Genomic DNA, 72,089 nt, shown 5'->3' with positions numbered 1-72,089 from the left:
AGGTTAAATGGTTTCATCAATAATTTTTTACTAGTACACTTGATGATTGCTAGTCAGTGGCCCTAGCTTGTCGTCCATTGTTGACCAATATGCTTAATTAGAGGCTACATCTCCAATTGCTGCAGCTCAATCACGTACTTGATTTCTAATTTGTTCCAACTGCGGCGCTGACTAGTTTGAATTATTGACAGTATGGCTTCTTACTTTGTTTAAAAATGAGAAATCTTAGTGGATCTAAAATGGGTTATAGTAGTTGAATTATTATTTTTTATATAGAATAGTAGTTGAATGATTGGACCAATGTGATTCAGGCAAAAAAAATCCTAACCAATATGAAATTAATGAGAGCCAGACAAAGAGATAAGGCGATAAGTAATTGTATCCTCATGCTTGAACCTAAATAATTGTGCAAATAATTGTGGGAAGCACAAATCCACCAATTATGCAGCTCATGAAGTAAGATGATGCAGGTAAGCTAGTGATGATTGAACTAGCACATCCAAGACCCCATTTTGATATGATGGCCTTATCCGATACACAAGTATATCCCATGCCCATGCAGTCTTGGAGAGTTTGCAAACATATATTGTAGCTTGAATTGCATGTAGAATTATCAGTGCAGTGCCATGTTGCCTCTGCATCTGTGTAGATACTAATGAATGTTTTTTGTCTATCAAAGAGTAGTGTTAGTGATATTAGAATTGAGAAACAAGATAATCAGCTGAATTGGCCATATATATATTATGTTGTACATTGCTTTAATGTTTATGGGTTCTATTTATTGGAAACAATGCTTGTGATTTAAGAGGACATCCATTCTCTCGCACTTATTATTGTATATTGTCCATACACATCACTTATTTTACATTTTAAAGGGACATTGCATAGAAAATTTTGGAACTTATGTGTATGAAGAATACATCAACAAATGTAAGAAAACAATTACCCATTATATGATGATGTGTTCACTTTTTCATATCAAAAAAATCTAAGAATATAACATTTTCATAACTTTTTTCACAATTTATTACTTAATAAAAGTAGTATTAAAAGTGAGTTCAAGCAAAAGTAATATTACTTTAATCACAATACATATCAATAATTATAAATAATAATAAAAAATGTGAAAAAAATTGTCACCCTAACATTTCTCTTTTGGCATTCTGGTCGGTTGGTACACCATTCAGAAAGGCTTATGCAGGCAGGTAGGTCAACAAGGCAATTTATTTTCTATTGTGTCATTACTATGGTTAGGCAGTATTTGACATACATTGATAATCTATGTTTACTATATTAATCATATAGTGCATAAAATTTTAACACGACAATTTTTTAAGTATCAAAATAATTTGCCTAGAACTTTGTAGTTCAATTAATTAACATCTTTTGGTGTTGTTATCAGAGTTATCTTGAATTTAAATCTCTAACTCCAGAATAAATAATATAAATCTTCTATCTCACTTTTTTGTGTTCCACTTTATTTTATATCAATAACAACTTGATATGTATTTATCTGACTTTCCTTATAAAATAACCATAATTTTTTTTTTTTTAAAGAATCATAACCATAGATTAAAATTGAAAAAAAAAAAAAATCAAACACGATTGCATACCATAATTAGTAATGAATAAAATAGAATATAAAAAGTTGGATATGGACCCCAACAACCAAATAATAATAAAAAAGGTAAAATATTATTTTTATCTCTAAACTTTATTAAAAAATGGTTTTTCATCTCTAAACTTTAAAATATTCATTTTTCACCCCTAAACTATTGAAAAATTCATCTTTCATCCATAAACTTTTGAAATTGTTTTACTTTATGTGTTTAAACTTTAAAAATGATTTTTTTTTCATCTCTAAACTATTGAAAAGTTCTTTTTTCATCCTTATTTTTGTCTCTTAATTATTAAAAAAAAAAATCTTTACAAATTTTAAAGATGAAAGAGAAATTTTTAAATTTAGGGATGAAAAATAAACTCTTGGTAAAGTATTGAGACCATAATAGGAGTAATATTTTACCCAAAAATATAATATAAAAAATATTTACCATAAAATAATTTTCTGGATTTGTTTTAAAATGAAGAGTGTTCATTTTCCCATTAAAAATAAAAAATAAAAGTGTTCATTTCATTATCAAGGTTTAATTTGGTGTCACTATCTTTTAAAATTGATTCTCATTAAATGAAGTTTTAAATGACTTGATACAATCCTCATATCTCCTAAAACACAATCATGACCACAAAATAGACAATTCATTTCCTTTAACCCACTTGACCAAATTCATGGAGTTGTTAGCCCCTTCCAACTTCAAACATTTAATACTTCCCAAAATCAAGGGTTATGAGCTACCGGCTTACACATAAGTTTGGAAGATTACAATATATTTAATAAAGTTACGCGTTGCCCTTGGCAATAGATTTAGACAAAGTTAAATAGTGGGGGGAAAAGCTAAAGTAACATGACAATTAAAGATTTACTGTGTTTTTGATGTTTTCTAGACTTTGGAAAATTTTTAAAGGTCAAGTAATAAGACCACGTTGCTTCTCCTTTATTTCTTTCTCACTCTCTCTTTTTCTCTCTCTTTTTCTTTTTTTGAAGCATAAAAGATGACTCATGGAATTGCTTATGGTCATGGACTCTTTTTTTTTTTTTGGCTGAAATGAAAACCTTTAGTTGTTTATGGACTATTGTTAGTATAGTATGTGTCATATCTGTTAACATTCATTTTACATATCCTTGACTGAACTAAAATCAAGGGCAATCAACATTGTCCTTGTTCTTAGGCTCCATCATCAAGGATCCTTTGTTCCCCTTGGGTCAACTAGCTTAAGCCAAATTCTCGCAACAACAGAAACAAAAAGCCCTAGCTTAAGCCCCTATATATACTACTCATCTTCTGTATATTTAGAAAGAATTACAATATATGGATATTTACACAATTTATATTCTCTTTTCTTCCTTGCTATCTTTATATATAACATAGTATCAGAACCATGTCTTGTTGACTCTAATACCCAGCTCATCATTGTGCATCACTACACATTGCCTCTCTATAACAACAAACCTTTTGTCTAGTAAGAAGGTATCTTATGCGTCAGGTGCATACAAGAGTTTTGCCTGTTATACTTATATTTGCTTGTTAAATATTATGTGAACAACTGGTTTGAATGAAATCCATTTCAAATTTTTAGGTTTCATCATCAATGAGTACAATTTTACTAAAAGAAAAAAAAAAAACGTTAGACATGTGGCTTTCTTCGAAATCCCTATGTTAAGCAAACAGTCATGTCACAAGGTTTTAGAGGAGAACCGTACAACATACCTATTTCTAACTGTATGGAGCCATCATCGTGTATAGGATAGCAGTGAATGGCGCTTAGGCTGAATAGAGACCACCACTCCCTGTTCTAAGAACCAAACACGCCTAATGTCTTTAGTATAGCATCTTTGGACAACCATTGCCTTCTTGTCTTCTACGCCCAATGTCTTTAGTATAGCATCTTTAGTAGCATGAGTTAGCAGTACGAGCTAACAATTGGCCCACATGGCTGCATAGGATTGGTTCACTAATTTCCCATATCCTACTGCTAATTCAACATAAGTTTCTAAGAATTACACGTGATTAATGTGCTACGACTCTAACTAATTACTACTAATCAATTTCAACCTTGTAAATCACATGCAAGGACGTGGGTGAGAGAGCCAACACGCAAAAGCCAAATTAATTTGAACTAGAAGTTTTGATTGGCACTAATAAGGGAAAGGGAAAGTTCTGATTGGCGTTCTAGAAGTGCCAATTAGCACATTCCCTAAAACTAGTGTTTTCCTCTGTTTTACAGCTTTTCGTATTTTCCTAATAACATTTTGTAAATAATGTTACAAGGATATGCTTTGTGATTTTGTTATAGGAAAAATATGTTATGGTTTTATATTACTATCTTGTTCTTTAATTAGGATAAATGAGATTTTTCTCTCGTCTTTCTTCCCTAATTGCTTCTCTCTCTTTTTTTTTCTTTTCTTTTTTAGTTTTTCCCTCATAATGTAAAATTAAGAAGAAAAAAAAAAAACTGTTTTTGTGAAAGAAACTGTGAAAAAAAAAAAAAAAAAACCCTTATAAATGACATAATGTTGTAATATCACACCGTAACAATTCAAACATTTTTTTATTAGCCAAGTCACAAGGGTTTTATTTTATTAAAAGAAGTAGAAGAAGAAGTTCATAATTTTAGATAAATCTCATTTAAATTTATAGTTTCAAATAGTTTTTTTAAAATTATTATTATTATTATTATTCGATTCTTGGGACAAGAGTATTTGAATCTTAGATGTTTCCATTGAAAACATGAGAAGTTGCCAATCAATTAAGTCATTTAATCACATGATGTTTATGAGTCATGATAGCTAACCACAAGTCCTATGAATGAATGAAAGGACTCAAATAAAATTGCTATATAATGTCAAATCTAAAATTAATTTTGACATTTTAATAGATAAAATCAAAATGACTGCAAATTTAAAGGTTATAAATTGTAATTTAGTCAAAGTTATAAATAAGGTCATATGATACTCAAGGACAACCAAATGACACCTCTAGATATTATTTCATTATTGACCCAGTTTGGATAGCGCGTTTCTGCGCGGCGCGTTTCCAGTTTTGCGTTTCCTCTTTTTTTTTTTTTTTTTTTTGGCCGCACTTGCTGACTTTGGAGACAAAGTTTACTGTTCATGTACTGTTTTGCACTGTTCACGCACTGTTCATGCACTGTTCACGCAATATTTAATATTAAAAGTGGGTCCCACAATACTATTTACACATTTAAAAATTATTTTGCTACAGTGTTTTCAGCAACAATCAGTTTTCAGCAACTTTCAGCAACAATAAGTGCTATCCAAACGGACCCATTGTATGCACATTTTTTGCCATTTGTTTTAGGCACACTTACGAAATTATTATGTTTCTCTTCTTTGATCATAACAAATGGAGACGAGGGAATTTAAACCTATAATTTTTTTAATGAAAAAAATCGGGTCAGTCCACTAAACTACAAACCTGTTCACTTGCTACATTTCTCTTTAATGGGAGGCAATGTACAAGCAAGGCTTCAAAAAGATTATCCTCATTTTATTCACAAACATGATCTCATTATAGCACTTAAAATATTAGCATATATTTCGAATGGCTTCACCATTCTCACGCATACCAATTGTTCAATTAAATGTCTCATTATACTTGGGAGTCCTAAACTATGATACTAACTAGGAGTTAAGAGTGTGGGTTACAGTCTTAAGAAAAAAAAAAAAACTAGGAGTTAAGAGTGTTAGTTCCAGTTAACTCAATTGATAAAATTTCTAATAATTGAGTAAGAGATCTAGGATTCAATTCCCGCTTACACTAAAAAACTGATTAGTATCTTGATCTGATGATAGAGGTATTATTAAGAACAGATACAATAAGTTGAAACCCTCTTTTAAAATAAATAAATAAATAACTAGGAGTTAAGATTTAAGAAATACCTAACACTACCTAGAAATAGCACCTCCCGAAAAGTAAAACTTAAAACAGAAGATACTAAAAAGGTGAAAAAAAGGAATAGAAATAGTGATGGACCAGCCAACTTATCTTGAATATCGATGTGTGAACCATTTTTACTAACCGAATCATTTGCGTATTTCAAATGGCTTCACCATTCTTACGCATGTCAATTGTTCGATTAAATGTCTCGGTGTACTTGGGAGTTCCTATACTGTGATACTAATTAGGATACCTAGCAGGCTAGCACTACCTAGAAAAACTTTAAACAGAATCGAAGATACTAAAATGAGGGGAAAAAAAGGGAATAGTAATAGTGATGGACTAGCTAACTTATCCAGAATATCTATATATGAACCATTTTTATGAGCCAAAACCAATTCCACATGTATTATATTCTCTCCCCCAACTAATGAAAGTCACAGTTCAACCTGTGGGAACAAAGAGCTTGGCTTTGAAGATCACTCACCACCTTATGAATGACCCATCTATCACCATCCCCTTCATTTGCCGCTCCCCCATCTCTCATTCTCATTTCTCATCCCATTGATGCCGACCCATCACCACCATTCTTGTCACTTGTTGAGTCCAACTCCAACCCAATGTGCCGGCCCACCTCTCTTTTTTTTTAAGTCCCTACCTTACACCAATTCACAATCCAAAAAAGCTATCCACATGGATAACAGTCTATTAGTCTTTAAGAACTTTCCTAATCACTAGAATAAAATAATTTACATAAAAGAGAGAGTTTTTATGTTAGTGAAAAATAAATATAGAGACAGATTTATATGCTTGTGGACCCACTTTGGGAAGTGTATTATATAGTGTAGGCAGGAATCAAGATGAAAGGAAGATACAAAACTAGGCCTGATTCTTGTTTGGGATTTGCAACAAGCATTTTTTTTAATTACCTTTAAAATGAAGATTTGGTAGATTTGTCCTACATGGAAATGGGTGCTTCTAGCATTATAAAAATACATGAAAGTAGGTGATATCGTTGGACCAATTGACCCATTTTAAGAGACCATAATAACCCTTGAATTTGAATGAGAAAAAAAAAATCAGTAACTAATTAATATAAAAAGTTTTTTCTCTCTTTCTTCCAAATTTTTTAAAAAAACAATATCATATCCTTTATCTCATAAGTTCCTTGTTCAAGATGAATTGAAATTTGAGATTTTCACCTTCAATTTTGTCATAAATATAACTTATTTTACAACTTACTTCATGGTTTGTAATACTTGAGTACAATATTTTAAGAGCAAAATATTAAATTTTTAAATGAATTTTAATATTTAGTTGCATTGGTCAATAAAACTCAAATAATATTTTTTTTTTCTTTTTGAATAGATAGTGTTATCTTTTTAATTAAGGAACCTAATATCCCGCACTTAGGTTTTATCTTATTTAATAACTGATAGATATGATAATTTGTGAGTGGTAGACAATTATTTTCATATGAATCTATTACTAACACCAATTTATGTCACTCTAAACTTGCCATTTTAGTATGTTGTGAAATACTATTTTATTCTTTCGCCTTTTAAGACATATCGGAAGATTATAAGACCTATAAAACTATTTAAAAAAAAAACTTCGATTTTCAAGAATGGTGATCTCTAGTAAAATTGATTCACCATCTAGGATCTGCACCAATTTTGCTGCACACACTTCAAAAATATAATGATTAAATAATTTTCCTGATAATTTAAACAACAAAGATTAAGTACATTTCTCGAAGTTACCATTGATAAAATCAATGCTTGTGGTGTGACAATAAAGATTATAGATATCAATGGAGTCATCATTCAGACATTACTACATAGTGGCCACCTTAAAAATAAATAAATAAAATGTGGTGTGGGATCATTGTCCAAGAAAGATCACCTCATGGGTAATTGAGGGAACTAGTAGAGGGGTATTACAGTATTAAGGTCTAATATCAAGGCATGGAAAGAAATAGGGCGACCAAGCCAGTCTTAATGGGCCCCCCTTTAAGGCTAAGAGTATAGATTTATAGATATAAAAGCAAACAATAAGCATATTATGGACACAACTTTTCTTTTACCATTATTCACAAAACTTATTGTGATTTTTTTACATATAGATAGAATTTTAACATATTTAACGTTTACTTTATGATAATAATTATTTATCATCAAGTTAAATACTAATTAATTTTTGGTATAAATATATATAAGAGTCTCATAATTCTTATTCAACGATAATAAATTTTACTAATTGAACTAATTAGAAACAATATATAACTTACCATGACTAATACATAATAAAATAGATATTATATTTTCACAATTATTGATATTATTTATTGCAACTAATTTATATTAAAGTAATGTGAATATCGAGTCTGTCATAACTTATCAACTTATCAAAGTTATTAAAAATCGGGAAATTCTAACATTAGTGGCCAAAAGCAAAACAACAGGAGTCGTAGAATAAAGGTAATAGACAGGCCAACATGCGAGTGTGTCTATTATAATACCATCTCAGCCGTTGGACAGATAAGCTGTCGCTTTTGTCTCTTCCCACAAACAATGCTTCAAACTCTTTCACAGTCCCTCACCTTTTGTTAAATATAACCACAAACCATGACCTCCATTAGATACTACTCCTTCTCCTTCTTCTTCTTCTTGTTCAACCATTTCCATTATCTTCTTCAATAACTGTTTCTCTTATTCACCACTTTTAGTTTCATGATATGGGTTCTAAAATGAGAAGAAAGCAACAAGTGTGGTACGTGCCTCAACCATTGACACCCTTAATGGAATGGCCAGACCCAGAAATGCAAGAAGAAGGAAACAAAAAAGAGAGCTCTTGGGAAGTCATACGTGAATGGTTTAGAGCAACAAAAAACTCTCCCGGGGCCAGTTTTTCAAGCCCATTTGATGGTGCTATTCAACCCAAAAAGCAAGATTTGAGGCTTTTGCTTGGTGTTCTTGGTTGCCCTCTTGCTCCAATTCCCCTAGTCAATGACCCAATTGATCGTCTTCACATCAAAGACATTCCTATGGTATACATATATATACATGTTATATTCTTATTCCTACTGCTACTACTACTACTACTCAATTTTGTTGTTTGTAACGTTCTGAATTGTTGTTTAACAGGAAACTTCAATTGCAAATTATATCATACAACAATATCTAGCGGCCACGGGGTGTCTAAAGCAACAAAAGTGTGCAAAAACCATGTACGCAACAGGGACGGTGAAGATGATTTGTTGTGAGACAGAAGTTTCCTCTGGGAAGAATGTGAAAACTTTGGGAACAAGAAGTGGTGAAAATGGTTGCTTTGTTCTTTGGCAAATGTTGCCTGGCAAGTGGTCTCTGGATTTGGTTGTGGGTGGCAATCAAGTCATAGCTGGTAGTGATGGCAAAATTGTGTGGCGCCACACTTCTTGGCTAGGCACACACGCAGCAAAAGGCCCCCAACGCCCACTCCGTCGCATCATACAGGTACTAACCTTGGTTTATATTAAATATTACAGATTTAAAATTTTATTTTTCGCGAGATTCTGTATACTATTAGATTTGGAATCATTTTTATGTCATATACAATCAAATTTTCTCAAATGGGTAATAAAATATTCGGTATCTCAATTGTAATGAGATATGTATGCCAATTTTGGTGGATCAATGATGTTCTCCATATTGGCATTCGTCTACACCCTACTCATACCAAAAGTATTCTTAGTACAGTTGTAGTTAAACCAAAAAAGGGGTCAAAGTTAGGAAATTTTCATTTGGGTTGGGTCCAATAATCACGGTGCTCAAAATAAGACCAAACTTTTCTGTTTTAGAGAATCAAATAAGACCAAACTTCATTGTCTAAAATAATATTAGACATTAGTGTCCTTGGTAAGGATGAGTGTACGGTTATGTTTTATCCAAATCTTCTATTTTATAAGGATGAGTGTACAGTTATGTTTTATCCAAATTCTCTATTTTTACAAGTCTTACAAGTCTAGAATCAGCGGATAAAATGTCACTATATTTTTACAAGTTTAGAATCAGCCGATAAAATGTCATTATAGTTGCTAATGTCATTATAGTTGCTTTCAGATAGAAAAAATCCGACTCTCTTCTACTCATATTTTTTTCTCAAAAAAAATATAAAAGAAAAGAAGACAATGTTAGACACTACCATTAAATATTTTTGTGCACTTAGTAAATAAAGACTCATTAAAGCTCAAATAGGTCAAATAGGTAAAGTTCAATTTTGTTGTATAACAATATAAAATCCAATTCAATAAAATAAAATAGAATAGAGGTCCAAGACTCCAAGCAAACCCTAGGGTATTCAAAAATTCCTTTACCAGACAAGGATAGAGACCGAGGAACAAAGACGTAATCCCAAGAAATGGTATATTTTGGCTGACAATGATGGAGAAACTGTCCCTTGCTTTACCCTACATATTAAGGCTTTATTTTTATGAACACTGTCAGTCACTGAATTAGGTAGAGCACGTGATTATCTTTGTGATGTCATCTATGGTCATTTTACACAATACTATTTCTTCAACCTTGGGATTGCAGCTTACTGTTACTAAAGTGCATGTCTATTATCCTTTGCCTTTAACTTTTTCTTCTTTATTTCTTTCACTTTAGTGAATAATTCCACATTTATTGCATCATAGCCCCCTGCTTTTCTTGTCTTTTTTCCTTCATCTTTTTTTTCTTTGCTACTTATTCCCATATCACTCCCTACCTTTCTTTTTTTTATGGAGAAACAATATTTTTATTTTGAATAGCTCATAGAAATTAGAAACATCAATGAACAAATGGTACAACTTTTTTTCAAATGTACATACACCAAATTTTCAGAGCCAGCCTTTTTCTTTTCTTCTCTGCTTCCAACATGTTTTGGCTCTAGAAATGCTTGGATCATGCTTCAACAGTTCAACTAAACTTTTCTTTGAATTGTCTTATCATTTTTTTCTTTTTCTTTTTGGCATAGTAAGGATCATAAAATTAATAATTTAGAGATAATTTTATAAGTGAGTTTCAAAAAAAATTTAAATAAAGAAATAATAAAAACTCTGTGCCTTCTAACAAGTAAATTACTTTAAGATAACTTATATCATGGGGAAAAAAGAGGACAAAAACTATGTAAATTTAAAAAAGAAAAAAGAAAATGAAAGATGGATCTAAATTTATGAATAATCCAGAATCAAGTTTTGATTATATTACCATCTTAAATTAGCTAACATGCTATTGTTTATTTACTAAATTGTTTTGGTTATATCAATATGTTCAGGGCCTAGACCCAAAAACCACAGCCAGCTTATTTGCCAATGCCCAATGCCTGGGAGAGAAACGACTTGGGCATGATGACTGCTTTGTACTAAAAGTATGTGCAGACCGAGCAGCTGTGATGGAAAGAAATGATGGTTCAGCAGAGGTGATTAGGCATGTACTATATGGCTATTTTTGCCAAAAGAGTGGTCTCCTTGTATACTTGGAAGACTCCCACCTCACTAGGGTACAAACCCCAGAAAATGAAATTGTGTATTGGGAAACTACAATAGGAAGTAGCATTGGAGACTATAGAGATGTGGATGGTGTGTTAATTGCTCATCAAGGCAGGTCAATTGCCACAGTTTTCAGGTTTGGGGAGTCGTCACAACAACATACTAGGACTAGAATGGAAGAAGTTTGGACAATTGATGATGTTGTGTATAATGTACCAGGGCTCTCACTAGACTACTTCATCCCTCCAGCTGATATTGTGGACAACCTACACTCCCCATGATTCACTAACATTAGGATTTTTTCTTTTTTTTGCTTTTATGCTTTTTTTTTTCTTCTTCTTCTAATCACAATATTGGTGGGTTTATGGTGTAATTGTTTATTTAATGCTTTTAGTGTAGTATGTAGATGCTTCAAATGTCCAATCTTTTTAAGTTGAAATCAAATGACCAATTCAAGCATTGGGTGGAATAAGAGATTTGGTGTTTCTAAGGCAATGTTTTGAGAAAAATACTAGGGTAATATTTCATCTATTTTTTATGCATCCTTTTCACTATATCTTCTTGGGTTTGCTATGTGAAAGTAAGATCCAATCATGGAATTGGCAAGTCTCAATTGCACTAAGGAAACAGCCAATTGAATCTTAAAATATGGAATCCTTAATAAATGAACATATATAGGTAGAGGATTTATCATACATGGATAGAGGGAATTAAAAAATAAAAATAAAAATAAAAGATTTTACTCTCTGTTTATTGAAGTACAGGATAAAATTTAACCCAAAATGCTAATGTTACAACTCGTTATGGATAAATGTACTATTTCAAGGGAGTTGAAACTTCCTATAGCTGATGGTAAGGACGCAACTTTATTCCTTTAAAGAGTGGCAGCTCAGCTTCAATGGGTTAACTGAGACTTGACCTAACATGGTCTCTGCATCTACCTCTGTAGGATGTTGGACTTGGTAGTAGGGGAGTTAAACCTATGACCATACTCTAATACCAATTGTTAGGACCAAACTACCTACTATACGAAAAGCTATAGTTGATGGTAATGACACAACTTTATTCTCTTAAAGGAAGGCGGCATAGCGCTAATGGGTTAACTGAGACTTGACCTGACTTAACCTCCACTCAACAAAACTAATATAATTAATCCTAATCCAAACAAATGTTTTTTTATTATAATAAAACATATCTCTACTAGTATTTATCCAGTAATATTTGAAATGAATTAGGCTTATAATACAACTAGTCCAAAATGGTTAAAATTCAAAGTTCAATATATAAAAGCTAGACTAAGCAATAAAGTAACTCGTATTTTTCCCTTTCCCTCTAGCTCTCTCGCGATCCCTTTAGGCAATTAAAGAATTGGGTTGAAAAGAATGCAAAGCCCAGTACTCGGTAAAGCCCAGACCCTATGGGAGCGGGAAATCAAAGTAGCAACTCGTGAAAAGCCAGAAATGGACGACAGGCAATACAGGAAAAATCTCCAGTACACGGCAAATGTATGAACAGCAGGCAGATTTTAGACATATGCACGCGTAAGGCCCAGGCACCACTAGCCTGTACCCAATCAATACGAGACATGGTGGGGTCATGGGTCAGAGGTAAGAGGGCATGGTTTGGAGGTGGGGAGAGGGAAAGACTTGTTTTAAGGTTCCTGCTCAATCTCTTTTGGGGGATATGCCCTGCTAGGATGACATACCACCCAAAAGAGGCAAGACTGAGTTGGAACCAATAGGTGCATGCCATGAGAGATAGAGAGAGAGAAACATCACCGTAGCAGGAAAAGCTGCCACGGTAGACTAACAGACAAAATAGTTGTCTTTGTTTGTAACAAGGGAACTCGCAGACGGAACAGTGATGGTCGGCAAGTACGCCCACACCAGACAAAAGTGGTTAAGGGATAGAATAGTAAAATCCGGTCACGGCAGGCACTATAAGAAGGAAGCCTCTACCGTGTACAGGAACAGCAACAACAAGGGCAATACAACACAACGTAAAGAAAAAGACTCTAAGACATACGTAGGAAAACAGGGGAAGCACAATACTAAAAATTACAATTGTGGAAATCACTAAGGAAAGAATAAAAAGGAGAGAAAGACAGAAAGAAAAGAGCAAGTGTTAGTGGCACGCACTGATAGGTCCCTTCCCTTCTCTCCCTCCCAAATCCCTGCTCTCTTCTATAATTGTCCTGGGCATTGTCCATTCAGGTTCGCCTCCCTCAAACCCATTAATTTCCACAGTAAGAATTCTTTTCCTCGGAGGTTAATCGTGTTGAGAAGAGACGTTATTCCTCCTTAACCTTGCTCCCGCGGACCGAACTGGGCTTATTTCCTTTATTTGTTGATTAATCTTTATTACCATTTGCTCTTACTATTTTATTTGTCAAAAATTGTTAATATTATTGTGATCGTGGATCATTTGGTCATTCACTATCAAAAGAACTATCTGGTCATTCCATAATACATTGTTCTGTTTTTATCAATTATGTCTATCAGCCACAAGCTTCTCTGAAACAGCTCTGCTTGCCGCAGCACTCTCCTAGCAGACGAGGCCTAGTTTGTGCACAAGCCGGCCAAGTTGAGTTTCAGTTGGACCGGTCTCGACTCTCACAACTCAGAACACTTGGGCCTACAACCACAATGGGACAGCTCAGCCCAACACGGTAAAAAAGGCCCCAACACTTTTGATCGGATTGTTATTGATCCTGATGTAGTTGTTTAGTTCTTAATGAAAGTTCCTCTTTACCAAAATAATAATAATAATATTATACCATATCAAATAATTAATTCAAATCAAATAGTGTACATTCTTAATATCGTTATTCCTCATTACATAATAGATCGTGTCATTCATGAATATATGAAAAAAAAAATATATATATATATATATATATAATAGACACACACTTAATGAAGGAAAAAAAAAAATATCGTATCAGAATAAAGTAAACAAAAAAAATCATATTAATAATAATAATAAAAATAATAATAATATGTCCTATGTGAGAAAAAAAAGGTTTAAAAANTTCCCTCTAGCTCTCTCGCGATCCCTTCTACAACTTGGTCCATAATACTAGCTAGACCACTCCATCTGGACCATCTCCAATAGCAGCAAATCTGACAGAACAAATGTTATTATGAATCAATCAATGAAGTTCATCTTTTCAAAACATCATGAGAAAGGAAAGAAGAAAAATGATTTTTTTGAAACATCATAAAAAGGTAATTCATTTTTCATTTTCATCATGTAAGAGTGAAATATTCTAATCATTAACAAACAATCATTCTTTATTTTTCTATCCATATTGAATCTGATTTCATTGGTATTTTGGGTATTTAGTACAAAAAGTATTCATTCTTTTTTTCTTTTTCTGCTTCTTCTCGTCCACATGCTATTGCATCCTTGGCCACATGTTTATCTGCAAGTATCCTTATGGTACAATCTGATGTTAATCTGTTCATTTACTTTTTGTTTCTCTGATAGGACTTGTTAGGTATGTTGGATTCATCGTACCACCATCTTTAACATTGAAAGAATATTCTCTTGCTATGTGTTCTTCCAATATCTATATATATATATATATATATATATTTTTTTTTTTTTTTCCTCTTGCCGAAAGCAACTGATCAAAAAAAAATTTCTGTCACCTTTTTTGTTTTACTGGAAAAAAAATTTCTGCCTCTAAATGTGATCCGTCGTTATTAAAGTTGTTAATTTTGAACTGATAGCCATTCAGTTTTATCTATTGGAACAAAATATTTCGACACTAGTTTATTTTAGTATATAATTTCAAAGTCACCGTTAAAGTTAATATATATACACACATTACAAAATAAATGTACGAAATTCATCATCACATAATATTATACCATATCTCCTCAAGTGGGGCTTTTAAGCTTAAGGAGGCTTATAGGTTGGCTAGCATGGAAGGTGATGATAATCAAGCCAATACTTTTGAAGGTGACTGGATTTGGAAGACTACCACCATCCCTAAGGTGAAGTGTTTCATCTGGCAATGCTATCACAATAGCATCTTTGTCCGAGCCACCCTGACCTATCGAGGTATGGACATCTCCCCCTCTTGCCCAATCTGCAATGGTGCCCTGGAAACTATTATCCATGTTTTAAGGGATTGCCATTTTGCTCAGTGCTTTTGGAACTCATTTCCCTAGCCTATGCAGCCTTCTCTGTTTTATGGGACTAGACTTATGGATTGGTTGAGGTTGAATTGCCGTAGCACGAAAAAATCTCCTTGCTCAGGGATTAATTGGGGGGTTGTATTTCCCTTTTGGATTTGGAGCCTTTGGCTTCATAGAATAGTGTAGTATTTGGCAAAGAGAGAACCCAGATTGATCTAAAGAAAGAGGTGATGGCCAAAGGCATTGAATATGCTTATCTTAGAACAAATGGCAGGTCTGGTGGTCTTCACACAACTATAAAGGTCAATTGGCATCGCCCTCCTGCAAATTGGGTTAAGTTAAATACGAATGGCTCCTCCATTGGGAACCCCAGCTTGGCAGGGGAGGAGGATTGATCCGCAATGCTAGTGGGGAATGGGTGCGAGGTTTTACTAGAGCTATAGGGACCACTACTTGTGCTGATGCTGAGCTTTGGGCTCTTCGTGATGGAATTTGCCTGTGTATTGCTTTAAAATTTCCAGCAGTAATTATAGGACTGGATGCCAAACTCAGGGTGGACATGCTACACAAAGAAGATAGAAACCAGAACGAGTTGCGGGGCTGAGGGATATTCCTGTGGTGAAGATTCAACATTACTATAGGGAGGCTAACAAATATGCTGATACATTAGCTAGGAGGGGAGCCTTGCTTTCCCAAGACTTTGTTATTTTTCTTGAACCGCCTGCTAATGTTTCCTTGCTGCTTAGTTTAGACACAGTAGGGGTTGCTTTTTGTTGAGGGTCATTTTTTTTGAAATAGGCAGAAGGCAGCCCAACTCAGAAATACGGGCAGCAGAGAAGCGGCAAACTAAGTAAAACTATTAGGCCCAAGCGGCAGGAATAATGGATCACAGGCACTTAATATAAACAAATGAGTCTTGAGGAAGTAAGTGGGCCTAAAAAGCCTGGAAAGAGAGAAAACAACACCTATGGGCAGTATGTGGTATGAAAAATGAGAATGGGCTGCGGTAGGCCCAAAGCAATGTAAACAAAGAAAGTAGAGGATAATGGCAAGCTCATGAACCCCAAGAATGAGAATGAGGAAATTGGGCCAGGGAAGCCTAATTAAGTTAGTAAAAGCCTATGGGATGCGAAGCTAGTAAATGGATCAAGGAAGTCCAAAGGAAGTAAATGGGCCGGAAAGGCCCAAGGGAAAGAAAAGGGACACTAGAGCCCATAAGTGAGAACACCAGTGGCCATATTGAGCCACTGGGGGAAAGAAAGGAACGGCAGGCCTGGAAAGAGGCCCAGCAGGAACAAATCGCCGCGGCAGGAAATACCGAGTAACGCGATAGGAAGCTAAGGCAATTAAAGAATTGGGTTGAAAAGAATGCAAAGCCCAGTACTCGGTAAAGCCCAGACCCTATGGGAGCGGGAAATCAAAGTAGCAACTCGTGAAAAGCCAGAAATGGACGACAGGCAATACAGGAAAAATCTCCAGTACACGGCAAATGTATGAACAGCAGGCAGATTTTAGACATATGCACGCGTAAGGCCCAGGCACCACTAGCCTGTACCCAATCAATACGAGACATGGTGGGGTCATGGGTCAGAGGTAAGAGGGCATGGTTTGGAGGTGGGGAGAGGGAAAGACTTGTTTTAAGGTTCCTGCTCAATCTCTTTTGGGGGATATGCCCTGCTAGGATGACATACCACCCAAAAGAGGCAAGACTGAGTTGGAACCAATAGGTGCATGCCATGAGAGATAGAGAGAAGAATAAAATTATATAATTATATTTAAAAAAAAAAAAGATTTGTTTGCATACCATCAAAATCATCATTTCTGACCAAATTTAGTGAATGGATTGGAAGATGAAATAAAAGGTGAGTCGAACCAGTTAGCTAATTGGAATGGAAAATTCTAGCTATTCGATCCAGAACGAAATTCATTACTTTGATCATTATTGCCAAAGAATCCGAACTTCATTTTGGTGTCTCAGCCTATCTATGGACGGGTTTTTCTTTTGTTTAATACTTTAATCCATGGGCTGGCTGGGCTAATTTATTATTAATCAGAGGGAGCTTAACCTTTTTGTCTTGGGCCAAAACAAGCAGGCTTGTAAGTATAGTCATAGTCTTTTATCATGTTCTTTCCTTAAAATGGGCTAACATGATGTTTCTGTTGGATCCAAGAGTGTTTCTATGAAGCCCACATTAGTCCACTTTATGGAAATTTTGTAGTCAGGCCCAATAGAAGCTTTCTCTCGGCTTCGCCAAAACTTTTAAGGTTATGCTTATGAGTTGTGCCGACAAAGGGGTTTCAAAAGTGGGAGAATATCTGTCCAGACATTACCAAAAAGATAAAAAAAAATAAAAGTGGAAGACTAAAAAAAAATAATAATATCTTTACTCCTTATATTAATGCTTTTTTTTTTTTAATATTGTTATAATATTATTTTATATTCCACATGTCAACTTGTCAAGTCAATTTCTTCTCAAAAATAAATAAATAAATAAATAACAAAAAAAATAAAAACTTGTCAAGTCAATTGGAGGTTCACTCCATTTATATAGTTGTGTTCTTGCAACCCATTTCATATGCACTAGTTTGAGTAGCAATTGTTTGTAGGTGATGTTATTACTCCATATGGATTAAAACTAATCACATAATAATAGAACTGGCCTGGATCCAATGTATATGAATACTAGATTTGTCAAGATGCTAACACGTGTCAAATATTTGTTACGTGTCAGTATCTCAATGGATCCAGTAACGGGTCTAATGTTCCTATACATTGGACATAATCCTTCCTCCATAATAATAACAGATTTAATAAGATCCGACATAAATTCAAATTTTACTTGATAAAGGATATGCGTAATTTTTGGAAAAATCAAAGGAAGACTCTTAATAGGGTACTTAATTAGGAGGCTCATTCAAATCCTATAAGAAGGTCCTACATCACACAAAAGTTACATTGAAAATATTATCTCAAAAATCTCTCTTTCATAAAAAGTAGTCAAAATATTTGCTAACTTAGGCATTGGAGACTCCTTTCCAAAGCTCACCTGGCAATTTCTTTAAACCTTCTCTTTCCTTTTTGTAGATGTTCGGAATCCAATTCAACTGTGAAAATTCTTCCATCATCATTATTAGATTTAAAACTTTGAAATTTAGCAATAATTATATGAAATTCAATTGGCTTATGGAAGTCATATGTGGATCACAATAGGCATTAGCTCTCACTTGAGCCAGAGTGGGAAACTCTCCATTAGAATTTGATTAGGTTTATTTAGGATTGCTGTTAATTGACCAGAAGAGTAAATTTAGGTGACACCACAAATCATATGACTAATGTTTGTAGGAATGTAAAAATATTTTATGTGATTCAAAATAAACTAGTAAGTTGCCAGGAGAAAAGAAACGTGTGAACTATAATTTGGTATATATACTATTTGGACAAATTTGGTCTGGATGTTTTATATATATATATATATATATGTTTGGGTCCCCAAGAGAAAACTATGGCTGCTTTTGGGACCCTTTTTTGTTTTGAACTAAACATATTGAAAACTCTTCTTATGTCAAGTCCCAATCAATACAAGAGGAATAAAAAATCTGATGACAGCCTCTCTATCAACAAGTACATGACTACATGTACATGATAAATGGTTTAAATTGGAACACATTAAATCCTGAACTCAGATTAATGTTGAACATAGATGGATTGATGATATTGAATCTGAGTTCCTCCCGTTGAGACTTGAGAGGCTTAAGTAAAGGGTTCTTTTATATCTAAAACCATTATTTTCTATATGGTATTCCGGGGTGGTCAAGAGGGAAAAAACAAGTGGTATTAGTGTGGAATTCAAATATTTTATCCCACTTAATGCATAACTGCTACAAAAAGCCCCATATCTAAGCTAATCTGATATAGTTCTACAACTAAAACTAAAAGACTTTAATTTAGCCAATTTTTTTTTTTCTTTTTGAGAAGGTTTATTTAGCCACTTAGTTAACACTTATTTAACATTAAAGCATAACTAACTTTGTACAAAACTATGAAATTTTATAATTAAAATGCTTTTATCTATAACTTTATTAGAGCCACAGCTATTTACTACAAACCACATATAAACCTTTTTTTTTTTTTAGCAAGTTTCAACCTATGACGTTTGTTCTTAATGATAGCTCTTTATTATCAAACCAAGACACCAATCAATTTTTGGTGTAAGGGGGATTGAACCTTAAATCTCTTATTCAACTATCAAAAACTTCACCAGTTGAACTAACTGAAACTCATAACCATGCATAAACTATAGGTTGCTAATGGTTGACCAATTATACTAAAGAGACCATGGCTTTGATCTTGGCTCTCGAGTATTTATGGAATCTTCATGTATCAGTCAATGGTAACATAATAACTTCAATGATATTGCTCCACTTATATATTGTGGCTCAATAGTTTTGTGACCATACCATGCCTCTAACAATCTCAGTTTTAGGGCAAATTTCATATGGAAAACTAAGTGGGGGTGATATTACGACAACCACATCAATAGCTCCTAGCTAGCAAAAAGCCAATGATTAATTCTTAAATTCTATCATGAGTCATTAATTTAAAATGCAATTTTGATTCACTGTTATTTGACAAAATTTAGGTAAATTAACATGACCAAGTAACTTACCATTACACACTCTTGGTGTGGTGGTGTAATGGTGTAATGGTCACTCCACAAATTTGCTACACTTAAATTTGGTTCATGTAGAATTTTTATCTCAAAAGAAGGGGAAAAAAAAAAGATTAGGTTACTTTCTTCCTCTTCTCTCTCTCAAGAACTTTTTTAGGATGCCCATTATGATAAAAAAAAGTTCTACATTCTGTGTAATTCAATCAACTTTTGCAAGATATGGACTGGGTTTTCCAAGGAAAAAACCAAGCTAGCTAGGGACGGTACTTTAAAGTATCCGTAACTAATTGGTACTCATTACCGCATGTTCAAAAACAATTTGTCAAACCAAAAAAAAAAAGAAAAAAAGAAAAAGAAGAAGACAAATTTACAGTTCTACAGCTAAAATATTGCTATTCTGGAAAAAAAAAAAAAAAAAAAAATCTATATTTCTATAACTAATAGACTTGTATTCTGTCACCTACGTGACACTAGTACTAATTCATTTTTCTAAATCAGCATTGTGGTTAATACATTTTATAAATAAATAAAAAATTTGGAGTTTGATGCTCTACTAAGTTTATTCTTCTTCAATTTACTGTAACTCTGGTTCTAGTATATTGTTTAAGTTCTATGAAATTATATTGATTTTTTGATAATTTGGTTTTTGGTGCTTGAAATCTATAGGGGTTTCTATGATACTTATTTTTATAATACATTCAGTACTAGTTATTTAAAGAGACTATAGTGTAAAAAATCAATCTAAGCAATATAAAAATAGAGAGGAGAAAGAAATCAACACACAAATTTTACTTGGTTCAATAACATGCTTATGTCCACATGGAGTGAGCGGCTATAAATCATTTATATGAGAAATTAAGATTAGAACAAGCTTATATAGCATAACCCTACCCAGTACAAATCCCTAAAATACCTCTAATTAAACCGTACATTTGGCTTGTTACGTTCTATGTACTCTATTTTGCTATGTCCATATAATTTTTTGATCAATGGCCCAAATCAAATATGAGCCAACTCTAACAATATCATTGAGCAAAGCACAGAAAATTATTTGTATTAAAAGGCTTAGGTGAAAGGTTCTACAATTGAAGTTCTATTATTTTCTTAAATTCTATGGTTTTTTGTTATGTTAGAGAATGCAATTCATAATGTGTTTCTAATTGGGTGTTCCTGATATTGCAGATCAAGATCTATGCTATTATTCCTCAATTCTGACAATGATTTATTTGGATTCTATTATTTGTATTGCAAATAGAACTTTTTATTTTCTCTTGTTTGTTATGCACATCTTTAGTTGAGATAAAATTGTAGAAAATGAGGGCGCTACAATAACTCTTATGTAAGGAAATTAAATTTTTCTTCCCATAAACTAGAGTGTACCTGAATTAATTATATGTATGAAATCATATTTATGTTATTAAAATCATGTTCATGAAATCATGTTCATATTTGAAGATGAATAACAAATAAGTGTATCCACACATTGCTTACATTATGGACTAATGATAAAAAAAAGTTACGAAAAACTGATAAGCAAAGTATAGCGATGTGTTACTCCCTCTAAATTTAATTAGTACTATTAATTATTATGTGAAAAAGAAAATGAAAAAAAAAAATGTATGACCTTGCTGCACATTCCCACAGTAGTAAAATAGTTACTCAATTTCTACCGACGTTTAGTTACTTTGTGATTGGCTCCATATATGGCACAATATGCGTGGCTACGTGTAGGCTTGCCACCAATAAAATTGATTGGTTCTAAACAAACATCTGGGAAATTAATATTTTCTTTCTTCCTTTTTAGGAATAAAAAAAGAAAAAGAAACAGTCAACAAACCTCTACGATTTCAATCTTTGATGTCTTTTGTGACCACAAATTCCTCCATATAGGCTGTTAGCTAGAGACTTTGCAGTTATTTTAAATATATATATATATATATATATATAAAAGGCAATTATGAGATTAAACATATAGTTTGATGTTAACAAAAGTGAAAAAGAAAAAAAAAAGACAAAGAGACGCCTTTAGGTTTTGAACTATATATATAATTAGCAATTAACCTATGATTAATCTAGTTATTGCTCTTCATGTTGTGTACTTTCTTTCTTTAAAATAAAAAATTAATAATGAATTTAAGATTAGAATAATGCTAGAGATACAAACTATTTTACAAAAAATTTTACAAACTGCTGATGTGGTGAGTGATTATTGGTAAATGAAAAAATGATATTAATTATGGGTCTAGATGAAAACCAATAAAACGTTTGCCACATCAATATTTTGTAAAAATATTATAAAATAGTTTGTAGTTGTAGTATTACTCTTAAGATTATATATCCTTAAAAGAATATATCTTTCTACTANAATGCCATCAGTTTTGGTGGTAAAGTTTTGTAGAGGTCATGATGATACAAGAATATTGGCGTTTCAACTTTTCCTTTGTATTTTTCTTGAAGAAAGAAAAAAGAAAAAATAAAAAGAAGACATAAATGCATTAAGTGTATGAAATCTCATTTCCTTAATCTTGTGTTTCTTTTTACCTTTTCAATTACCATAGATTGTGCCATATCAAGTGCGTCATCTTGTTTTTATGGTTAAAACTCTTGCTAATTTAGTAACCTTTTTCTAACTGTTTACTTTTAAGGTAGTTGCTCCAAGTTAGTTACTCCTATGATTGCAGACAAAACCATTGGGAAATTAAAAAAAAAAAAAAAACCCAAATTATATGATTGACCCCATAAGGACAAAGATAGGGTTTTGGGGAACACATTCATACAACTGCAAAAAAAAAAAAAATATTAAAAAAAAAAAAATTTTTTATCACAATCATCTGGTATGCTAGAGTGCATGTGAAGAAAGATTGAAAGAAGCTTTCTTTTCCTTTGAATGCAAAAACAATTTCCTACAAGTGAAGCCGACAAAGAGTATCCATCTTTCATCCTCTTTTATCTTCTTTACTAGTACTCCATATTCCTAAGGTATCAAAACAACTAAAGATGACAACTAGGGTAGCTGCCATCATGACACGTGTACTCAGGAAGTCACTATATGTTGCAGTAATATTTTTAAACACTACATATAGTATTGTGTAAAAGTGCTTGATAGTACAACTTTATGATAAATTTGAAAATCTAGCATAGAGTAGTTTCCAACACAATCTTTTCACTAGTTTTGCAATAAATATATATACATAGTTACAATTATTGGTTTTTAATTAAGTTAATTTAGGCTTCCTTGATCTTCAAGGTGGTAAGTGTGACCCTCTTTCCTTTTATTATGTTAAAGAATGTCTCTCTCTCTCTTATAATTTGGGTTTTTTTTTTTTTTTTAATTTCCCAATGGTTTTGTCTGCAATCATAGGAGTAACTAACTTGGAGCAACTACCTTAAAAGTAAACAGTTAGAAAAAGGTTACTAAATTAGCAAGAGTTTTAACCATAAAAACAAGATGACGCACTTGATATGGCACAATCTATGGTAATTGAAAAGGTAAAAAGAAACACAAGATTAAGGAAATGAGATTTCATACACTTAATGCATTTATGTCTTCTTTTTATTTTTTCTTTTTTCTTTCTTCAAGAAAAATACAAAGGAAAAGTTGAAACGCCAATATTCTTGTATCATCATGACCTCTACAAAACTTTACCACCAAAACTGATGGCATTTTAATGCATTGTGAGTTTTTTCCACAGGAATTTCTTAAGAAAAGTTCATAAGTGCTTAATGAAGACAAGGGATGTTCCATGCTAATTGGCCTGATAAAAAATAGGAGAAAATAACCAATGTGATTATAAGAAAAGAATAAACTTTATTACTCCCATTTGTTTCTCACACACAGATGCATGCTAGTGTCTGTAGCATCAAGTAATGGAATGTCAAATAATTGTCAAATAGGCCATAATAAAATAGTACCTCCCTAAATCAATAAACTATGAGGTATATTAGAGTAAGAAGCATCAAGAACTTACTCACCTTGTTCACAATAAAGTACCAATGTACTAGTTAGAATTTAGAACAATAACAACTTATAAGATCATTTGCCATGCAAGGCATTATACCATAGTCTTTAAGTGGAAACCCTAACTCAACTGCTAAATTTTAAAGACCCAAAACCCTAGATCACAAACCTTTAATATTAAGTCACTTACATCTAATGAGAAACGATTTACATTTTACCCAAATGGTGAATTTCTTCCTTGTGTCATGGAACCAGTGTTGATCATAGGGTTCATCCTGTCTGTTGCAAGTGGCCCTCTTCGCGGTGATGGCCTTTCAAGCTTTACAGATTCAAATTTCTTTTCATCACTCTGGAGTACTGGCTTTGTTTCATAAATGTCTGAAATGTTATCCATGTCTGAGCTTCTATCAATTGATGGTGGTGAAATCTGAATTTGGTCACCTTTGAAAGGATCATCTTGTGGCCCAAGGCAAGACGGGGCTGATCCCAAATCTTGTAGCCTAAGATCATCAGACCAAATTAAGGGACTCTTGCCACTACCACCATAAGGGCTATTCCTCTTCTTGCCAAGACAAATACTGTCATTATTTCCCATCATTAATCCATCAAGTGGTGGCCTATCCATGTGTTGAAGATCAAGTTGGTCACCTCCATATATGTTAAGGTCTTGAAATGATGGAAAGTTAAGAGGTGAACCAAAATCCTTCATTGCTGAGGATCCCATGTCACCAAGGCCTTGAGTTCCAATACTCTTATAGCTTGCAGATGGCATGCTATTTTCTCCAGCAAGGGTTTGACAAGCTTTCTCCAATATACTTTGCATATATTTTCCTTGAGCTTCAATCCTCAGCTGAAGGTGTCTTTGCACCTGCCATATGTACCCAAATCCATATAGGATACTTGTACAAATTTTATGAAGAAATGAAAAATAGATGAGATAATTAATTTGGCTGTTTTGTTACCTCTAATTGCTCATGAAGTCTTCTTTGCACCTCCATTTGCATCCTAATTGCATCAACAATGTGTGAGTTACTGTTATATACAGTTTCACACATACAATCCACAAGAAAACCCAAACCCCATACCCCAAATCAAAATACAAATTTCGGTGATTCATTTTATGATTAAATTAAAATTTTAAAAAATCAAAATAACCAAAAAAAAAAAAAAAAAAAACAAACAAACAAACAAAACAAAAATACTTCTCTAGCTATTGGTTTAATTCAATCTTTTATTATTTTACCAAAAATAGGAAATATATTACATACTCGTTCATACTACGGCCATGATGCTGGATGAAGACGCAGTATTTCTTTGAAGTTCAAGAGCTGAAGCTGCCATGGAAAACAAACAAAATTTAGCCATGCCATGTAGGTTATAATAAGTACATAAAGAAACATGTCATGCTTCCAAAAATAACAATAAAGAAACCCTAGAAAGAAGAGTCACCTCTCATACCATCCTTAATTGTGTGATCATTGAATTCCTTGTGGGCTGCTTCCCAAGCCTGAATTTCTAATCAAGTAGAAGAAAAAGAATAAAAAACATAAAAGGGAAAAGAAAAAAAGATAGAGAAGTGTCAAGCTAACTAAAAATCAGGAACAACAAAAAGGTGTGCAGTTAGAAAAAGCAAAAGAAGCTTGAAATATTGTTGTATTCAAACCTGGAGGTGGCTCTTGAGGTGGTAAAGGGTGAGACCCTTCACACCCATAACTCTCATGATGGTTTTTGGAGTGGCCTCTACAGATTCAGACAAAGAAAAGAGGCAAAACAAAGCAATAGAATTAATTAATACAAGGAAAAGTTATTAAATACAATAATATAGAATGAAAACAAAATTGGAAAGAAAGCATGGGAAAGAATAAGTACTATCTGGCCCTCCAAGCTGAGTAACAGCATCAACGAATCGTTCATGGAGTTCCACAGTCCACCTGAGTCGGGGCTTAGGATCTGTAGTGAGGACAAGACCAGAGTCGCCTTGAACACACATGGGTCTGTCATGGGAATTCATAGTTGAGGGCTTCTTGTGTTGGAACATTCTCTCTCTCTGAGGGGCTCTGAGAATACCAAGAGATTCAAGAACAAATGCGATGCAAATAGGGAAGAATAGGGTGCGCTTTTGAAGAAGATGGCGGGTGGCTTTGGCTTCTCTCAACTAGAAAGCACAAGGGGGACAGACAAAGCTAGCTTATCTTGCATAAAAGGAAAAAATAAAAATAAAAAAATACAATCTATGTTTTAAAAAATTGAAACTAAAGTGTACCTATTCTAATATGCAGGCCTTCCTTTGCCAGATTCTCTCTCTCTCTCTCTCTCTCTCTCTCTCTCTCTCTCTCTCTCTCTCTCTCTCTCTCTCTCTCTCTCTCTCTCTCTCTCTCTCTCTCTCTCTCTCTCTCTCTCTCTCTCTCTCTCTCTCTCTCCTGATATACTCTTTCAAAGACTCAAATATCTCTCTCCTGATATACCCTTTCAAAGACTCAAATATACGAGTAATACCTACTGATATACCCTTTCAAAGACTCAAATATACGAGTGATACTAGAAATATATACTATAAATTTTACTATATTATTTTTGCAAATTATTGTATCAGTAATCACAAAAAATTAGTATTAAAGATACTATAAACTTTACTATATATAAACCTTATAACCGATGTGTCAACAATAAAAAGGTCATTCAAGCATTTATTTATTATATTGTCGAGATAATATCAATAACATTCATTGTTATATATCATCTTACAAATTTTTCATAGTAAAATTAGTAGGCATTATAACATTTTTTTTATAATAAAAAAGTGGTTCTAATATTCATTTTTTGTGTCGTTGAAGTGAAATCAATCACATTTGTTATCAATGTTACGTTAGTTTGGAAGACCTTTGTATTAAAATTAGTAATAATTTTAGTATCTTTATATTATAATTTTAGTATTTTCAAAAGATATGTCTAACTATATGAGAGAGAGAGAATATTTATTTATTTATGTTTTGGGATGAATTAGATTATCTTTATATTGTCGTGTGTCAGTATTTATGTAATGTGAGAGTAGTATATCTTTTGTAATCACAAAAAGAGGACTATATCTTTAGTAGTGTATTCTTCTACACCATGTGACACTTTTTTGGCATGAAGCTATGAGTGAGAGAGAGCCTCATGCAATCATGATGATGGGCAATATATATGTAGCACTTTACCCTTCTTTTTTTGTGGAACCATATGCTCTTTCACGCATTAAAACATAATAAATCTCTCACTGTAGCTGAGCTTTAGGTCATCACTTATTTCGACATATCCTTCTATGTTTTCGTAGTACGACCCCTTTTTAGTTTAATTATTATGAACCCCATTAACCTATCGGCTATCATGGCTAGAACGCAAAGACATGCTTTATGTCATTACCAATAAAAAGGTTTTCATGATGCTTGACATAAAAATTTCATGTTTAACAGATTCGCTAACTATATATTGGATTCAATGGCATTTTCATGTTTCTCATGTGGATTTGCTCTGTAAGAATACTTAGTTATCTTTTCTTCTTTTTGTCTTTCTTTTTTATTTTTTATTATTATTATTTTTTTAATCTCATGTCATAGCTCTCATTAGTATATAATTACTCTTTTTTTGGTGGGGTTTTTTTAGGGCCTTTAAACTTTCAAAATAAAGAATTTTATGTAATTCTTGATTTGATATTTAAGTTTATTAAAAAGATTGAGAAGCCAGCTTCTCTTATTTTAATGAGAAGCTGCAATATTGTGCTCCCAACTAGGCCTTATAGTTTTGTTTTTTTTTTGTTTTTTTGTTTTTTTTTTATATCCCAAGCCACTGTCCAAAAAAATAAAGGGAAAAAGGATTAATTATCAAGTCCTTAGTAACATATAATTTAAATGCCATTGTAATTGTGACACTTTAATTAGAGCCATTGCATTGTTGAAGATAAAGTTAATTATTATTTTATTTCTTTTTGTAAGAATTAGATATATTAAGTGGTATAGATACAGACTTAGGGCAAAGCTTCTCATAATACAAACTCAAGTTATAATAGAAAAGAAAAATATAAATATCATTGGAAGTAGTAACAAAAGACACAAATTTCTATTGCAGGGCATTCACACAACAGTGTTGCGGTTGGTTTCACAATGGCAATGCTTAATCTTCACCAATGGTATTAATCTCAGAAAGTTCATACAATCCATAATAAAATGTGCATGAGAAATACTACTACATGGAGGGCCATCAACCCAATCTACTACCACTTTTGCATCAATATCAATTCTCATCACAGCCTAAAGATTCAAATTAATACACATCCTAAGAAAATCTCTAAGGGTCCATAGTTTCCGCATTTACACTAGTTGTTGATACACTTAATTGTATCAAGTAAAATTCATTTCTTGACTTAATTAATGTATGTGATAATTATGAATTAGATTCTCTTTATTTTAAGTGAAATAGATTCATATCAAATGGAGGGAATCCTGATCCTCCCCAAATGAGATTTAAAACATACATATAGTACTACCTTATTGATGATCATCTAGTTAGGTCACAGTGATGCTATATTGTTCACCCTTTCATGTGCATTTGAGATCTAATTTCAACTTATGGCGAAAGTTGAAATTACTGTGACCTAACTATGGTCATATATAAGACATAATGTCCTGTCCTTCTCTAAGGTATAATTATGAAAATATTTTGATTTTCATTATCTGAATTATATTATTTCTCAAAGAAACTTTAGTACCTTTTAAGTTAATGAATTGACACTGTCATTTTCCATGGTCTTCTCTTGTGCCAACTGTATTAAAGCTCAGAGAAATTATACATAATAAAGCATTGAGTTAGAAGATTAATAATCAGTATGTAAATTTCCTACGATGAATAAGAAAAGCACTAAAAAACAACATGATAAGGAACTACAACTTTAGGGTTTGTGGTTCGTAACATTTTGGAAATTCAACATCAATGCATAAAGGATTTTCGGATGTGGAGCTTTTGATGACAGGAGTGGGGGACCTTCAACTTCTAAAGCTTGTTGGGGCTCATTACCTTATCACTTTTGTGGAATTGAAGATTGTCCTTCCTGGCATTCCTACTTCCTTCCAAACCATAACAAACAAAAAAGCTAAAATAGAGTCAAACCCATAAATAGATACAAGGTCCCACACTGATAGTTTAAAAAGTAAAACAGGATATTTAAGAACAATGTTAGAGAAAAAAAAAATCACAAATTATTTCTTGACTTGATAATGTCATGTCAAGTTATTATAGGATGGTATAACTTTTACATGAATTTATCACGGTTATCATTTTTATAAGGAAAATACCAGACCTATAAATTATTTTATAATATTTTTTTACAAATTGCTGATATGGTGAGTGATTATTGATAAATGAAAAAAATAATGTTAGTGATGGATCCAAATAAGAACCAGTAAAAATTGACCACATTAACAATTTATAAAAATATTGTAAAATAATTTGTATTTATGAATTTTCTCTTTTTATAATACACTTATAGTAGTAAAAAACAATTGTTATACCAAATATATATATTATACATACAAAGCTCTCTCTCTCTCTCTCTCTCTCTCTCATGTAAAGCCCATGCAAAGATGGAGCATGTCAAAGCTAGAGATATCATATAATGCATGCTATTCATCAAAATCCAAAATGGAATAGATGCTTTCTTCTTTGACAATTAAAGGAAGATTCTTCTCCGAAAATTCTTTAAAAAAAAAACCCTCAGTTTTGCTCAACATTATAGTCCTATTATATATTATTAAGAATTAATTTCCATACCTTCAATCAAATTTACGTGCAAAAGTTTGACCCACCTATAGTATAGAAAAGTTTAACTAGGTCCCACTTAACAGTCCACCAATCAAGCCAATGCTTGCTTGAAAAGTCAAAAATCAAGCTATCTAGTTTGTGACAATATCCAATTTATTAGCTGATTTGAGCTCTAGAATTCCTTTTCTCACCAACCCTTAGCTTACAATATGAAATGCCTTTTTTTTTCCTTATTTCTACACCACTCTATTCTAAAAATAAGAAGAGAAAAAGAAAAAGGGGAAAAAATATGTATATTTAGACTAATTTGTGAGATTCCTTTTTCGACTACTTGTGCCACAATGGCTCCCTTTATAATATATTGAAGCAAAGTTAGGGTTTAACTTTTAGTTCAATAAGTGTCAAAGCTAAAACCCAGGTGGAAAAGTGAGTTAGCTTAGTATTAAGGGCATGTTTGCTTGAAATTTAAGCATCTTTATGTTCTCTGAGAATTATTCTCCAAAATGAATATATTCCTTTAGGGTGAATTAGTGGGACCCTATGTTTCATGCCCAATTTGAATACTTTGCAAAGCTTCTCTCTTTTTCTATCTAGTTCTTCCCCCAAAGATTTGATAGGGTGGTGCACCGTCCATTACTTTGTTGAAGAAACTGTGATTACTATATATTAAGATTGAATTTGTGTGATTGGATGATTATTAAGTAATTAAAGAGATTGATGAGAGAGCATGGTGATGGCTGAGGATCCTCAAAGTCACAATGTAGTGGGGAATATATGACATTCCTTTGTCATATTCTGATCTTTTTCAGACGGGATGTTAGATTGAAATGCACATACTGAGGCAGCTCATAACTCGTGCTATAGCTAGATCACCTATATACACCTTTAAACTTTTTCTTCTTTTCATTTTTTTATTATAAATTTTTGCAAAATAATATCATATATTGTATAATAAAAATTGTGTCGTACATGTTATGATTGTATCAAGAAAATGCCATCTCCTTTTTGATCATCCAAAACAAGAGTAATATCAGAATAGCAGTTAAAATATACAGGACTATCATACAGAGATGAGGTGATCATGCCAAGAATACTAGTGTGTGTATATATATATATATATATTGTATTTAATTTTACCATGTGATCAGTCATTTTGTCTATTTATTTTACACCCTTACTTTACACCTTTACAACTTTTTATCCGACTAAGAAAATAGTTCTCCCACAAAAATGTGTTGCAATAAAATTATGGTAAATTATAACATCCTCTCTCGAAGTTTACAAAAATTTTATTAAAAAATACTTTTAAAAAACAGCATATTTTTATATAATTTTAAATAAAAAAAATCCCCTTGAGGTATGATTTAAATAATAAATAACCTCATATGATCATTTATGCCTACTACAAATTGAATCAAAATACATATTTTTCAAACTAAATTTTCATAAAAATAAAAAATAACTTCAAAATAAAGCCTACTAACCATAGTGGCTATTGTAACTTCTTCTTTTTAACTCTAGGAACTAAGTGTTATTTTTAAATATATGGAGTTTCCAACATCTTTCCAACCTCAAGGGGTAAGTGTAATTCGATCTATTGCCAAATTTTCAAGAAATCCAATTAAAAATCTATTACTAAAAGTTTCTAAAAATTCAAAAAGAGTTTCATTATTTAGTTTAAATTATTTTGATCATCTACCATAATTTGTATGACTAAAAGTGGACCTTACATGTTATGTCTTCACTATGTGGTTCAAGAAAATATTACATAATTTGTTTTAAGTAAAACCCTATAATTAAAGTTATAAGAAATTTAAAATATTACTCCAATTAAAACTCAATAATCAAAAGTTTCAAGAAATTTTAAAGAAATGTGATTTTTAATATTTTGAGAAATTTAAAAGAAGTTTTATTATTTTATTTTAAAATCTATATTTAACCTTTTGTTTTGATTTTTTTTTTTTTTTTAAATGAGTCTTATACAAAATGCTCTCACCACAAAACTTTAAAAAAAAAATTGTTTAAAAAACGAGTCTTATACGAAATGCTCTCACCACAAAACTTTTAAAAAAAAAAAAATTTGTTTTTTTTTTAAACTATTTCCTGTATCCTTCAATTTTAATTATATTATTGAAATATTTTTTTTAAATTAAATATTTATTCTTTATAAACCTGAGTACTTTTTGGACATAATCTAGTTATTTAGAATTTTTAACCATAAGAACATAATATATCTAGAAACATTAAAATTTTCATAATTTTTTCTCAATTATTAGAGTAGCATATTGTAATTGGTATATGATAAAGCAATGTTGGTGTGATGGGTCTATTTGCTCCAATCATAACTTTCTATTTGAACAAGTTGGAGAGAGAGAGAGAGAGAGAGAGGCGTACATAACATTGCTTATAGCTGAATGTTACTTAGCAATTGGTCTCGGCCCAACTTCAAATCAGATAATAAAAAGTTCCAAGGTTTGATTGTGCTTTCAAGTCTGAGAGCCCAAAAGAGCAATTTATTTAGTCTAATCGTTTAGAAAAAATATATTTTTTTTTTTATTTAGTAAAAAAAAAAATTTATTTAGTCTAATCAAAAGCCTAAGACAAGTTTGGCAGGGCTTCAGATTTTTAAAATATAAAAAATTGTGACAATTGTGAGAAAACCCACTTCACAAAAGACAATAGAAAAGAGCGTTATGAAATGGACGACAGTGCAACTTCTGCTCTTTAAAAATTACTTGTGAAATTTAATCAAGTTGAAATTCTACGTTGTCATTTTTATGTGAACAAGATGCAATCATACAAGCAAGAAACTATAATATTCATCATGGGTAAACAAAACATAGCCATATGGCATAAGATGAGTCATTTTAGAGCCTCACAATTTTACAAAGATTCCAATATTCATGGTTAACCAAAAGATAGCCATATGTCATAAGTCGAGTCATTCCAAAGCTATCAATCTTGCAACACTAAGTTTAGGGACACAAAAAAATAAAATTCAAAACTATCAAGATGAGCAAATTGTTCTTAGTAAGTAAAAAAATGATATAAGTGATAAACCTGAATTAGAACCAATAAAAACTTGTCAATTCAACTGTTATGAAAAAATGTTGTCCATAATATTACTCATCTTGCAAAGATTGCATTTGAGCCATTTCAATTCTTCTATTCTTTCCTTAAACTTATGCTTTAAAGTTTAAATATATGGATAAATTACATATACTACCTCTATGATATACATTTATAACATAGAGCTATCGCGTACCACCATCACCAACTGATAAAGGATTGAAAAAAAAAAAAGGCTGTACTCTTTAACATTTTTTGTTATATTTCTAATTTTCTCAATTTATCCTAATTTAGGTTTGTGATTGTTTGTTCACATGGAAGCTTTAATGTAGAATGGTTTTTTTTTTTTGGCAGGGGGGGAAAGTTTCATAAAATAAAATACTTGTTAACTATATCTTAAGAGTATAATTTGCCATCATATATTTATATAAATTAGTCAGTTCAATGATAGAATATCAATAGGAGGTAGGGTAATTCTACTGCTCATAACATTGCTTAGCATGCTAGACATGTTAGCGGGTTCTCGGTGTGAATGGAATGTGTTCCTCCACACCTCAATGCTATAATCTTAATCCGATATGGCTGATATTTCTTAATAAAGCTAGTCCTTTTCTCAAAAAATAAAACCTCCCAGCTTAACAAGATGAAATTTTTCCTTACACTGCTCTTACATTTCACACCATGGTTACTGGTTAATGCATTCATACTCAACTGCAAATGCAAATGGCAATTGGATTGGACATTGAAGAAAAGCAAGTAGCATCACATCTTCATCTTCATTTTCGCCTAGAGACTGGGAAAGTATCAGCCCTTTGTGATAATAAGATTGATACCTATATTGTGTATCAAGGTTGGAACAAGATTGAGTGTATCAGTGCTACTGATATGCCTGTAGTGCTACTCAACTTACACTTAGAGTCTGCACCTTGTAAAAGTACTGGGAAGTGAATCAAAACCAGCTGCCAACACTTGGACCAGTAATTTCAATCCTTGAACCAGCCTCAACCAAGCTCAAAGAGCAATTGCCCCTACACATCCTTTTTTTTACCCACGTTTTTTTGGTGGGATTCGGTTAGTACATTACAAAAGTGATGATTACACAAATTCAATTACAAGAGCCTGCTTTATGATTCTAAAATATTCCCCGCTGGATCTGTGTGACTGTAATCACAAAGACAAAGTGGCAAATGGTGCAGTGCGAGGATGTAGCAAGTACAAAAGCTACATTTACCTTCTTTTGGGGGGGACTAAATTCAAAACAAGGAGGAGCATTTCTCCTCCAAGCCTCACTAACAGGAGGAAGAGGAATTATTACAACACAAAGACAACTTACAATGGGCCGCAAACTTGGCTAAAGCATGAACTACGGAGTCTAACTGCCCTTTAAAAGTAAATAAAATTCACTTGTAATTTACTTAAACGGGTTAACACACAAGATTCACATGTTTATTTTGCCAAAACTCAATTGTGCAGCCAAAACTGTTTTATTGAAAAGATATAAAAATTCACCGGTATTTGCGAGAAGGTAATATTGTCAACCAACCTTCGAGAAAAGAGTGGGGTTAACAATATTGACCACCAATGTATAATTTAACTCAACTTAATCCTTGACAAGTCTACGCTTATTTTAGATACATGCATGGTATTTAAATCTTGCTCATCTTTTACTGTTGATATTGCACTGTTTCTGCAGGCTGTCTGCAACTTAAGCTTAACAGCAGCAGTGTCACTGTCAAGGCTCCAACATGTGCTACATTGACAACAGTCCAAGCAGAGCCCTTTCACATTAATTGCTGTTCATATTCCCCAAGCACACATATTTCATCTGAAACCATTGTATGGAAAGATGTATCAAAATGACAGCACAGATATAAGCAGATTGATATATGGTCATTAGTGACTTCCATAAAGGAACAAAACTTTTGAGCCAATATGGAAAATATATTTAATAAGTAGATAATTCAAGAACTTCAGCAGAGTGAAAAGCAAGGGAAAATTACATGCAATTGCCCCATTTTAGTGTTGTTTTCAAGGGGCTGTTCCCAGATTAGGTAATTACAAAGAGATGCCTTACTGACATCAGCTATCCTAAATTATATAATTTAAAAAGTCAATACTGCCCTCAAATAAATTAAGAATATCTAGCAACCCATCAAAGGAAAGATTGAAGTGTTGTTGGCAGTTTTAGATTATTGTTTGAAGTCTTGAATTCCAACTTCTGATTTTGAAGAAATTCCTTTCTTGACAGACAGCATGAAAATTAGTAAACAGAAGCAACATACATAAAGATGCATATATATTTCAATATTTGTTACTGTTAAGTAGAAAATTATTCCCATAAATCAGATTGTCGATCAAAAAATTATTTGATAAGTAGCAAATTATTGAGAACCTAATTGAATACTAGTAAATAGTGGACACACACATCATGAAGAGAAGATACCCCTCTCCTCCACCCCCCCCCCCCCTAAAAAAAAAAAAAAAAACAAAACAAAAAGAGTTGCATTAGGACATTGTCAGTAAGCTTACTTCCAGGTATTCGTCCATCCCATACTTGGAACCTTCCCTTCCAAGACCGGACTGCTTGACACCTCCAAATGGAGCAACCTGCATTTGAACATACTTGTGACAAGCTAGCTACAATAATTTCTTAATATGTTGGTGGGTGCAGGATGAAACCAACCTCTGTAGAAATTATGCCTTCATTGATACCAACAAGTCCATATTCAAGAGCCTCAGACACACGCCATGAACGTTGTATGCCGTTTGTAAATATGTAAGCAGCCAAACCTGCGAAAGTATAGAGGAAAACAATCAACCACGAAATTGAATAGTGAAGAAAATAAAAAATAAAAAAAATTGAATCAATATGGAATAACTTAAGCAGAAATGTAACGCAAATGAGTTTTAATTGACCAAGGAAAAGAGAGAGAGAGAGAGAGAGAGAGAGAGAGCAGGATATTTTGTATGTTTTGAATTTCTTGCATTAAAATATAAATCATGTCCAGAAAAATAACCTGCATTGGTGTCATTAGCAAGGCGAATAGCTTCTTCCTCTGTTTTAAACAGCAATAAGGGCGCTACTGGTCCAAATACTTCCTCTCTGACACATGACATACAGCTTAAGCACATAAAAACTAACATACAAAAATTCATCCAGTTAAAAGAATTAAGAAAAACATTTTAAAGCACATAATAAGCCAATACTTTTCACTTAAATACAATGTTCGGTCCTAAGGTTTACCAGAGCAATTTTAGTCATTTAAGTTTAAATATTAGGGACTAAAAATAATCACTTTAAGTTTGTTAGAGCATTAGCATTGAAAAATTCCAATGCTACTCTATTTTACAATTCTAAAAAGCCACTTTATCATTATACCATACCATTTTACAATACCTCTACATCCCAAACTTCTATTTCCCTCTTTTACTCATTAAAATAATATATTTACATAATAAAATAATATATCTCAAAATTATATCTTCTCTCCTATCTCTCTCCTCTCTCTCATTTTCAACTTTCTTCCAAATAAAATATTATTTTTTTTTTTACAATACTTGCTACAGTGCAATTTTATGTTTAGAATTGCACTGTAGCAGTATTGCAAAAAAATTTGCAATACTACTGTTTAGCATTCCCCAATGCAGATGATTTTGGGGTTTAAAATTCCAAATTTTCCTTAAATTTGGCATTAGCATTCCCCAATGCTAATGCTCTTAAGGACTAAAATTGATCACTTTAAGGAACTAAAAGTAATCACTTCAATATTTAGGAACTAAAATCACTCATGGGCTAAAATTTGGGACCGACAATGTATTTTTTTCCTTTTATTTCTTCAGACCCAGGAGTATCCCCAATCACACGAACAATCTAGACTTAGGAGTTGAACTCATTACCACTGACACCATAGCAGTGCAAGCAATCTGCAATCTACAACCAGCTCAATTCGTTCAGAACCCGGTAATTAGTGTACTGAGACATGGATATACATGCCCCACTCACATCAGTCAATTATTCACAGTTGATACCAAAAAAATGCAAGCAGAAATTTTTTTTTTTTTTTTTTTTTTTTAAAAAAAAAACCTTTGCCAAACTAAACATAAAATATGCCTACAAAAATAAAATAAAATAAAAATTTATCGAAAAAGATTTATTAATTAATTAACTAAATTGCAGTATCCATGTCATGTCTTAATTTTTCAAGAATTGTCGTATCACCGTGTTCCATGTCATGTCCATGACTCTGATTCTCACCAAAACAAAAGGGGAAAAAAAGGATTTTGTAAAACATGGACAACTAAGTCTAGCTTGCTCACTCAATTTCACTTTATAATCGCTTTATGCAAAATCAAGGATAACATTCCTAAATGAGAGAAGTTCTACTAGCAACAACGAAATGACTCCAAATTCTAATGAGTAGTCTTGACACAATTCATGAACAACTCAAAGCTAAACAAAGTTAGCAGTTTGGTTTTCACCTAAATTCCTAGTCTTGTTTAGGTAAATTGGGTTCACCCATCTTATGCATATTGAATAGCTCATATTTGGGGTAACTTTCCAAACCCATAATTGACCTGCATTTGACACAAATAATTACCCCCTTTGACAATATAATGATTCAACCCAATATGGCAAACAACTAGATTAACGTTATACTACTACTTTTTCAACTAGATCTTTCATGGCAATATTTTAAGATGTTGAGTTTGCATTATAACAAAAGGGAGTCTAAGTGGTCTAATATTCTAAATAAAACGTTTGACAAAACAAATTAAACTTGTTAGTTTCATGTCAGATCAATAGGTAACCCGAGTGAATGAAACTTATTTCACACCAACCATGTCGGCCATGCCATGTCATGTTACTTGTACAACCTTTGAATTCTGTAAAGATTTGGCATTCTGAGATAATAAACAGATCGTGTTCAAGACTTCAAGTTCACACACTTATTTGTGTTCTTGCCTCTCAACTTTTTTTCTTTTTTCTTTTTCTTTTGACATCATGTTTGAATTCAATTGTTTTTTTAGAGACATGTTCAAGTTGCCTCTTGAAACTTGTCCATGACAATTAAAAGGAATGACACCCATATGTGGAATATAATGGCCCAGCTACTGTTGAGGTCACAGTATAAAACATTAATATGCACACAAGAATAAGTGCAATAGCATATCCGTGACTTAAAAAAAATTCAAATGTAGAACAACAAATGTAAAAAATTTTAAAAGAAAACCATTCACCTTGATAGAAGCATTTCGCTCTTGACATCACCAATAACTGTAGGCTCATAAAAAGTCATACCAAGACTATGTCTTTTACCCCCGAGTAGGACTTTTGCTCCCTTCAAATAAAATCATAATTTATGAGTTGCATTATTTCTTAACAAGAAAAGTTCTATTGACTGTCATTTTGTGAGCTATGAAGAATACATTTAAAATTGCAATATCAAGCAAAAAGGAAAATGAAAGGTACATATTATTTGATTTCATTAAATATGGGAACATAGTTTTTTTTTTTTTTTTTTTTTTTTCCCCCCCCCCCCCCCCCCTTTTTTTTTTCTGGCGACCAAAAAAAAAAAAAAACAAAAAGAGTTGCATTAGGACATTGTCAGTAAGCTTACTTCCAGGTATTCGTCCATCCCATACTTGGAACCTTCCCTTCCAAGACCGGACTGCTTGACACCTCCAAATGGAGCAACCTGCATTTGAACATACTTGTGACAAGCTAGCTACAATAATTTCTTAATATGTTGGTGGGTGCAGGATGAAACCAACCTCTGTAGAAATTATGCCTTCATTGATACCAACAAGTCCATATTCAAGAGCCTCAGACACACGCCATGAACGTTGTATGCCGTTTGTAAATATGTAAGCAGCCAAACCTGCGAAAGTATAGAGGAAAACAATCAACCACGAAATTGAATAGTGAAGAAAATAAAAAATAAAAAAAATTGAATCAATATGGAATAACTTAAGCAGAAATGTAACGCAAATGAGTTTTAATTGACCAAGGAAAAGAGAGAGAGAGAGAGAGAGAGAGAGAGAGAGAGAGAGAGCAGGATATTTTGTATGTTTTGAATTTCTTGCATTAAAATATAAATCATATCCAGAAAAATAACCTGCATTGGTGTCATTAGCAAGGCGAATAGCTTCTTCCTCTGTTTTAAACAGCAATAAGGGCGCCACTGGTCCAAATACTTCCTCTCTGACACATGACAAACAGCTTAAGCACAAAAAAACTAACATACAAAAATTCATCCAGTTAAAAGAATTAAGAAAAACATTTTAAAGCACATAATAAGCCAATACTTTTCACTTAAATACACTGTTCAGTCCTAAGGTTTACCAGAGCAATTTTAGTCATTTAAGTTTAAATATTAGGGACTAAAAATAATCACTTTAAGTTTGTTTAAGGACTAAAATTGATCACTTTAAGGAACTAAAAGTAATCACTTCAATATTTAGGAACTAAAATCACTCATGGGCTAAAATTTGGGACCGACAATGTATTTTTTCCTTTTATTTCTTCAGACCCAGGAGTATCCCCAATCACACAAAAAATCTAGACTTAGGAGTTGAACTCATTACCACTGACACCATAGCAGTGCAAGCAATCTGCAATCTACAACCAGCTCAATTCGTTCAGAACCCGGTAATTAGTGTACTGAGACATGGATATACATGCCCCACTCACATCAGTCAATTATTCACAGTTGATACCAAAAAAATGCAAGCAGAAATTTTTTTTTTTTTTTCAATAGCTTCAGTAAAAAAGAAACTTTGTTTAAATTTTTCTTAAAATAAAAAATAACAGATTACTGATCATCAAATTCCAAGTCCAAGGTGTATTGTGGGGAAAAAAAAAAACCTTTGCCAAACTAAACATAAAATATGCCTACAAAAATAAAATAAAATAAAAATTTATCGAAAAAAATTTATTAATTAATTAACTAAATTGCAGTATCCATGTCATGTCTTAATTTTTCAAGAATTGTCGTATCACCGTGTTCCATGTCATGTCCATGTCTCTGGTTCTCACCAAAACAAAAGGGGGAAAAAAGGATTTTGTAAAACATGGACAATTAAGTCCAGCTTGCTCACTCAATTTCACTTTTTGATCGCTTTATGCAAAATCAAGGATAACATTCCTAAATGAGAGAAGTTCTACTAGCAACAACGAAACGACTCCAAATTCTAACGAGTAGTCTTGACACAATTCATGAACAACTCAAAGCTAAACAAAGTTAGCAGTTTGGTTTTCACCTAAATTCCTAGTCTTGTTTAGGTAAATTGGGTTCACCCATCTTATGCATATTGAATAGCTCATATTTGGGATAACTTTCCAAACCCATAATTGACCTGCATTTGACACAAATAATTACCCCCTTTGACAATATAATGATTCAACCCAATATGGCAAACAACTAGATTAACGTTATACTACTACTTTTTCAACTAGATCTTTCATGGCAATATTTTAAGATGTTGAGTTTGCATTATAACAAAAGGGAGTCTAAGTGGTCTAATATTCTAAATAAAACGTTTGACAAAACAAATTAAACTTGTTAGTTTCATGTCAGATCAATAGGTAACCTGAGTGAACAAAACTTATTTCACACCAACCATGTCGGCCATGCCATGTCATGTTACTTGTACAACCTTTGAATTCTGTAAAGATTTGGCATTCTGAGAAAATAAACAGATCGTGTTCAAGACTTCAAGTTCACACACTTATTTGTGTTCTTGCCTCTCAACTTTTTTTCTTTTTTCTTTTTCTTTTGACATCATGTTCGAATTCAATTGTTTTTTTAGAGACATGTTCAAGTTGCCTCTTGAAACTTGTCCATGACAATTAAAAGGAATGACACCCATATGCGGAATATAATGGCCCAGCTACTGTTGAGGTCACAGTATAAAACATTAATATGGTCACAGTATAAAACATTAATATGCACACAAGAATAAGTGCAATAGCATATCCGCAACTAAAAAAAATGCAAATGTAGAACAACAAATGTAAAAAATTTTAAAAGAAAACCATTCACCTTGATAGAAGCATTTCGCTCTTGACATCACCAATAACTGTAGGCTCATAAAAAGTCATACCAAGACTATGTCTTTTACCCCCGAGTAGGACTTTTGCTCCCTTCAAATAAAATCATAATTTATGAGTTGCATTATTTCTTAACAAGAAAAGTTCTATTGACTGTCATTTTGTGAGCTATGACGAATACATTTAAAATTGCAATATCAAGCAAAAAGGAAAATGAAAGGTACATATTATTTGATTTCATTAAATATGGGAACATAGTTTTTTTTTTTTTTTTTTTCATTCTTCAGGTATCAAAGCAAAGTGTGTGTGTGTGTGTGTGTGAGAGAGAGAGAGAGAGAGAGAGAGAGAGAGAGAGAAGAGGGAAATAAGATAAATGTCAAAATAACAACCGCATTGTGAATGTCATATTCCTGAGAATTACCAACCAACTTCCTGAGCCAAACATCAAAGATGTGACTCATGACTGACTTCCACTTTTACACTTTGTGGTGGTCCACAAGTGGACTTCATGATTGACTCAATATAATGACTCCATGCAAACAATTAAGAAGATTATTCAATTGATAAAACACTAACATATAGCCCTATTTTACAGCCAAAGGATAAATAACCATCTACACCATAAATCCTTATGACAGGCTGAACCCCAAATCTCCACATTTAAAAGGAGAAGTACTACTAAACTACAAGGCCATGATAACAACATGTAGACTTATTGGAGAGATTTGCAACTCTAATATGAAACAAAAAGAAAAATGAAACAGCACCCAGTACACAGGTAGTGTACAAGCAGTGCATCAAAACTAAAGAAAATATATATTGGAGAGATTTGCAGCTCTAAAATCAATTAAAGATTTAAAGGCACTTGCCATGGTGTCAAGCGACTAAGATGCATGGAAAATAGTACCCAAGTAAGCATCCTTCTTTAGTAGGTACTCAATGATGTTAAGATAATCATATGACATAATGCCAAAAAGAAGTTACAACCTCCAAATCAGCAATTACTAATTCAACAGAATAACTGAGTAAACAAACCTTTGAGATTGCATCTTTAATAAATGATTCAACCTGCAAGGAAAATTTAAAAGGCACCAAGATAGAAGTTGATATCAGTAACTCCAGGATCACAACATAATGCTCATTACAAACTGGAAAAATTGAAAGCAAACATACCTTCTGTACTGCAGCTTCATTGATTAAAGGACCCTGTGAGGAAATGAATAGTTATTTCCAAATCTGATTACATCTCACTGGGGAGAAATAGAGGGGAAGATAAAAGAAGTTTAAGAGTAGCCCCAAAAAACCTTCATTTCTGTATGTATGGGTGAATGCAATATCATCTCCAATTTTCAAAAAAAGACATATGATATAGAAAATAAAAGAGATCAATATCAAATGTTACAATCAAATGAGACAGTATCTCTTTTATAATTTTGTGACTCTAAAGAAAGCGTGAAGAATAGAGTAGCTTCAGAAATGGGGGCACCACAACTGTGACACAGAGTGCACAAATGCCTACCTGGGCCACACCCTCAGTGAAGCCATCCCCAACTTGGAGATTCTGGACAGCTTTTGAAAAAGCATTTGCAAATTTCTCATAGATACCTGCAAAAAAAATCTATTAATTGTGCAAATGGGAGGAAAAAAAGGCTTATTTGAAGGAATATACCAGAAACTTCTTAAAAATCCAGACAGATGAACCAGTTCAGACCATGTAGTGAAATTTTTTATTGATGAATCAAACTTTTTTTTTTTATTATTATTTTGAACATAGGGAACCTTTCTAAAGAAGAGCCCTTTGGATTTGCCTCTAGCCAGTAAAACCTACGAGCTCCAACCCACCAGAACCAATTGTTGAGTAATTCAAGGGCATTCACCCCTGATGAAATAAGCAATTTATGCTCATGACCAGGAGCAAATGAATCAAACTTTTTTTATATTAATATTATTGATGTATCAAACTATACCTTAACATTTGCATGCATTAGAAAAAGAATCAACTAATTAATATGAGTCCATATATATATATATATATATATCCACATCTCTAGGTATAATTCATCTTGCTTATTGGGAGTTCATAAGGCCTTAAGAGGGTCCAAAACCAAATCAAGAATATAGTAAAAAGACAAAACAGCCCTTCTAAGGTAATTTAATAGTCATGAAATACTTCTTAAGAATTCTTACAATTTGGAAGTTAGACTCTATAGGAAAAAATCAACATAAAATAATACTTAATGTTATGACCACCCCAAACTTCCAGTCTTATTCATCTCAAGTCAAACCTTAGCAGATCCAAACTAAGCCCTTGAGCTGCTAAGCTGCTATCATTACTGTTAAATTACCAATTATCCCAAAAACTTAAACTATTGAGATATAGAAAATTTAATCATTTAACCACATACTTCTAACACTTTCCCTCACGTGTGGGCCGAAACTATCTTTTAATAGGTGAAACCCAACACATGGGAATTTAAATGGGAGGTAGAGTGGAGGAGACAGGAATTGAACTCAGGACCTCCCACTCTAATATCATATTAAATTAACAAATGTCCCAAAAGCTTAAGCTATTGGAATATGATAAATTTAATCATTTAACCACATACTTCTAACAATTACCTTACCCATGCAATCCAACCTTTTTTCCCTTTATTTAAAATCATATTGTTCCACTTGTTGACCTAAAATTTATACTCTAAATTATTTCACCAATATCTATCAACTACTATGCTACTACTATAAACCAATAATCAACTAAGATAAGATGTTTTACATACTAAATTACCTGAGGGGGGTTTCAGCTCCATACTAAATCCTATAATTTGAATCTTACTTACTTTCCAAAATTCAAATCACAATTTCACTCATTAAAACTCCTTTAAGCCTTACACAAACTGCAGATTTCTTTATCGAAATTTTACTCAAGAACCTAAATGACACTATGTGTTTGTTTGGGAATAACTTTTTTTTTTTTATAAGTAACGTAAAAATATTATTAATAATAGAAAAAGTGCCAAGCCGAGTACATTGGAGATGTACTATGGGGGCACAAATCATGAAACAAAAGTACAACGGTCAAGAAAAATAGGAAAAGAAGAACAAGAAAAATGAGAAAAGACCACACTCCATTCAAAAAGAGTGCAAGAAAAAAGACTCAATGTCTAGCAAAGAACGTTCACAACCCTCACAACTTCTAGCATTCCTTTTACACCAAATGCACCAAATCAAGCAATGAGGCACTAATCTTCAAACATCAATGTGACGATATCGTACAAACTTTCCTTGTCAAGCCTCAAACAACTCAAGAACATTATGAGGCATAACCCATTGAATACCAAACAAGCAGAAAACCATAAACCACAACTCCCAAGCTACGGGGCAATGAAGTAGACGATGATCCACTGACTCCCCACATCTCTTACACCTATAGCACCAGTCAAGCACTATCACACGTCTTTTATGAAGGTTGTCTGTTGTTAAGATCTTACCTAAGGATGCAGACCAATAAAAGAAAGCCACCCTTGGAGGAACCTTCAATTGCCATATCATTCTCCATGGAAAAGAAACAAGAGTAGGAGGGTAGAAGGAGCTATAATATCCTCTAACTTCAAAACCTCTGTTCCTTGCAGGCTTCCAACAAACCTTATCTGGGCCAAACCCCCGCACTGTCGAAGAATAGACCAACCCCATAAACCGATCAAAGGCTTCTTCTTCCCAATCTTGTGGTGGACAACGAAATTGCACATTCCAGTGAAATCTCCCAGCAGACCAACCTATAATTTCAGCCACCAAGGAATCCTTTGACCTGCTAAGACAATAAAACTCTGGAAATGCCTCTTGGAAAGTACAATCCCTGCACCACACATGCTTCCAAAAGTTCACTCTAGTACCATCCCCCCACATCATATACAAGGAGTTTAGAGAAGTTCAACCAGCCACTTCTAACGTATCTCCACAGGCTTACCCCATAAGGACTTGTCACATTTTTCGTACACCAACCACCCCAAATATTCCCATATTTTTCCTCTATAACCCTCCTCCATAAAGCATCAATCTCCATGCCATACCTCCACAACCATTTTCCTAGCAAGGCAAAATTAAAGCTTCCCAAACGTCTTATAACCAACCCCCCAACCTGCAATGGCTTACAATCCTAGGCCCATTTAACTAAATGTATTTTAGGTTCACCACCAATCCCATTCCATAGGAAATCTCTCTGTAATTTCTCCATACACTTAGCCACCTTACTCGGTAAAGGAAAAAGGGAAAGGAAGTATGTAGGTAAAGACGAGAGTGCACTTTTAATGAGTGTCACTTTACCCCTTTTAGATAAATACAGTCTCTTCCAACCTGCTAATCTCCTCTCCATTCTCTCTAGGATATGATTCCAAACAGTGAAATCCTTAAACTTAGCACCTAATGAAAGGCCCAAATATTTCAAGGGAAAAGAAGACTGCCCACACCCCAACAGACCCACCAAAGCCTCCAAATTGTGCACCCCCACCAACAAGAACCAACTCAGATTTCCCCAAATTAATATGAAGCCATGACACCCCCTCAAATCTAGCAAGAATCGCCCTCAAATTCTGTTTGGGAATAACTTATCTAGCTTTTTGCTGAAAGTGTGTTTAAAGTATACTTGCACCTTGAAAAAATTTGAAAAAAGTGAGAAAATACAGGAAAATTGAGGTTTTAAAAAGCTATCCATAAAAGGTAAAAGCTAATGCTTAAAGCTGTTCCCAAACACACTCTATGAAACCTAAAATTGCATTTGAATCATGAATCAACAAATGCGTCTACAATTAGTATTATGTTCTCTGCCAAACGCGATATGTTTTAACAAACAACTAAAAAATAAAAAGGGAAAAAAAAGAATCTAAGAAACAATACTCAATCAAGATACCAATGTGCATTTGGATAAGCTTTTTTTGTAGCTTATTTAGCAAATAAGCTAAATCAGCTGTCCAATTTTCTTTTTGTTATTGTGTATGTATTCAGCAGGGTGATAGACACCACAGATCTCCAGAAAACAAGAGGGAGAGAAAGAAAATTCTTATTATTGACTTGTCTTTGAAAGAAAACCTTCCACAATTTTTATCCTTGTTCCTTGCCCCTACAGAAAGTGAAAGCTTATACATATAGACATTTAGTAAGTGTGTTTAAAGTATACTTGCACCTTGAAAAAATTTGAAAAAAGTGAGAAAATACAGGAAAATTGAGGTTTTAAAAAGCTATCCATAAAAGGTAAAAGCTAATGCTTAAAGCTGTTCCCAAACACACTCTATGAAACCTAAAATTGCATTTGAATCATGAATCAACAAATGCGTCTACAATTAGTATTATGTTCTCTGCCAAACGAGATATGTTTTAACAAACAACTAAAAAATAAAAAGGGAAAAAAAAGAATCTAAGAAACAATACTCAATCAAGATACCAATGTGCATTTGGATAAGCTTTTTTGGTAGCTTATTTAGCAAATAAGCTAAATCAGCTGTCCAATTTTCCTTTTGTTATTGTGTATGTATTCAGCAGGGTGATAGACACCACAGATCTCCAGAAAACAAGAGGGAGAGAAAGAAAATTCTTATTATTGACTTGTCTTTGAAAGAAAACCTTCCACAATTTTTATCCTTGTTCCTTGCCCCTACAGAAAGTGAAAGCTTATACATATAGACATTTAGAAGATTGAGTGTGTGTGTTTGGGATTGCTTAAAAAGCCAGCTTTTTTTACTATACAACTTATCATTGCACTTTTTGGTACTATTCATGGACTCCACTATACTATTTCAACTATCTTTTAGTTTTATCTACAGTACTTTCAGTAAAAAATTTTCAATTTCAACTAAATAAGTTGTTCCCAAACAGACACTGAATTTATAACTTTGGTAACATTTGTCAAATATGTGGGTTGTTTGAGGCATAATCCATGAAATTCTCTTTGTTTAGGGTCCATATAGGCATAATTTATAACACTTGAGCATAAAATCATGGGCTAATTGGGTTTGTTTAGTCATGTTTCTATCTTTGGGGGTCGGTTGGATTCATTGAGGGCATTTGGTTCTGTTGGATTTGTAGGTCTGTCAGGCCTGCGCCTGCAACAAGGAAGTGTTAAAACTAATCCCACCTTGGTTGGGCTTGAGCTTAGTTATGGGTTGACGCACTAGTTGGGCCTCTTTGCCTATTAGCAATTCCAACTCTCCCCCAAATCAAACTCCCAATGCAATTAGATATTATTTCTTGTGCCAAGGACTATCCAATGCAGTAACAGGTATTAGCAAGTTCATTATATAATCTTTATAATTGTTACTAAAATGCAGCAAATGTTTAGTTCAAACATAGCACCAATGATTTGCTATATTGATGTATCCATACAACTATGTCTCCACAAACACTAAGAGTTCACTTACTATATCTAATACAGACAATCTACAAGCAGTCAAATTTATGCTGAACAATACAATAGCATCAACCAGACAAATTAATATATCCGTAAATGCAATATTTTCATCTATACCTTCTTGCACAAGAACTCTATTTGCACAAACACATGTTTGTCCACTATTACGGAACTTTGCTGCTAGCTGCAACAACAAATTGCATTGTTCAGTAAATGAAACATCTAAAATAATTATATTCTGGAACATAGAATGTAAAAGTAAAACAGAATAATAATATCAACTATCTATCCTTGTTTAAAGAAAAAGGGCAAGAATACTTAATAGTCACCTAAAGCATATAAAGTAAAATATAGTTATGCTAAATAGAATCTAACTACTGGCCAGAAGCTAAAACAATAAATTTCAGAAGATCAACGTGATGGAAACAACATCACAAAAATTAACACATTTATGAAAATTACTACGGAAAGAGTAGTTAATTTATCACTCTGGTGGTTAAGCCATATACAAAGAGTTTCACCAATTTAAATGTCATTGACAATCTTTTTCTTAAGAAATGATGCCCATTTCTTGAAGGAAAATAGAAAACAAAGAATCACACTTGAACATAAAACACACATGGGGGTGATATGCCATTTATGTCCAACTTATTGGCACAGCCAAACTCCTAATGTAGGGTTTACAAAAGCAGTTGACATTGCATTGATACAATTTCATATCTTGTATTTTTTAACTCTGGCAGCTTTAGAAACTTCTATTGTCTGAAGTATGTACTTAGTTGGATGCATTGTTGCACATAAACTAGCTTGAGGGCATGCAGAACAGCCTAAAAAGGAATCAAGTATAATTTGCACCAGTAAAAAGGATATATCCTGCCCCAGAAGTGCCTAGATGGCCTTATGCAGCATCTCAGGTATATCTTATAGGTAAACAAACAACAATGGTTTCATACTCACTCCAGATGCATATTAACTCATGCAATGATATCTAAGATGGAATCAACACCATTACAACCAGTGCCTAGATGGCCTTATGCAGCATCTCAGGTATATCTAATACTGTACGTAAACAAACAACAATGGTTTCGTACTCACTCCAGATGCATATTAACTCATGTAATGATATCTAAGATGGAATCAACACCATTACAACCAGTATACATAAAAAATCACCCTAACTTACAGCTCCTTTTACTGCCACATCCAGGTCTGCATCATCAAAGACTATGCAGGGTGCATTGCCACCAAGTTCCAGAGATACCTAGAAAATTCAAAACAAAGGCCATTAGCCACATGGTGATTTCTAGCGCTTTCAACATTGTTAGCACATGCCCTCATTTCATATCCTGTGCATACCCTTTTAACCGTCCCAGCAGCACCTGCCATCAACTTCTTTCCAACTGCTGTTGAACCCGTGAAAGTGATCTTTCTTACCTGAATACATTGAATACAACAAGAACACTTAATGTCACATCATTTTTATATCCTATTATCTAGAAGGATATTGCATGATAGTATCACATGGAGAGGAGATCAGAGCATATATTAAAGGTAAAAAACCTGTGTACTTGCAAGTAAAGCATCCCCGATATCAGCAGCATTTCCCATAACCACATTGACAACTCCCTAGACAATTAAGAAATCAGTATGCATTAGAAGCAAATGAAACTACAGAAGAACTATCAGTTGGTCAAGAAGAAGAAAAAGGAAAAAAACACCATAGTCTAAGCCACATTCTAGAACTTGGGCTTAGGCCAACGCTTCAGATTCCTGAGACCAGCATCATTTTAATTAATGTGATTTTAGTTTGAGCTTTAAGGATGTCATGCTTCATGATTTTCCTATTGTAAGCTGAAAAAAAAAATTTCACATATAGGACATGCCACCCACACAATTAGTTAGGCCCAAAAGCTCTATATCTTTTCTAATTTCTATATATAGTTTAGTCCTTGATGTATGTTTTTTTGGCCTAGGATAGGAATAGTGTTTTTTTCAATGATTCAATGCTGGGAAAGCACCTTAGAGTATGTACAGTGAATTTTTTTCATTTTAGAGTAACATTTGAATGCCATTAATAATGTCAACCCAAACCAAGTAAGTATCCAACATACACAAGCCAACTCAAAGACCAAGTAGGGGTAGAAGTACAGGCCGGGCTGGGTTAGGGCCAAGTTTGCACCTCGGATTGAGCCGGAGATGAGCACAGCCTGCCCAAGTTTTATCCCTACTGGAAACATAAATAAGTATCTAAATGGAAACCACTATGATGCAGAACAACCAAAACAAAATGAAACAACAAGAAAATAAATGGATATGACCTAAGAGTCAGCACCTAAGCCTGGCTTGGAGTCAGCACCAAATAGGGAAACCACTAGAAGTCAGCACCTAGAATAGACCTAGAGTCAGCACTAAGGTGGACCTAGAGTTAGCACTAGACCAAAGAGAGACCAAACAACCATTTTTTTCATTCATCAAAATATCAACTATCTCCTCAAGGAGTACAATAGGTTGCTTATAAAGGATTGCTAAACCCTAGTTCTAATTGGCTAGGAAACCATAAATGCCTTATTACTAAAATAACCTTGCATCCAAATTAAAATACTAATAGCCTAATAACTGCAAGGACCTAAAATATAAAAATTCAATTGACTTGCAAACATAAATAATACTAAATAAAAATTTTCTTGCGTCTCCCGCATCAACAACACACTTTTTTTTTTTTATAGATAATAAAAGTTTATTGACAAGAAAAGAAGCAATGTGTTCGCATGTATGCAGATAAATAAAAGAAATTACCGGTGGTATTCCAGCCTGAAGAGAGAGCTCAGCCGCTGCTAAAGCTGTGAGGGGTGTGAGTTCAGAGGGTTTTATGACTACTGTACAGCCACATGCAAGTGCAGGACCAACCTGATACAGGTGAGGCACAGAAAGGTGATTTTGAAAATGGTATTCAGTCATTAAAGTTATCGAATCCTAAAACAATTTAAGGATATGCACCAGAGGATATTAGACTGTAATAATCCTAAATTAAGCACACCTTTCGAGTAATCATAGCCAAGGGAAAGTTCCAAGGTGCAATTGCACCAACAACACCTACAGGCTGCAAAATAAAACTTACAAATAATCTTAAATAAGAGATCAAATATAATAACTGGTAATAGGATGTGCTTTAAAAAATATCAAGAAATCTCCATAAAAAATATTATGTTAAAATTGTCAATCAAGAGCAAAATCATCAAAGGTCATCTTTCCAACAACCACCGGTACAAGAAGGTAATTCAAAGATGCAACAGTTCAGAAAAAGGACACTAAAGCAAAAAAGGAAAGTGAATGCTGGTAACTGCTCTGTGTGGATTGTGAAGACTTGAATATCATGTGAAAGTGGGTTGTCTTTAATACTGGTATTCCTTACCATCCTAAAAAGTCTTAGAGAGTGCAAGGGCTGTGCTAGGAAGACCAAATACATGCCATCAACTGGATGGAAAACACGGATACTAGACCATGGACTCTCAGGCAGTTCTGCAAAGAATCTTCAATCTTGCATCTATATTAGACCTGCACCCTTAACATAGTTGTGTCACATGTTGATCTTTTTTTTAATCTTTTTGATGTTGCTCTTTGAAGCACTAATATCATTTTGAGATTAAGACCCAACTCCTTGACAATGTTTCCCTCAGTCAAGGATGAGACATTTTATGTATAACAGACAATTGACAATTAGACAAAATATTTAACTTATAGAGGATAATGATATAGAGCTCGAACCATCAAGAAATGAATAAGCACACCTGCTTTAAAACAAACAATCGACGATCAGGCAGAGTTGCCGGAATTATATCACCATATATACGTTTGGCTTCCTCCGCAGCAAACTCAATAAAACCAGCCCCGTAGCTAACCTGTTAACTAAGTCCATTACATAATATGTTGCAAAACAATTGATGACTTATGCTGCCAAAATAATATAGTTGATGATGAAAACAGGAAGATATAGTGTCCAAGCCCAATGCTCAGATATCTTAAAGCAAAGTTAAAAGAAGAATAGGAGATACCTCACCCAGGGATTCTTTCAGAGGTTTTCCTTGCTCTAAGGTTATAAGCTGTCCAAGATCTTCTTTATGGGCAATTAGTAGATCATACCTTGAAATTCATGTAGAAAAGTCTAATATTAAAATTTGCAAAAGTATAAAGTTTCCCAGCCAGCATTTTGGAGGATCTATTTATGTGAAATTAATATATTGTGTATCTTTCAATAAAACCAACGGGTTTACTAGATTCAAAAGATAGCTAACATACCATTTCCTTAGATATTTGCTCCTTTCAGTAGCTGTCAGTTTGCTCCAAGCTACACAGATAGATTGTATATGCATTACATTAGTTTAAAAAATAATAAAAAAGAATAAAAATAAAAATTTCAAAAGTGTATTTTACGTCCCAATATAGTCAAAAATATCAAGCACAACCTCAGTCCATTTAAGTATAAGGTTTGAATAACATTAAAAGTATTATTAGTTAGAACAATTATTTCCTTAAATAACCATTACTGAAAGTAATATAGTTAGAACAATTATTGACATAGTGGTTAAACTTAAAGGTTTGAATAACATTAAATTTTAAAAAGATTTAGTATATGTCAAGCATAGAAGCACCAATGGTTTTGTCTAACAAGTTATGCCAAAGCCCAGAATATAACATAATCAGAGTGGTTCAATTTAAAAGTTCATACAATAAAATGCCTCATATGCTGAAGATATCGCATCATTTGTCTCCTTCTGACCCATGCATGGGACATCTACTATAACTTCACTAGTTGCTGGATTGCAAACCTGCCATGACATAGAATAGGTGTGATTTTTTGTTATGGAAAAAAAAAACGGCACTTTTAAGTTTTAAGGCATATTAGATAAAAGAAAAATTCATTTGGAATATAATAAAAAGTGCAAGCAATGCCAGTTTATATCATGGTTGGTGTTCATTTAGTATAGCTTATTTCATTGTTTTACCCTGTTAAAAAAATATAAATAATAAATAATATTGCATGTCTCTGTACTTAGTGTTATATTCTATTTATAGCAATCCCAAGCTTGGAAAAAGAGGATGGTTATGGTAGGTTGACAGCCAGAGTAAAAATTATTCCTCTAAAATGAATGGATCCACTACAAATACATGCTGGAGCGCCCCCCCCCCCCCCCCCTTCTAAAAAACATACACATGGCCAACCTTGACTGGTTTCTTAAGGATCCATAACTGGCCAAAAACTTTGGGACTAAAGCTTGATTGTTGTATTGTTATTTGTTGTTATTTTACTATATAGATAAAAATAAATAAATAAATAAATAAAAAGCTATGTAAAAGTACAGCCAGACCTTGAAAAATACAAAACAATACAAAGTGGATCATTCTCTTTTAAGATGAAAATACGATAAACCATTTGGGCACCTAGATATGAAGTATTCATCTTTTCTTTTCCTTTTTGACAAATGAGGGTATCCAAACCTCTTCGAGTATCCATTCATCTTTGAAAGCCTAAGACTAAGGCAAAGCAAAGCAAGAAGCTTGCTTGGCCCAACAATAAGTGTCCATATCAGTTTCTTAGGTGTCAATGAGCACAGGAAAGTAAGATGGAGGGTGAGGTTGTTCAAGACCCACTAAATGCATGAATAACTTACCAAATTTTTTATTAAAAAAATGGTTATTATGCATTCAATTAAGGTTAAGGAGGACAGAACCTAAAACAACATTAGTATAAGTAGTAAAAATGTGTGTGTGTGTGTGTGTGTGTGTGTGTCAATTATAATGTGTTGAATATGATACAATCACCTCCTTAAAATGAAAAGTGCAAGCGGTGTCAATATATCATATAAAAAATCATTATCTTTTTTCAATGGAGACACCTGTATTATTTTTCTTCATTCAAATTTGGATCCTTAACAAATTAACAAGGACAACTATAGTCTTTTTCATCATTCTACGATATCGAAAATCATTCATCTTTTTCAACTTGGAATAAAATGAAAAAAGCAACTGATGCCAGTCTTTTTTTTTTTTTTTTTTTTGGTGAGAAAAAACTGATGCCAATCTATAGCATGGTTGGTAATCATTTGGTATAGCTTATTTTCCTTCGTTTATTATGCTTAAAAAAACTTTGTATTTGTTTGTACTTAGATCAATGTCAAATTAGTCACTTTATTATGAATGGATCTACTACATACACACTTTGGGGCGTCCCCTACTTAAAAAAAAATAAAAATAAAAATAAAAGAATACACGTGATGCACCTAACTAGTTTGTTTAGGATCCATAACGGACCCCAAAATTATTAGTTGAGTGGTGATAGTTACACACAGCTGAAATTGAAACACGATTTCAGTTGAAATTGTGAAATTGGTTTCACCATTTCACAATTATAACTGTTATAACTGAAATCATATTTTCACAAGTTGTGTATACAGCAGTGTGCAACAATAACTAGCGCTATTTGTTAAGAATCCATAGCAGACCCAAAGTTCTGTTATTGTTATACGCATTCAATAAGAAATTGACAGGAAAAAAAAAATTAAATAGAGACCTTGATAGTTTTTCTGTCATGGGCATCAACCCATTTCCCAGCAATGAGGCCTTGGCTTCGTAACAAGCCCGAATTCTTGAGCCGAGTAAGAACATTCTCAGCCTCCGTACTCATCTGTCAATACAATAATAATAATAATAATAATACCCTTTATTAATTTTAGCGTTAATGTGATCCAAAACACTATGATACTTAGTTTGATTCAAAATACAAACAAATTACTAACTAAACAAACAAACCCAGATAATATTTTTACCACATACTCTGAAAAATCATATAGAAGCTAACGATCAAATCACAGATTTAGAGAGAGAGAGAGAGAGAGAGATGGTATTTATGTATGGTAAGTTCTTGCCTGGTGGCGAGTGAGGAGAGAAGCAGATGGTCGAAGAGAGAAGGAACGCGAAGAAGGCGATAAAAGCTTGGTGAATGTGTGCGTTGCTCTCATCAACGTGCTCATATCTATGAACCTCTCGCTCTTTGTGTGTCTCTCTGTCTCGCGCTGAAGAGCCGGCGAGTGTGTGTGTGAGTTGAGTGTCAGTTTTGGTTTGCTAATATTGAGGTTGCTCTGACGCGTGTCTGAATCTATTTGACTATTTTTGGAGATGTGGACAGGTACTTCCCTCTGTGTTCACTGTTTTTAGTCTACCTCATGACTCCATTAATGGTGATAATTGTATTTTCATTTCACGATATAATAAGTTCCGACTGATAATTGTTCTTTATTACTGAAGTAATTGGATTAAGGTAAGAAATGGTTATTTTGGTGCTTTAATATATTTTTGCTAATTTATTTTGCATGTACAATAATGCTATTTTTTATTTATTTGCTTTTTTGGTTTACTATTATAATATTTAAAAGTAATATATAAATAATTATTTGTATTAGGCTAGTTACTAACAGTAAATTACTCTTTTAATCTGTTTGTGTTTTTTAATTTAAAATTATTTAATTAAAAGATAATAGTATTTTAGAGAGTTTAAGAATTTGTGTAAGGATATTTTAGTAAGCAAAATGTTAAAATCCAATCAGAGAATCATGCTTTTAATAGTATAGGAGATGATAATTGTACTTCCATTTTATTTTCATTTTTAAGCTTAGGCAAATGGGTACACAATTTATTAGTTTATTTTCCTAATAAATTTTTGTTTTGAATTTTCATGCTTAGCAACGGTGGAAATGGAAAAAATTTTACCAATCACCATGGTACAATCAATTCCAAAATATTATGTGGTACTTAGCGGGTCCTAATATTGTTATGAAAAGTTACTTAACAATACAAATTTTTTTTTTTTTTTTAAGAAAACCTTGAACTTTCATTAAAAAAATTTAGTCATGATTGGCAAAAAGAACATCATAAAGGTGTAAAAGAATATCATCTATACACACCAATAAACCTCTAAGAGACCTTTCAAAGGTCATTAGACAAAGGCCTTGTCCAAAAAATTTATTTCCTCTCATTTTACTTGGCTACGAAAATTAAAAAAAAAATATATATATATATATATATTTTTTTTTTTTTGATATATTACAGGAGAAATATTTTATAAGAGATAAGACATAAGGGTACCAATAAATTAATACAAGTTACAATCTCTTTCTTCTCAACCAAATAAAAATACATTTATATTTATTTCTCATCCTTCCAATTTTCTAACAAACACATGACAAAAAACTGAAATCCTACCCTTATTGATTAGTTTTTTTTTTGATGAACCAGGAACTTTATCAAAAAGGGAGAAACAGAGCTACAAGGCCCTCTTGGATTCTTCCAAAATGATGGAAGAGAAACAAGCAGGACAATTCCCAAAATCAAAAGGACCAAAGAAATTACAAGAAAGTGACCATTTTGCTAAGTGTGGGCTGCTGCATTACACTGCTTAAGCACCCATTTCACAAAAACCTTATCTGAGACAGACAAAAGCAACCTCAATTCAGAGCACAAGGACCAGAACCTCTAAGGGGGGGGGGGCTTGGCCAAGTCATTGAGAAGATGCACACAGTATTGGCAATCCGATTCCACAATAATGCAATCATTACCCATGGCAGGAGCAAAAGAGAGAGCCCACTTAATAGCCTTTGCTTTCGCCAAGAGAATAAGGGTGGTATTCACTTTCATAGTACCGGCAAATACCAACTCCCTCTCTAGTCTCTCGCCACTGCGGCTATAGAAGAGAAGCGAGGCCCCACAGTAGCATCAACATTAATTTTAAAAGACACACCTGGGGAGGGATCCAAGTCTGAACAGAGGAAGGAACCTGCTGATAAGTGGTAGAGCCTTTGGGAATATTATGCTCAAAGAAGAGACATGAGATCTTTGTAGACAACCTATCAACATTTAGAGACCATTGCCAAATAGGACCTAATTTCTCTATTTCCATACCATGTCACAAAGGATGGCACCATACAATAAAAATTCTTCCATCTAGCCCAAACATTGATTAACCAAAAAAGGGGGATAAGAGGAAATTGACAAAATTAGATGCCGACCCAAAAGCCAATAAGTCAATCCTCATGCCCCAATGGCTTTGGAACCATAAGGATTTTGCAAACAAGCATACTGTGAACAGATGAAGGGAAGTTTCCAAAGCTAAGTTACACAAGGGGCAGCTCCTATCCATATTTTCATTAAACATACTTATTACCTCCTTGGTAGGCAAAACATTTGCAGCTATTCTCCATATATGCAACTTAAAGCGCTCATGAATTTTGGATCTCCAAATCTGGCCTGTAATGAAGTCAGAATTCAAAGGAGGAGAGCCATCCCTACATAGCCAATAAGCGGACTTGACCGACAAGATTCCAGAGCTTGTTGCAGTCCAAGACCAACTATCTTCCATAAGGCAACTAGGAATGGGAATTTTTTGGATAAGCTCAATCACATGCTCCTCAAATAGCAAACTCAGCTTTGAATATCNCGGTTTGGAGTAAGGAGCTAAGAAACTACCAAAGAAATATCCGAATGAGCTTCAGATTTTGGGGTAGGGATGGAACCAGGGAGATCAAGAATCCACGGGCCAATCCATGTTCTAATGGAGTTCCCATTACCTACCACAAGGCAAGCTGCCTTTGCAATAAGTTGTTTTGTGCCCATCATGCTTTTCTAAAAGGGGGATGCATTGCTAGGAGAATGATGAGCCAGCCAATTATCCCAAATCTTGTATTTCGTCCTCAAAATCTTAATACAAAGACAATCCTTTCCAGATAGAATCCACCAGCCAAGTTTGGAGAGGAGAGCTTGGTTGAAATCCCAGAATTTTCTAAAACCCAAGCCACCTGCCTTTTGTGGCAAACAAAGAGAAGACCAAGACATCGGAGACCAATACGAACCCGTCTTTGATTTGGGGCTCCACCAAAATCTATCCACTGATGCATCTAATTGATCACTAAGACCTTTAGGAAGAAGAGTAGCTGACATAGAATACGTCGGGATGGCTTGGCCATCGATCTAATCAAAGTTGCCCTACCAGACCAAGACAAATTTTTACTTTTCCCTCCCTTGAGCTTACTGTCCAATCTTTCTTTAACATAACTGAAATCCTGAGATTTGCTCTTTGATAGAAAGAAAGGAACAGCTAGATATGTTGTACTTTGAGGCAATATATTGAGACGACAACAACATTTAACTTGATTCATAAACTGAGGGCTCACACCTTTGGAAGGGAAGCAGCTAGATTTTTCCACACTGATAGATTGACCCGACCAAGAACAGAATTTCTCCAAACATCTCCAAGAATGGCTAGTTCAGAAGACTTAGCTTTGCAAAACAAAAGAATGTCATTTGCATAGCATAGCTTAGAGATGGGTGGTGCGGTTTTAGAAACTTTAAACCCAATTAAGTTCTTTTGAGACACTTACCTATTTATCAATCTCATGAGAATCTCATTGTCCAAAATAAATAAGTATGGGGACAGTGGGTCCCCCTGCCTAAGCTCTCTCGAGGGGAAGAAACTTGGAACAAGGCCACCATTCAAAAGCAAGGTGAACTCAACTGAGGAGAGGCACTGGTGTATGAGATTAACAAAGCTGTCACTGAAACCAAAAGCTTTTAAGACTATCATCAAAAATTCCATTCCATTCTATCGTAAGCTTTTTAGAAATCAAGCTTGATTCCAAGGAAACCCTTCTTCTTCCTAGTATATTTGAAGCTGTGAACAATTTCATGGGCCAAGACCACATTTTCATTAATCCATCTATTAGGCACGAAGGCCACTTAAGCCGAATCCACTATTTTATTTAGAAGAGGTCTTGTGAACAATTTCATGGGCCAAGACCACATTTTCATTAATCCATCTATTAGGCACGAAGGCCACTTAAGCCGAATCCACTATTTTATTTAGAAGAGGTCTTAGTCTATTCACTAAAATCTTGGATATCACTTTGTAGCACACATTACACAGTCCAATAGGACGAAAATGATTAAAATTGCATGCCCTTTTCTTTTTAGGAATGAGGTGGATGAAGGTTTTGTTGAAATCTTTCAAAAGCCAGCCACTACGAAAGAAGCTTTGGGTAGCTTGAACCACTTGATCACCCACTATGTCCCAATAATTCTTGTAGAAGGGAGCTGGGAAGCCATCTGGACCTGGGGCTTTAAGGGATTTCATCTCAAACACCACCTTCTTGATCTTTTCTCTAGTGGGAATTTTGCATAGCTTCAAATTCTCTTGGTTAGTAACACAAGGCTCTATTAAATTCTCTAGGTTTGTAGGGAAAAGAGGGAGGCTAGATGAGAAAAGGGAGGAAAACTTTTCCAAAAAATAGTTTTGAATTTCCCCCCAGTCTCTAATCCAAGTACCATCATCAAGCTTAATTTCTGAGATGCAATTTCTTCCTTTTCTAATTATGGTTGAGAGATGGAAAAACCTTGAGTTACGGTCACCCTCTTTAACCCACAATTCCCTAGACATCTACCTCATGTCTTCTTTATCTAGTCATTCATCAAGCTCTAAATTTAGGGAAGCTTCAAGTTCCAAATTCTCTCATGTGGGGGCAAATTGTTGAACCTCAGCAATTTTGGCTTTGAGGCCTTTAATTTTTTCCTTTGAATTTCCAAAGGTGCTTTTGTTCTAGTGCTTTAGCTCCTATCATAGTTAACTTTTTGACTAACTTAAAGCCTTGAGAGCCATTAACCCAGCATTGCCAAGCATTTTCCACAACCGATCTACTTTCCTCTTCTTTAGTCCACATCGCTTCAAAATGAAATGGCCGAGTCAAAATATCAGTGTCTAGGAATGTATCAAGCATAATCAGGTTATGATTCGAGTTAGAATTACACAAATGTTTGACCCCTGCTTTTGGGAATAAAGATTGCCACTCTTGATCACATAAACATTGGTCTAACCTTTCTTTTATATTGGCCAAACCTTCCCTCCTATTTGACCATGTAAAGGATGGACCCGAAAAACCCAAATCAATAGCACCTGTATTAGACATGAAATCTCTGAGATAACAAATAGAACTCTCGGCCATTGCACTTCCACCACGTTTCTCTTTTGCACGCTTGATGCAATTTAGATCTCCGATTGCAACCCAAGGCCCTGAAAAAGAAGACACCATATTCTCCAACAAACCCCAAAATTTTTCTTTTTTGGATCTTTGGATTGGACTATAAATGGCAAAAAGAAGCCGAGGAGCTTCAAGGGGCTCTGAATAAACCAGCCCCACTATCATGTTTTTATTTGAAAAGACTACTTCTAATTCAACACCCGATCTCCAAAACAGCGCAAGTCCCCTAGACAAACCATCAACATCAACACACCAAGAATCTACAAACTTTAGTCTATCACAAATCTTATTTACTCTTATAGATTTTATTTTGGTTTTGGAGAGGAAAACAATATCCGGATTTGACTCACAAATAAGCACCTTTAGAGCTTTAACTGTCGAGGCTCTGCCAACACCTCGACAGTTCCAAGCTATGGTCCTCATGGCAAAGTGAAAAATCAAGATTGGAATTAAAGGAATTTGGTGAGCCAAGATAGAATTTTCATACCCAAAACAAGAGCAGCAGTTGTTATGAAACCCACCTTCATAGTTAAAGGACAACAATATCCAATCTAATGAGCTTCTCCAAACCAAAATCAGAGATAATACCAAAATCCCAAGGAAGCCTAGCATTAAAAGCAGCAAAGAAAATACCACCAGAAGGATCAGTACTCACCAAAGACGCAATCGCTGTTAAAGATGGAGTAGAAATGGCATTGACTGAGAGTGAGTAACTAAACAGGAACCACTAGCCTAAGAAAGAAAAAACGCTTGCAATTGGTGGAGTAAATCTCACCGATGACCGGCAACAGCACTAGTAGTGAAATAAACCCACTGGGAGAAAAGGAAACCCACGAACAGGGTCGATAAGACCCACAAGGCAACCAAGATCAGCTCGAAGCGCACAATAGCAGAAGGACCCACAATACGTGGGTAGAGATGAAGCCACACGGAGGTGGAAATTACCCACACGGAGGTGGAGGAATACCCATACGGAGGTGGTAGTGAAGGCCACACCGAGGTGGTAGAGAAGGCCACTACAGAGGTGGAGAGAGAATGAGAATTACAATAGGTATGATTATTAGCACACCTATGGATGTAAACATATTACCCTTAATGATTAGCTTACTCTATAGGAGCATTCAGTTTTACACATGGGCCCAAGTTTAATTACTTAAGCATAAGTGCACCATTTAACACTTACAAGTATTTCTAGATATTTTTCTATTTCTATTTTTTTTTTTATCATTTTATTCAAGTTGGTCAAATTTTTACATGTTACTAAATTTTAAACATCGTTTTGGCAAAGTTTCGAAATATATCCCGAGAGATGCTACGTCTACAACATTTTTATACTATTTTCACAATAAATCATAAGTAGTTAATTATTATTTGTTCAAATTTGAACTTAATATTAAGATTACTTTTTTGCCCTAACAATAACAACCAGTAACAACCTGCCACTTAAGATTTGTTATAAAAATGTTATGAAAATGTTATGAACATATCATTTTTCTTATATCCCATTCTAAAACACTAAAATCTCTTACTTCATCTTGATCAAAATTCCGGCTTGTATCTATTATTTCGACAAAAGTTTGACATATTTGGGTAGACCATGCATTTGAGATCAAAATTACTTTTATAACTTTTTTCTTGAAAAATTTTAAAGAACGAAACCAAGTTTAATAGACTTTTTCAGTTTATTTAATAATGTACTAGATTTTATGAATTTTTAATTTTTGTTGAATTACAATTTTAATATCATTTTTTTTTTTAAGAATAAGAATTATCTAATTAGATTAGAGGTATTTCTGATTTTTTTTGAAACTATAACTAACTTTTTGAATATATATTTATATATATATATATATAACTAGTATCTTGAAGCCACACGGAGGTGGAAATTACCCACACGGAGGTGGAGGAATACCCATACGGAGGTGGTAGTGAAGGCCACACCGAGGTGGTAGAGAAGGCCACTACAGAGGTGGAGAGAGAATGAGAATTACAATAGGTATGATTATTAGCACACCTATGGATGTAAACATATTACCCTTAATGATTAGCTTACTCTATAGGAGCATTCAGTTTTACACATGGGCCCAAGTTTAATTACTTAAGCATAAGTGCACCATTTAACACTTACAAGTATTTCTAGATATTTTTCTATTTCTATTTTTTTTTTTATCATTTTATTCAAGTTGGTCAAATTTTTACATGTTACTAAATTTTAAACATCGTTTTGGCAAAGTTTCGAAATATATCCCGAGAGATGCTACGTCTACAACATTTTTATACTATTTTCACAATAAATCATAAGTAGTTAATTATTATTTGTTCAAATTTGAACTTAATATTAAGATTACTTTTTTGCCCTAACAATAACAACCAGTAACAACCTGCCACTTAAGATTTGTTATAAAAATGTTATGAAAATGTTATGAACATATCATTTTTCTTATATCCCATTCTAAAACACTAAAATCTCTTACTTCATCTTGATCAAAATTCCGGCTTGTATCTATTATTTCGACAAAAGTTTGACATATTTGGGTAGACCATGCATTTGAGATCAAAATTACTTTTATAACTTTTTTCTTGAAAAATTTTAAAGAACGAAACCAAGTTTAATAGACTTTTTCAGTTTATTTAATAATGTACTAGATTTTATGAATTTTTAATTTTTGTTGAATTACAATTTTAATATCATTTTTTTTTTTAAGAATAAGAATTATCTAATTAGATTAGAGGTATTTCTGATTTTTTTTGAAACTATAACTAACTTTTTGAATATATATTTATATATATATATATATAACTAGTATCTCGAAATGATACACCGATACTAAAATATTTTGTTCCAATAATCAACTTGAAATAGTATCCAAAATGGAATTCAAAATTTTCATCTAGTCTAGTGTTTCTTTTTGGCGTAAATGCATTTTTAGTCCATACATTTTGCATCTTTTCCATTTTAGTCCCTACATTTACATTTCACCACTTTTAGTCACTAAATCAATTAACACATTCCATTTTGCTCCCTACTGTTACTCACTTAATAGAAGTTACTTATGTGGCAAATGGAATACACAGCCAATACTCACAATGCTTATGTGGCTATTAAAATAATAATAAAAAATTTCAATTTTGCATTTTGCATTTCAATATTTAAAAAACCATGTCATTAAAAAAATTAATTTTAACTAAATAAAAAAAATTTAAAAGCAGATTATTTAAAAAGGAAATTAAATTAAAACTATGATCTAAACATGAACAAAACATCCAGATCTTCTCATTAAAAAAAAAAAAAATCCTGATCTTTCTCTCTCAATTTCTCAAAAAAAAAAAACTGAATACTTTCACCATTCATTCCTCACTTTCTCTCACCGAGTTTGCTACCATAGCTAATTACGAATCTGAAGCCTCATCTTCTTCGTCGCCGAAAGCTGATGAAGATTTGGAGGTTGCTAAGCTTGGAATCTCTCAGGAGATTATCTCTGGTTTGTCTAAGAGGGGTATCACCAAGCTCTTCCCTATTCAGGTCTTTTTGGCTCTTACCCTTTATTTATTTTCACTTTTCCTCTTATGGGTTTCTCTTAATTTTCAATAACAAGTAACAAAAATCATTTCTTTGTAATTTCAAAAAAAGTATGTCATTGTTTGTGCGGCTAGTGATAATGGTTACCCTTTTCATAACTATAAACAAAAATTATGATCTTGTTTTAGAATCTGTGTCTTGCCTTTGATAACGGGGTCTTTAAATTAATGGGTTTTTGTATTGGTGAATTTTAGTGAAGTATGGCCTTCAATGGCCTAGATTTTATGAGGGTTTTTGTTTTTGTTTTGTTTTGACTCTGAAGCTTAAGCCCTCTGTTTTTGTTGTATAGTGTGTTTGTGCAATAAAAATTTTGGTTTACGACTCAAAAATGTGGTTTATGGCTAGAGATTTGGCTTGAAAATGTGATTTATTCTGTGTAGAGGGTAGTGCTAGAATCAGCAAAGCGAGGGCGTGACATGAACCAACAAATTACTTCTGGAGATGTGTATGGTACTTTGGTTGCTTACAGATTGTTACAGATTTCTCCGTAAAATTGTTGATGTGTTTGGTTCATAAAAAAGTAAGGAAATTGTGATCTTGATATTAAAATTTTTCTTTTCAAAATTCATATTTCAGATTTTATCTTGGTTTTTTTGAGAAATCGAGAGAGAAAGATCTGGATTTTTTTAATTTATTTATGAGAATATCTGGATGTTTTGTTCATGTTTAGATCGGAGTTTTAATTTAATTAATTTAATTTATTTTTAAATAATCTGTCTTTTTTTAAAAATTTTTCTATTTAGTTAAAATTAATAAATTAAGTTTTTTAATGATGTAGCTTTTTTAAATATTAAAATGCTGATGTGGCATTATTTAAATGCAAAATTAAATTTTTTTTTATTATTATTTTAATAGCCATATAAGCATTATGAGTGCTGACTGTGTATTTTGTTTGTCACATAGATAATTTCTGTTAAGTGAGTAATGGTAAAGATCAAAATGGAACACACGTTAATTGATTTAGAGACTAAAAGTGGTAAAATGAAAATGTAGAGACTAAAATAAAAAAGATGCAAAATATAAGGACAAAAATAGTATTTAAGCCCCTTCTTTTTTTTTTTTTTTTTTTTTTAGACTTGATATATGGCCTTATTGAACTCTTGTTGTGACTGCATGGCATCTTAGTAATGTCGTGGACACAACAGAGTCCCATTTTAAAACCAAGAGCCCAATAAACTGATCGACTTAAAACAGTTTGGGCTTCATTATATTCCAACTTTTATATCATGTTAAAAAATAATGGAAACAATTGAATTTATATATTTCTAGACACTTAAAAAAAAAAAAAAAATATATATATATATATTTTTATATCATGTTAAAAAATAATGGAAACAATTGAATTTATATATTTCTAGACACTTAAAAAAAAAAAAAAAATATATATATATATATATATCTGTTGCAAACCAAGGAAGTCATTACCGTACGGTACCGGCCAGTACGGCCGGTATATACCGTACCGGCAAGTGCACCGGTACAGGTACACCCCTTATTTCGTACCGGAAAAAATACCGGCCGTACCGGCCGCATACCGTCCGTACCGGCGAAATCCGGTTGTTTCGGCCGGTGAATGGATACCGGGCCGAAACATGATTCTATCATTTTTTGGGTTCACAATCACAAGGGAATTGGTTTCCAAGACAAAGCTAATACCCAAAAGAACACTGAAACTGAAAAATCCAAAGATTTGTGAACTTACCCAACCAAGAATTGCCATAAAAATCCAAAGAACACTGTATTGCAGATATGAAAAACACTGCTCGCTTGTCCACGGGCTGAAAAAAAAAAGCTCATCTCCATAAAAATGCAGTTGAAGATCAAGTCCATTGCTACCTTCGATTTATACTTGGGAGTTTTCTGGAAAGGCCTCTTGAGTTGTGGTTCTTTTACCAAAGCTTTTGTGTAGTCAGTTCAGTTGTGGTTCTTTTACCAGAGAAAAGAGATAAGACCAAACACTCTTTTTTTAAACAATAGCTGGCATCAACTAGCCCACCGTCACAATTATAGAATAAGTCTGAATTTATTTGCTTTTCATTTTTTTTAAAACATTAATATATTCATTCTTTACTAATGTACCCATAAGTCCATTACATTGTTTTTAATATTTATATTATCATTTTTTGACAAATAAAGAATAACAAATTAGTTGATTTTTCTTTAGTCCAAAGAAAATTTTGCTTAAATAAAATATTATACCTAGAAAATATTATATTTATATATTTATTTATGAAAATAGCGGTAAATCCGAAACGGTACACCGGTATTAACCGGTATCCGAAATATATCGTACCACTGATTAAACCGGTACAGTCTCCAGTACGGTATTAACTTCCTTGTTGCAAACGCTCTTCTTGTGGGAGAATTGTAAGCAATTGCTGGTTTTTCTATAGTTACCTAAACCCATGTAAGCTAATTTCTTATCACACAAGCATAACATTTCTAATTTTTCTCACCATTTTCATGACTTGCCCACTAAAGACCACAACAACATTTACATGACCAACATTCTATTAGAATAAATTGCATGTGAATCTTGTCATTTCTATATTTTTACTTGCTTTAGTTATTGTATTTGTTATCATTATTGTGGGGCCTGTTAGGTAAAAAAGGTATAGTAATCCTCAGAAATGGGCTCAGGGCCCAAAGGCCCAATCCGAGAACATGTAGTAATCCGAGGACAGCCTAAAAAGTTTTATTCTTATCATATGGGTGGTATGGAAGAAACGAGTAGATATTATATACCACGGCATGACATACGTCCGAGGACAACAAAGTTGTGTACGATGGAAACAGGGGGAGAACGGAGTATATAACATAAGAATGAAGAAAACAAAGAGGAGAGGCAGAAAAAAAGAAAGAAAAAAGGAAAAAGAAAAAGAAAGAGAGAGACCAGTTGAAAGAGAGCCGAGGATAATAATCCTCATAGAGCAAACCGAAAGTATCCCTTATTGATTGATGAGTAGAACCCTTTCTGAAAAACAGTAATAGTTCTTGGACCCATACTCTAAAAATTTATTGTTTGGGCTTATTGGGCTGTAAACCCATCACTCAGGGTCAATCCAATTTGAGTCCCTACAATTATCTTGCTAACAGTTCTAAGTAAATGTTGCGAATTTATCTTACTGATCACTTATTGAAAAAAAAAATCAGTATTTGCTCATAAAAATTGGAGAAAAGAAAATAAGCTTTTATGTAATTTCATTTCATAAGATATTGGAGAGAATCAAATGCATGTTGTAGTTATAGAGATTAATTACCATTAAAAAAAATAAAATGCCTAATCCAAGTAGCTATCTTTTGGCATTTAATCTGTTCTTTTATTTCCCTCATATTCCTTTTCCACCCAAGAATTATAATACTTCAAGTTCAAATACATAAATATTGTTAATTAATAAAGAGAGGCCTCTCTCTTCCTTGTTTCATTCTCTGAAATTAGAATCACTTTGACAACAATTATAGACTTGACTAATTTGCCAACTATGTAAGAAACAACTTTTTTAACATGGTTCCTTTCTCCTAAAACGGTTAAGGATGGAATATAAGAGGAACTCCCAAATATTTGTTCGCTAGATGATGTTCACTGAAAAGACAGCATGGGGTTTCTTATTGCATTGCAGCCTCATGCCTTGGATTTGTTCTGAATTACCAAACATTACAAACCAAATTCCAAAAATAGCACAACATTTTTTGATTGCTGCTTTGTAAGGGATCATGTGAAGAGATTCACAATTGGCGAGCTATTCAATCACCTATTTTTGCTGCAACGAAATGAAAGAGAGAGTTTTGAATCAAGTATTTGATGATGTTTCAGAGGAGAAATGAATAGTATTGGAGTCACGGCACATGTTATGGTAAAGAAAACATTGTCTTTCAATTTGGCTAACTCTATATCCATCCTTTCCCATCATCATAAAAATTAGACATTAATTTCAGATATTGTAATCAAGTAATAAATACTAAACATTTTGTAGCTGTGGCACTAGCCTTTTACTGTTTTATCACTGCATTGACTGTGTGACAAGACTTAATTTTTGATAACTGATACTCTTCATAAAAATTTTATGAGACATTAATTTGAAAAAGGCTAAAACTATTATAAAATTTACTACATAAAGTTCATAATCGATGTAATAATAAACACCACTAGTAAATCTTTTTTGATTAAAACACCACTAGTAAATCTTTTTTGATAAATGATCAGTAAATTTTAAAAACATAATAAAAAGGAATGTGTGTGTAAAATTGTGATACGTAGTATTCAAACGCTGCTTTTTCCTTCAATAATATTGGTAGCAAAAGCAACTAATAGTCATAATGTTAAGGAAGTACACAAATCAAGCTTTTTTCAAATATTGAATATTCAAGCTCGGCTCAACAATAAATGTAAAACATTCAAGTTTGGCTTAAGCTCAAACCAAGCCTACAAAAAATGATTGAACTCGAGCTCATAAAAAGTCTAAAAGGTTAAGATTCGGTTTGGCTTGGTTTAATTTATTAGTCAAGTGAAGCTCAAATTCAATATCAAGATTAAATTTTAGCTCAATAAGAATATATATATATATATATATATATTTTTTATTTGAGAATGAGCTCAATAAGAATATTAAGCTCATTTGGCTTGGATAAGTATCTTTCAAGCACATTTCAAGCTTAATACCAAACTCATAAACGAGCCTAGACTCAACTTATTTTTATTGAGCCTTATTGTTCACTAGCGTGTTTGAAAACAATTTTATTTACTTGGGCTTAGTTCGTTTATTAAACCAGCCTAAAACTAAGGCACAAGTATGACTTTCTTCTTTTAGGATAATATTTTAAACCTATGACTTTTATCATTTACCACCTTGCAAGGATAGAGCCAGGACTTAGAGTTAGGAGGGCAAGGGCAACCTTGCTGCTCCTTGTGTGCGGCGGTTTCGCCCTTTGACTTTACTGCTTTACCATTGAGAATTTTCATTTAAAACTTTTTAAAAAACCAAGCTGTTTGTTTTGAATAAAATAGGTTGTTTGGGCTTAATTTTTTTTTTTTTAACTTCATTATTGGTAATTTTTGTTGTTAGGCTATTTTTTTTTGGGTTTTATTTTTTTATAGATTTAATCTATTAATTTTTTATAGCCTTTAAAAGTGAAAAATGCTAAAACTACAAAATTTTACAAATTGCTAATGTGGTAAGTGGTTATCGATAAGTAAAAAGTGTTGCAAGTGTGCGAACCACTAAGAATTTGTTACCTCTATAGTTTGTAAAAATGTTGTAAAAAAGTTTGTGGTTATAACATTACTTTTAAAAGAATTGATGGCATTGTTAAGAGAGGGTAAAGTGTAATTTTATTGAACAAAATTACTAAAATTAATACCTATTAATATACTAATATTTAAAAAAAAAATTAGGGGGGCCATTTCCCCCATTCAATATATAGGTCCGTCCTACCGATCTTTTACCCATAGATATTCATACCTAATTCGGACTCAGAGTTTTTTAAAATGATTTTTTGGGCTCTTTAAAATAATAATATTCCATCTATAGTTCTATGTCTGTGTTTGCCATTTCTGCACCTCCTCTAACTCTTACTCTATCTATAAAATCCAATCCAGTCTCTTCCCTTTTAGTTTAAACACACACTTAGTAATGAATGAAAAAAAAAATTAAGGACAAAGTAATTGGAAAAACTTCAGTGGCGAATTGAGAAAAGCTCTAATTGGTTCGTAGTTAACAATGTTGACTTTTTCTAGGACCAACTTCATTTGGACTTAACTTACCTTGCAATTCAGGCTTTGATTATCTAGATGTTTTTTAGAAAATGCATTGTTATTAGTGATAGGCCCGAACGTTGCGCACTTTAAAAAAAAATTGGTAAATAATAATAATAATAATAATTAATATTAATATTAATATTATTATTATTATTATTACTATAAACTCATAAGTATTTTTATTTAAAATATTAGTTAAAAGTAATAGTTTAATAAAAACATAATAATAATCCTAAAAAATAAATTGTTGTTTTTGCTTCCAATCATTGTTAATCAATAGACATTATCAGTGAAACATTAATGAATAAATTTTTATTTGTATTATTTGAGTTAATAATATTATAAAAGATCCACGAAAATCTCTTAATATTATTTTAATATTTTTTGTTCTTTGCAAGTTCAATTTAGAAATATTTTTCTTTCTTCACCACTAATTTCTTTCTCTCTGATTCTCAAAAAAAAAAAAAAAAAAAATTCTTTCTCTCTGGCTCCTTCTAACAGAAGCACTAGCCATTCTTTTATCTGATAAATAAGAGAATTAGTTAAGTTAGTTTTGTTTCATTGATAGGATTTTTCTTTTCCCTGAAATTTTAGAGAAAATATTTTTGCTTTAAATGTCATGAAACACGTCTCATTCTATCTATCCTTACTACAAGATAAATATTCATGTAAGACATATCATTTGTCAAAGTTTGGTTAAAAATTACCATATCATGCAACGCACAAGAGAACAATTTTTAGGGGATGTGCTTAATTTTTTATTCTTTTCAATAATAAATGTTTTTAGTGCAATAGTGGTGATAAGTAAACGAAATACAACACATATATATTGCTATAGAGTCTAGAATGGCAAAATCCAACTTTGTTGCAACCACTTAAAGTAAATTGATTGAATTCCTTATCATTAGTGGATTCAACATAAAAGATGATGAATAAAGTGTTCTAATTTTGATTTTGTTTCATGTCTTGAATTGTTTATATCATTATTACTACAACTAAGCAAAACTGAGAAGGTCATATTACAGCTCAAATTTGAAGCTTGGTGCATATCTCCTAGCTACCCAATAACGTTTTATGTTAGACAATACTTCTAAACAATGGAAAAGCAAAGAAGATAAATTTTTTCACATTGTATTTTATTTTATTATGACTATTCATTTATTTATTTATTTTAGAAATGTTATCTTGCAAAATGACTATAAATGGATATTATTAACTCAATTTCCTATTTCTAAATTTCATTAAATCTTATTATCATTAGATTTCTCGTGCATTGCACGGGTTTACGACTAGTTCATTTTAAAATGGGAAATATGAAAATGCATACAATGATGACACACGTACTTTTCTCAAAGCATATGAGAATGACACATGATCAAATCCTTATAATCTATTTTGATTTCAGAAATATAATTTGGAAAAAAAATAATATAGACAATTAATTTCTTCTCATAAACATTTTAGCAAACCCAAAAGGAAAAAAAAAAAAACTATTAATGATAGGTTACAATTAACGAAATATTGTGTGTTTAGTGCAAATAAAATTGTTTCTAAAAAAATGTACAACTAAAATTTCCCATAACCACCGCACGCCCTTGGGGCAATGGTCACTCCACAAGTAAGGTGTGATGGTCACTCCACAAGTATAAGTGCTTGTGAAATGTGGAGGGGAAGGGCCAGGGTTCAAGTCTCTAGGAAGGAGTTTCACACACATATATACTTAGATTAGGTTAGAGTAGAATTTTTATCTTGTATCAAAAAGAAAATTTCTTGTAAACGTTTTAAGAAGTCCAAGAGTAAAAAGAAAACAACTTTAATAATATTAATTATCAATTACAAAATATTGTGCGCCTAATGCTACTAAAATCAGTAGTGTATATTGATTAAAAAAATGGTGCATTTTTTTAATTATTTGTCAAAAAAAAATTGATAGTATATATTACTAATAAGATTTTTAGTACATGTAATAAATACTAATAATAATAAATTAGAAATGCATAAAGAGTAAATAGTTACAACAAAAAGAAGAACAAAAATATTCTTTTGGTATTGCATTACCCTATAAGTAAAAATAATTCCAAAAGGAAATAATGGGTAATCTAATACTATATATAATAGCAGAAGCCTTTAAGGCGGTGCTGCCACGTTAAGAAAAATGACCCCTTATAATACTGCCACGTATAAGTTAAAAAGCGATAAATTATGTTAGTTGGCATTCCACACACTATTTAAAAGCATCTCATTATAAATAAAAATATTTTTTTAACTGGTTTAAAAGACTCTCATTATAAATAAAAAATTTAACCGATTAAACTTAGATGTACACCACGATAGAGAATTAGAGATAGAGAGGCAATGAGTACGTGGAGAAAGAAGCAGAGAAAGAGAGAGGCGACGAAATATAAAAGTTTCAAAAAACGATTTTGCCGACCCAAAACCTAGGCAGACCGATAAACAGAGAATGCATGGAGTGGGGACTAGGGAGAGAGGAGAAGCGGTGTACCCATAACCGGTAAAGTTATTGTTTTTGTTTTTGTTTTTTTCCTTTTCGTTTTCAAATTTGGGAATTGAATATAATTTAGGTTTGAATTTCTTGTTTGGATTGGTTTAGATTTAGATTTTTTAATAATTTAACCTATCCCCTCTCTCATCTGTCTTTCTTCTCGCTGCCACTCTCTAATACGCAAACCTAAGTCGTGAGATAGAGTTCGTAAGAGGGATATTCATTTCGGTTCAAATCAAAAGAAAAAAGACTGGGATAGAGAGAAGGAGTTCACTAGGCCGTATGCCCACCAAATAATTGTACCTTTTCGTTTGGTTCTTTAGTTTTTGTGGTATTTTGATTATATTGGATTTTGACTAGGGAATTTGGATTAGAATAGGTTTTGTTTTGCCTATTTGGGTTGCATTCGTTTTGGGTATCTGCCTAAATTCATGGCATTTCACTTATATATTTATTTATTATTTTTTTAATTGATATATATTTCATTACCTCTTCGATATATTTTGGTTTCCTATGTTCTCTTTGTTCGTTTTTGTAAAGTTATTTGAGTGCTTCTTTTAATAATAAAAAATAAAAATAATAAGTTTTTCCTGCAGTTGTCGATAAAGGCTACGGCGTTCACTGATCACAATGATTAAGGTATGAAATGCATTAGAATTAGTACCAAAATTAAAGGTAAGTTTTTATGAATTTTCCCCTTTATTTTTCCAGTTCTTAATTTATACTCTGTTAACAAGTGGTTGATTTTGTATTTACATTGAAAAACACTGAAACATTGTCACTTTTCGTTTGGTGCATTAAGGAAACGTTTCAATGATATCTCTCACATTTTAGTGACGTTCAGTCATTCCGATAGGCACCTCTTCTTTCTCCCACCATTTTTTCCCCTAATTTAAATGGTTAATTTGACATGCTTACTATTTTTTTTAATCTCTGTTTTCTGTTATTAATTGTTGTGTTTGGTTTTGGGGACACAATTTCAAAGCATAAAAACCTAGAACCTTCTGAAAACCAAAACTACAAACTGTTTTTTATTTTCATTTTACTTTCTGCTTCCAATTTGTGTT

The 72,089-nt window shown here is 32.9% G+C and overlaps 4 protein-coding genes across 4 annotated transcripts; 1 reads left to right on the top strand and 3 right to left on the bottom strand.

The window, feature by feature from the left end:
• The first annotated feature begins 8,070 nt into the window (after positions 1 to 8,070).
• On the top strand, positions 8,071 to 11,520 carry LOC112007671 (uncharacterized). The gene is made up of 3 exons (XM_024040038.2): positions 8,071 to 8,565; positions 8,663 to 9,010; positions 10,812 to 11,520. Exons 1-3 carry the CDS (start codon positions 8,254 to 8,256, stop codon positions 11,304 to 11,306), a joined length of 1,155 nt encoding a protein of 384 aa, XP_023895806.2. The 5' UTR covers positions 8,071 to 8,253; the 3' UTR covers positions 11,307 to 11,520.
• Positions 11,521 to 23,713: 12,193 nt separating this feature from the next.
• On the bottom strand, positions 23,714 to 26,014 carry LOC112007669 (myb family transcription factor IPN2). Its single transcript, XM_024040036.2, is given in 8 exon segments — positions 23,714 to 24,666; positions 24,761 to 24,803; positions 25,067 to 25,085; positions 25,088 to 25,132; positions 25,257 to 25,292; positions 25,295 to 25,313; positions 25,462 to 25,538; positions 25,668 to 26,014. Coding segments are annotated over 8 exon segments (1,062 nt in total). The 5' UTR covers positions 25,837 to 26,014; the 3' UTR covers positions 23,714 to 24,012.
• Positions 26,015 to 34,125: 8,111 nt separating this feature from the next.
• Positions 34,126 to 38,030, bottom strand: LOC136062686 (succinate-semialdehyde dehydrogenase, mitochondrial-like). Its single transcript, XM_065762063.1, has 5 exons — positions 37,899 to 38,030; positions 35,678 to 35,763; positions 35,344 to 35,450; positions 35,190 to 35,267; positions 34,126 to 34,485 (listed from the first exon to the last, which is right to left on the bottom strand). Exons 1-5 carry the CDS (start codon positions 37,955 to 37,957, stop codon positions 34,447 to 34,449), a joined length of 369 nt encoding a protein of 122 aa, XP_065618135.1. The 5' UTR covers positions 37,958 to 38,030; the 3' UTR covers positions 34,126 to 34,446.
• Positions 38,031 to 38,254: 224 nt separating this feature from the next.
• LOC112007657 (succinate-semialdehyde dehydrogenase, mitochondrial) lies at positions 38,255 to 54,310 on the bottom strand. The gene is made up of 19 exons (XM_024040021.2): positions 54,031 to 54,310; positions 53,676 to 53,789; positions 51,834 to 51,933; positions 51,404 to 51,452; positions 51,160 to 51,247; positions 50,896 to 51,006; positions 50,145 to 50,207; positions 49,904 to 50,014; positions 48,668 to 48,733; positions 48,464 to 48,541; positions 48,291 to 48,368; positions 47,225 to 47,291; positions 42,230 to 42,315; positions 41,884 to 41,916; positions 41,746 to 41,778; positions 40,703 to 40,803; positions 38,777 to 38,862; positions 38,433 to 38,539; positions 38,255 to 38,356 (listed from the first exon to the last, which is right to left on the bottom strand). The coding sequence occupies exons 1-19, from the start codon at positions 54,133 to 54,135 to the stop codon at positions 38,255 to 38,257; spliced, it is 1,578 nt and encodes a 525-aa protein (XP_023895789.2). The 5' UTR covers positions 54,136 to 54,310.
• Positions 54,311 to 72,089: the final 17,779 nt, after the last annotated feature.

Source organism: Quercus suber, unplaced genomic scaffold, assembly GCF_002906115.3.
Source record: "Quercus suber isolate HL8 unplaced genomic scaffold, Cork oak 2.0 scaffold_440, whole genome shotgun sequence".
Classification (NCBI taxonomy): Eukaryota; Viridiplantae; Streptophyta; class Magnoliopsida; order Fagales; family Fagaceae; genus Quercus; species Quercus suber.
This window is presented reverse-complemented; position numbering and strand designations above follow the sequence as displayed.

Coding starts and splice junctions, on each gene's coding strand:
- LOC112007671 (XM_024040038.2), top strand. CDS start 8,254: ATGGGTTCTAAAATGAGAAGAAAGCAACAAGTGTGGTACGTGCCTCAA. Junction 8,566..8,662: donor ACATCAAAGACATTCCTATG/GTATACATATAT, acceptor GTTGTTTAACAG/GAAACTTCAATTGCAAATTA. Junction 9,011..10,811: donor CACTCCGTCGCATCATACAG/GTACTAACCTTG, acceptor CAATATGTTCAG/GGCCTAGACCCAAAAACCAC.
- LOC136062686 (XM_065762063.1), bottom strand. CDS start 37,957: ATGACTTTTTATGAGCCTACAGTTATTGGTGATGTCAAGAGCGAAATG. Junction 35,764..37,898: donor AGCGAAATGCTTCTATCAAG/GTGAATGGTTTT, acceptor GTCATGTGTCAG/AGAGGAAGTATTTGGACCAG. Junction 35,451..35,677: donor TGCTAATGACACCAATGCAG/GTTATTTTTCTG, acceptor ATACTTTCGCAG/GTTTGGCTGCTTACATATTT.
- LOC112007657 (XM_024040021.2), bottom strand. CDS start 54,135: ATGAGCACGTTGATGAGAGCAACGCACACATTCACCAAGCTTTTATCG. Junction 48,542..48,667: donor CTTTACTTGCAAGTACACAG/GTTTTTTACCTT, acceptor CAATGTATTCAG/GTAAGAAAGATCACTTTCAC. Junction 38,863..40,702: donor AGCGAAATGCTTCTATCAAG/GTGAATGGTTTT, acceptor GTCATGTGTCAG/AGAGGAAGTATTTGGACCAG.